This window comes from Jaculus jaculus, chromosome 10 (assembly GCF_020740685.1).
Source record: "Jaculus jaculus isolate mJacJac1 chromosome 10, mJacJac1.mat.Y.cur, whole genome shotgun sequence".
Classification (NCBI taxonomy): Eukaryota; Metazoa; Chordata; class Mammalia; order Rodentia; family Dipodidae; genus Jaculus; species Jaculus jaculus.
The window spans coordinates 104,407,395-104,479,483 of record NC_059111.1 but is presented as its reverse complement, the minus strand read 5'-3'; the positions used below and the strand labels follow the sequence as shown (position 1 = coordinate 104,479,483).

Below are 72,089 nucleotides of genomic sequence, written 5' to 3'. Positions count from 1 at the left end.
TGTTGGTATGTAGCATGGAGCGACATGTCTGGAAGCTGGAAGAGAGTCAGTCCCCAGACAGTTAGTGGGCCTAGGGCCGGAAGATGCTACATGAGTGATTGAGTGATAAAGACCAATATCTGCCCAAGCAATGCATGATCTGGCTTACTTAATATCAAACAACCTGACATGATGCTCACATAAGTGCAATAGTGGTGCATAGCCATGGTGGGAAATGAACTGTTCTTGATTTGGCTAACTGATCTGCTCAGTGGAACAGAACCCATAGCTGGAGCTGGGATACAAGTCAGAACCATATCCAAAAATGAACCTGCTCTACACTAAACTCTCTCTAAAAAACAATGGCTAACACATTTACTTGGTGCTAACTTTACTCTCCATTGCAGAATCTACTTCTCTTTTTCAGATAAACGCAGATTCTAAGGAGAGAACCACCCCATCATTACTCAAAAGGGCCCCAGCTGAAACTAAGAATAATTGGGGAAACACGCAAGAATGCTGTTTCCTTGGTGAACCAGGAACCAGCACAACGGTGAAGGAGATAGACACAGAGAACAACCAACCCCCACTAAACCAGATATCCAGAGACACAGAGGCTCCCAAGATCTCAACACAGAAGCAGACCTAATTCGAACCCAACATGGCTCAGGGAAATTTGCAGAAGAGGGGGCAGAAAGAATGTCGGAGCCACACGTTGGGTCATGACACTCAGAGACATTTCCTTCTACCCAAAACTAAAGGCTAACCCCACAATGCACGACCCATATACCCCAACAAGGAGGGTCCCTGTGGAGGTGTGGAGGACAGGGAGGAGGCTAAGGTACCAACTTGAATGTGTTCACTGACTACAACTTTTTTTGTTTATTTTTATTTATATGAGAGAGACAGAGAGAGAAAGAGGCAGAGATTAAGAGAGAGAATAGGCGCGCCAGGCTTCCAGTCACTGCAAACAAACTCCAGATGCGTGCGCCCCCTTGTGCATCTGGCTAATGTGGGTCCTGGGGAATCAAGCCTTGAACCAGTGTCCTTAAGCTTCACAGGCAAGCGCTTAACCACTAAGCCATTTCTCCAGCCCAGACTACAATAATTTTTTAAAAAGAAAGATCTGTAGAAAAGAGATAATGATGTAATATCTGCATCTTAAATAGTTGATGTATTTTTTTAAATGAGAGGTGAGAGAGAAAATTGGCATGCCAAGGCCTCAGTCACTGCAAATGAACTCCAGACGCATGAGCCACCCTGCACTCATGCACCGCCTGTCCATGTGCTCACCTTCTGCATCTGGCTTATGCGGGTTCTGCACCTGAGTCCTTAGGCTTCACAGGCAAGCACCTTAACCCCTAAGCCATCTCTCCAGCCCTTGCTGAAGTATTTTTGAGACATTGTCCTTGTTCAGCAGACACCATGACTTAGGAGTCATTAAAATAAAGTTGGATATTATAGTTCTATACTTGTTTAGTCATAAATTTTACTGGTGCTCAATTTTACAATTTCATCACTTTCATTCTCATTTCCTTATATTTTTCTTATAAAGGTATGCCTTGGAAATCAGAGTCATGTGCATTATATCATTTAGCAACCATAAAAATTATACTTTATGAAGTAACTGGTGAAAACATTATCAACTTCCAGAAAGTGTTTAAAAATCACTTTAGGGGCTGGAGAGATGGTTTAGCAGATCAGACACTTGCTTGCAAAGCCTAAAGACCCATGTTCTATCTCCCTCCACATCCCACGTAAGACATACACAAAGGCGAGGCAAGCACAAGGTCACGCATGCCCACTAGGTGGCACAGCGTCTGTAGTTTGATTGCAATGGGTGAGGCCCTGGAATGCTAATTCATTCTCTCTCTCTCTTTCTCTCTCTCTCTGTCTGTCTTTCTTTCTTAAAAAATCACTTTAGGGCTGGAGAGATGGCTTAGTATTAAAAGTACTTCCTGTGCAATATAAAGGCCTAAGAGACTCGTGAAACCCTCAAATCTGTTTTCTTTTCTTTTCTTTCTTTCTTTTTTTTTTTTTTTTTTTTTTTAGAGGTAGGGTCTCACTCTAGCTCAGACTGACCTGGGATTCACTATGGAGTCTCAGGGTGGCCTCGAACTCACGGCGATCCTCCTACCTCTGCCTCCCGAGTGCTGGGATTAAAGGCGTGCGCCACCACGCCCGGCTTCAAATATGTTTTCTAAGAGCTACATAAGCAAGTGGGCATAGCCACACAAATTTTTAACTCCATTCTTACGGGGATAGAGATGAGAGATTTGTCAAGTCTGTCACAAAAAAAAAGCCTGTCAAGGCTTAGGGTCACCATGACACTGGCTCAAGAAAGACCTGGTGCAGAGGCAACATACCGAGTCACCCAACGTTCCCCGTAGCTCCTGCAGGCGTGCACACCTAGAGCACCTGGGATAGGTGTGTGCGGGATTTTACTGATGTTCCTAAAAGTCCTATGTGTGAGACTTACTGTAGCCTTGATCTGAGTGGTGACCTAACAAATTCCAGTTCTCCTCCATCATTTCTCCTCAGGCAGTATTTTTTTTTTTTTTGCATGTGTATGTATTTGTGGTGTGTGCATATATATGTGTCCACCATGTATGGGCATATATACGGAGGCTAGAAGCTGGTACTGAATGTCTTCCTTCATCACTCTCCACCTTGTATTTATTTACCAAAAGAAGGTGGCACATTTAAACTCAGAGATTGCCAATTCAGTCAGTCTAGCTAGCCAGCTGCCCCCCCTCCCTTCTTTATCTCTTGAGCTCTGCCATTTGGACCACCACACCCACCTGGTCTTTTTGTGGTTGTTGTGGATCAAAAAGGAGGTGCTTGACTATGATCAGTATTCATGCCTGGGGATGGGGGAGAGGGCGGTACAGGAGGCAGTATGTGATCATTAGCAGACCCTTGTGGCAATCAGGAGGCTGGAAATCACTTTGAGAGGAGATTGCAGGAAATGTGTCACAAACAGTAAGAAACCAGATATTAGGTAATCGTGACAGGAGGAGCTCTTGGCTCCCGGCCCTCTGTACTTTGCCACCACCACCCTACCCTGGCATCCGCTGTTACAGTGCCAAGAGTCCTTGGTTCCTCCTCCTGCGCAGTGGCCCTCCCCAGTGCTGTCCATTTGACCTTTCTGGTTGTGCTTTGTGGGCTGGGAAGTGCCTGTTCAGCGAGAGAATCTAATCAATGTACATCAGTATACATGACATCATAAATCTAAAAGAAGTAACGGTAAAGCTTTTTTCCCCACGCCTCATTTCTTTCTTTTTTTTTTTTAAGATTATTTATTTATTTAAGAGTGACAGAGAGAGAATGAGGCACATAGAGAGCGAGAGAGAGAATGGGCGCGCCAGGGCTTCCAGCCACTGCAATCGAACTCCAGACGCGTGCGCCCCCTTGTGCATCTGGCTAACATGGTACCTGGGGAACCGAGCCTCGAACCGGGGTCCTTAGGCTTCACAGGCAAGCGCTTAACCACTATGCCATCTCTCCAGCCCCACGCCTCATTTCTATAATCTCCTAGAGATCTCATCTTGTACCTTCTACCTTCCCGAGGTAACTGTTCACTTTGACCTGTGTTTCCCCAGCGCCCCTCAGAGGGCGCCCTTGACCTCCGCATTCCTCAGGCTGTAGATCAGCGGGTTCAGCATGGGGTTGAAGAGGCTGTAGAACAGAGAGAGGATCTTCTGCTGCTCCCCGGGGTGCCGGGACCCCGGGGCCATGTACATGACGATGGCGCTGCCGAAGAAGAGCCCTAGCACGCAGAGGCGGGAGGAGCAGGCGGAGAAGGCCCTCTGCGGATGGCATCCTCAGGATGGCCACCAGGATGCCGGCACAAGAGGCCAGCACCAGGCACAGGGGCCCCACTAAGATGAGCACACAGGCTGCAAAGATGACCACTTTGTCGAGCGTCCTGTCCGCACAGGCCAGCTTGAGGACGGACAGGATCTCACAGGAGAAGTGGTTGACTTGATGAGGCCCGCAGAAGGGCAGCCTCAGCATGAGACGCACATGGACCAGAGTGAGGAGGGAGCCACATGCCCAGGGAGCAGCAGTGAGAAAGGAGCACGCTCTCCTGCCCATGCTGGCGCTGCAGTGAAGCGGGTGGCAGATGGCCACGTACCGGTCACGCTATGGGGCAGAAAGAGTACTTCGGGGCACTGGCCTCCTGACATAAACACACTGGTGCATTCATGACCCCACTGTGATTTCCAGTACCTCACAAGGTCTGCACTCTTTTCAGCCCATAAACATTTTGACACAGAGCGTGGAAGAGGATAAAGAAATGAGGGCTGGAGAGATGGCTTAGCGGTTAAGCGCTTGCCTGTGAAACCTAAGGACCCCGGTTCGAGGCTCGGTTCCCCAGGTCCCACGTTAGCCAGATGCACAAGGGGGCGCACGCGTCTGGAGTTCGTATGCAGTGGCTGGAAGCCCTGGCGCGCCCATTCTCTCTCTCTCCCTCTACCTGTCTTTCTCTCTGTGTCTGTCGCTCTCAAATAAATAAATAAAAAATGAACAAAAAAAAAATTAAAAAAAAAAAGAAATGAGACAAGGAAACAGAGGAAGGATGACCTTCAAACAGGAGGGTCTTCGGTGGAATGGATATGGGGGCGAGGGGACAAAAGAGATAATGTGACGAAAACTTGACCAAATTATACTATATTCATATATTAAAGTTGTGGGTAATGCTTTTCAAAAGTAGAATGAATTTAATTACAGTAAGATAAATTTAATTTTTGAAAAGGAAAAATACCTAAAAACTAGAGTCCTAAGTAAAATACATTCAAAGAAGCTTTTCAATGGTCAATAAATTATCCAAACATGGAACATTTTATTTCTACAGTTATTCATGAACAGAACTTAATAATGAAATTTATTATTTGGTTATCGATTTGCTTGTCCATTTGATATATTAAAAGAAGCAGTAAGTCCTGGAGAAGCAAATATTAATACAATATGGTCTAAGTCTACCAAGAGTCACAGTGTCCTTACAAAGTAAGGCACACTAACAGTTTCATAGCTATGGTACTAGTGGGCAGTATATAATCTCACACAGAAGGAAGCGGTAGATTATTTTGATACGGGGCTGGGAAAGGTTTCCCCATGAATGATCCTTAGACCCTTTCAGAAAGCATAGGGTCAATGGGACATACCATTGGGTTGACCGTAAGGTGAAGAGAGGCTCACAAAGGAAAGGAGCTGGAAAGAGATTCAGAGACCAGCTTCTTGACACAGAGACTAGATCTTATTGTAAATAAATAGCTGGGCAATATGAATAAATATGTGATCACAGCAATGGCTAATGTGAAGGGCTGTGCAGGAGTCTGTGGAGCTGTGAACCCAGGCAGTCTGAAAAAAGAAAAAATAAATCTATGTATTCAAGTGACCAATGATGAAATCCAAACTAACATGCAGCCCTGGGTGGAGGAAACAGCTCTGACCAGACACAGAGGACCCAAAAGGGCATGCAGTCCATAGCCTATATTTAGTGATTCCAGCGTGTGGTAAGGAACACAGCACAGCGCGGATGCTTCTCTGGTTGATGCAGTGTCTTCTCTCACTTGTGTGGAGAATACCTGGAGAAAAACATTCCGAAAGGCTAAGGCCTAAAAAGAGCATAGATTCGATGGGCTTGGTGCCCTCAGGGGACTTATAAAGTTTTGTCTACACTGAAATTAGGTAAATGTTTTGGAGTTCACTAAGGATATCTAGGCCAAAGTTGTGGATATGGGATACCTCTGTTAGCACTTTGGTAATGAAAATGATCAATTAAAGAGATCAGATTCTTTGAGAAGAAAGGAAGAACACAAAGAATATATTAGTGCAAATCATATTAAAGAGTGGTAAATGAAATATACACTTTGGTTATGATCAATTTTGCTAATTTTAGAAACAATTTTCCTATACAAAAATATAGTATAACTAGTTGTTATAATGAATGTATACAAAACCAAAGCCACAGAGTAAGCCATTATTATTCTTCAGGAAAAAATACAAGTTGTTTTTTAAAAAAATATTTTATTTTTATTTATTTATTTGAGAGAGGTAAAGAGGTAGAGTGAGAGAGAGAGATTGGGCATGCCAGGACTTCTAGCCACTGCGAACTCCAGATGCGTGTGCCACCTTATACATCTGGCTTACGTAGGTTCTAGGGAATTGAACCAAGGTCCTTTGGCTTTGCAGGCAAGTGCCTTAACTGCTAAGCCATCTCTCCAACCCAAAATACAAGTTTTAACATAGTTTCTCATTTTCATCGACCTGTACAGAGGTGAGCATAAAACAAACAACATGCAATTTTAATTTCCAAAGACTCTAAAATCAGGTTGTTTGTCAATAGTACAATGTAACTTTACAACAACTTCCCTGTGAAAATTAAAGGTTGTTGTCACCACAACTAAACTGAGACAGTGTGGTTGGTGCCCAGGAAGGAAGGACAGAGAACCACAAATTTCTGAAGTGAGGCTCACCGACATGGTCCCTTGGCAGAAGCCCGCTGTGTTGCAGGAGAGGGTTGAGAAACACAGCTTCAGTCTGGTGACTCAGGAAATTCTTAATTTCTCAATGCGTTTAGGAAAAGCAGGTGGTTAGGAAAGTAATGGGACTTTATACCTCATTTCTTCACTAACTAGGGTGTTACCCCAACCTCTCCTATTTCCCAGGATCACAGTAGATTCAAAGGGAATGAGGCACATCTCCAAAGATGACAGCTAGTGTTATACCCTCGTGGCAATAGTAAGTGTAATTCTCAAGGATAATGGCAAATTTTGTATCAGCAATTTCTTTTCTCTTAGGAAACCATTCATCCTTCCCATTCCTCTTCTCCCTGCACCTCTCAATGGCTGGGCAGTTGGACAAATTCATACATGGTGAAGAACCGTTTCTCAAAGCTCAGTCCTTGGAGCGGCGGCTCAAAGTCAGTGTCTCGCTCTGACTAAGGAAGCTACAGCGCCCCACAAACTTTCAAGACCGATGTAAATGCGCACTCCCAATTTTCAATGGTTTCCTCCATACAAGGAGCCTTGGGAACACCACATTGAACGGTTCGTACTTAAGAGCATTCTGGAGCGAGAGAACTTAATGCTTCTCTGAGACCGAGCGCTGGTCTTGAGTAACCCAGCATCGCAATAATGGACAACACGGGATGATTATGTTTATTCTTCTCCTTCTCCCATCATGCCACAGTCTATCACTTTCCTTCAAGGGAGAAACTGAGTCATTCTTACTTCTTCATCTTTAATTTACTTTTTGTATTAAATTCTATCCATGTTAAATGTCTTGACCGTCATCCACACTCAATGGGGAACATGTTTAGAACGTATGTACATGAGATATATATTCCATATAAGGGCTACATATTCACAATGAATCTCAAGTATAAACTTTTAGTGCTAGTTCTGAAGTGAATGATGTGAGAAGATATAATTTGACTGCACAAGTTAAAAAATTGAATGTACAACCTCATATTCCCATAGCTCGAGCATAAAGCTTGCAGTGTACTGCAAATAATATTGTATTAATCCCATACTTACCTGTAACTAATGTGTATGTTTTTTATTTTAATTTTAAGTGTTTTTATTTATTTATTTGCATGTATATGCGGCGTAACGTACAAAACAGTCTCTTGTCACTATAAACATGTAACACATTGTGTATCTGGCTTTATACGGATATTGAGAAATCAAATCCGGGCCAGTAGGTTTTATTAGCAAGCACCTTTCACCCCCGAGCCATCTCCCTTGCCCACAAGTGTGTGTGTGTGTATTTAATTTTGACCTTTTTTTAAAATTAGTTTTATACTCAGTGTATACAGTCAAGTTGGTAGCATCGTTAGCCTCCTCCCTGTCCTCCCCCACCCCCTGCGGGGACCCTCCACGCGTTAGTTAGCTAAATGAAAATATTTAATCTATGCCCTTTCCAGCTCATGGGAGGCTCCTTTTTCTGTTTAAAGCTGATAAAACCCACTTACCTAATGAAATGGTCCTCTATCCTTTTCAAATGCAAAGCATATTTTATACTTTTTAAAATCTCCAATGCTCGATCTTAAATAACTTCCCAAGCACAAGATAACCTGGGCCGTTCTGCTTCTTGGGCCGCATCTCTAGCTTCCTCTGGTCAATGCACCAGAGCCACGCTGAGCCTGGAGCAGGTCCTCACCCTGCCCAGCTTCCCCCACTCTGCATTCATTGGCCCATATGCCTGTAGTGACAGATTTCACTCCCTCCTCCTCCTCTTCCCAATGACACTCTTATTGTCTAGCAAGGCAGCACATGTCACAAAATAAAAGCCAACTTCCTTTTCTTTGTTTCTTTGGCTCCTTTTGTGGAAGAAGAAGTTCTCTAGGGGAATGGACAATAGCTGTCCTTTCTTTGTCCTGAAATCCCTTTGTAGCTTGTTGATGAATATGTAAGTCAACGAATAAATCATGCTGAGGTTTATGTCATGGTGACTCATTGAGAAAAAAAAAGTGAAGGATATTATAAGTTAGCAACTTTGAGCTTTACATTCAATGCAAACTTCAAACAATGCTAGGTTTTGCTGGGCATGGGGGCTCACACCTGTAAATCTCAGTCCTTGAGAGACCAAGGTAGGATTCCTGTGAGCTGCAAAGTGAGACCCCGTGACTGTCATCTTGCCTCCCTCCCTCCTTTGCTTTTAGGTTCTCTCTCCTCCACCTTCCTTTGTCTTGTGTATATTTTCATCTGCCCTTTCTGCTTCCATGGCGTGTTCTCAGTCTAATGAAGAATTTCAAACAGGAATTTTTATAACAAGGCAAAAAAGAGTAAAAACAAAAGGACCAGAGCTAAATAAAATAAAATAATAAGAAAGCAGCACACCATAACTCTGAAGCTTGAATGTTGAGAAATTCACTGGGTCACCCCTTCTTTGCTCACTCGCTCATCCCAGGGAAGGCACATGTGGGAACATGTGGGAAGGATGCACATGCTACTAAGTCAGACACTGTAGAGGTTTAATTCTTTCATCTCATCCAGGTAGCCTAAGTCTTCCTTTTTAAATTTATCTTTATTTTTATTTATTTATTTGAGAGTGATAGAGAAAGAGGCAGAGCGAGGGAGAGAGAATGGGCGCGCCAGGGCCTCCAGCCACTGCAAACAAACTTTAGACGTGTGCCCCCACGTGCATCTGGGTAACGTGGGTCCTGGGGAACTGAGCCTCAAACTGGGGTCCTTAGGCTTCACAGGCAAGCGCTTAACAGCTAAGCCATCTCTCTCCAGCCCAAGTCTTCCTTTTAAGATCTAACTCTAACTTTGCTTCCTACCTTCTTCAAAAATAGCTATTCAGTTGATTTTTTAATAACATAAGTAAATTATTGGTCCTTCCCAAAAGTCTAAGACTGCATACCATGCAAGTGTATTGTATGTTGGCCATGTACAATCATGGTCTTTGTCAGTGCTGAAGCAACCAGGATACCCAAGTCTTGTATCATTTTTTTAAGATGTTTCATGCCTTCCAATTCTGGACACGTTATACTAAAAAGTAGCAGCATAAATCTATTTCTCCTTTCTCATTGATGACTTGCATAATTAATTTAAGACATTCTGAAATACCTGTACATCAGTCAAAAGTATTAATTTATCACTGATTAAACAAGTATGAAGGGCTTCACGTTTTAATAACTGGTTGAAGGCAACTTTCATACACATACATAATGTGCTTTGATCATAATCCCTTCCCATTGATTTTTATTTTCCTCTTTTCCCATTCTCGTTCCCTGCACCCCTTCTTTCCAACTAGTCATTCTTCTATTTGGATATCATTTTTCCTTCCTCCATTATTCATGAGGACATGCTGTTGGCCCAGTATTGCTCAGGTCCCATGCAGGTAATGACAGTCATTACGTGCTCATGACTCCGACAGATATTTTATGTCCGGGATACAGATGGATCCCGTGTTTTCATTTGCTACAAAAATATTTTTTCATTTAATGCTTGGGATCTTAATACAGAAATGTGGTAACTCCTTTAATCTTTTCACTATATTTAGACCTTATAAACTCTACAGTCAAGTGATAAATTATCATTTCTTCTGAGTTTAGCTAAAATAGGTTAAGCCATTCTAATCAAAATTAGAGTTAGAATATATAGCACACGCAGAAAATCTAAGCATTATGTCATCTCATGACATTTAAACCTTTGCTCATGTGCAAAAACAGTTTTGAGAAGTTTCAAACTCCAATGAATTATTTTGAGTTGATGTTTGAAAATTTTAACATAAATTGCAAAGGATGATTTTGCTTCAAGTGTGAAATTTCTTTGTCATTTAAAAGATAATCCAGTTTTAAACATTTTTCAGAAAAAGTGCAAATACACTACCAGACACTCAGGTGTCTTCCTTCCCCGGTGGTGCTTTGATTCAGGTGTTCCCCATAATCTTAGGTATTCTGAATGCTAGGTCCACAGCTGATGTCAATTTGGAAATTAAATCCTCCTGAAGGCAGTGTATTGTTGGGGGCGGGCTTATGGGTATTACAGCCAGTGTCCCTTTGCCAGTGTTTGCACACTCTCCTGTTGCTGTTGTCCACCTGATGTTGTCCAGGAGGCGATGTCCACCCTCTACTCATGCCATCATTTCCCCCTGCCATCACGGAGCTTCCCCTCGCATCTGTAAACCAAAATACACCTTTTTTCCCCACAAGCTGCTCTTGGGTGATTTCTGCCAGCAATGCGAATCTGACTGCAACAGATGCCTTCCAGAACCATCACCACTCTTAAGGTTGCAAAATGACAAACTCATGTTTTCACAATTTCTTTTGCATTTATGGCTGCCATTCCTTTGTTAAACATAGCTTTTACATATATCCTATTTATTTTTTTGGTTATTATTTATATCCGTATGGACTCATGAATCCTTATTTTCTTCATTGGGTTGTAATTTATTCCTTCCTTCATTTTCTCTTTATTTCTTTCTTCTACCTTCCTTCCTTCCTTTTTTTCTTTCTTCTGTCTCCTTTTTGTGCAGAGATGGAGGGGTCTCATGAACCACAGGCTGTCTGAAACTCATTGCATAGTCAAGGTTGGGTTGACCTTAAAGTACCGATCTTCCTCACTCTACCTCCCAGGCACTGGGGTTACAAGAGCAGACCACCACACACAGCTTGCTGCTTTCATTACTTGTTTTCACTGGGCTCCTGAGAGTCCCTTCCAGATGGTACCTGTACATTCTGACACACTCCATTATCTAGAGGGCTTCCATGTTTTCTAGGCTAAATGGCTTTGTAGGCTGCTCTGGTACCTTATAATTCTTATTGTGGGCGACATGGTGGCAATGTCTCTACTGTCTGTCTGTCTGTCTCTCTATACTGGAGCCCTTCAGTTCTTCCCTTGTGTTTACATTAACAGCTGCACTGATGAAAAGTCTGGTGTGTGGCAAACATGAAATCATTGACAGTGCAAGGTCAAAAATTTCAAGAGTCATATTACATTGTCACTTTCTTCTCTTACCTGGCTTTGAGGATGGACTAGCTCATTTCACAAAGTAGTTTCAGTTAAATATTTTTTATCATGACTTGACAAATTTCTTCCCAAGTTGCATTTTTGTGCAGTGTAGGACGCTGATGGTCCATTCCTCAGTGTGCTCATTACCTACAGAGGACTAGTTCCTGTTTCCATCTTATGGCTTCCCACCCGGTTCTCACTTTGATTTCCTTTCTACATCTCTGGTAGTTAGTAGTTTCTTCTCTGATGTTAGCTACTGTTCTTCATTGTGCTTTCCTATATATATATATATAAATATGGTGCAGATTCTCTTGTCTGCTTACATTTCTGTCAGTTACTTGTGCCTGTGTTATTCCCTTGGCTGTTTTGTTTTTCACTTGCATTTTGGGAAGGAGAAAAAAACAAAAATGTGTATGACAAACTCCCTTGCTTTCAGAGGCACTTAAAATTGTCTATTCATGCCAACTAATTTTTCACACTATGGGTCCTTGCTAAAATGCTATTGAATTAAATTGACTAAAGCTTTTAGATATGCAAATTTCCAGCATGTCCAGGAAAACATAATGACAATTAATAATAGCCTGCTGGCTTATTCTTCTCGGGAGGCATTTGAGAAATGGGATTATGGTTTATCTTAGATCAGGATCTGAAGCTGCTTTATAATTCCCTGGGCAACATGGTGGCAAGGTCTCGACTGTCTGTCTGTCTCTCTATACTGGAGCCCTTCAGTTCTTCCTTTGTTTACCTTAACAGCTGCACTGATGAAAAGTCTGGTGTGTGGCAAACATAAAATCACTGACAGTGCAAGGTCAAAAATTTCAAATGAGTCATATTGCATGTCACTTTCTTCTCTTACCTGGCCTTGAGGATGGACTAGCTCATTACACAAAGTAGTTTCAATTAAATATTTTTCATCACAACTTGACAAATTGGCTCCACTAAATTTCCAAACCGGTTTGTGGAGGCGGGGAGAAGCACATGTGCTTATCTCCAGGAGGCCAGGAACCACTTGGTGCATCCATGGGGTGAAGTGAAGACCACAGGTAGCCGAAGCTTGGAGACAGTCGCCTTAGACAGAGTGTGTGCAGCTCGCTGACGCCCTGGTCCTCACCCCTCCTGTGGCGCAGAGTCACCTAGAGCCTGCACACCAGTACCAACGTGACTGATGGAACCTTAACCTAAGGGACCTGGAGCGTCCTCCCTGACTTCCTCCCGCTGGGGCTGTGAACGAATCAGAGGGTTTCTGGTTGAAAAGCAGGCAGTCCATGAATCTGCCCAGGAAAACAGCCTACAGTGTTCTCAGAAGTTTTCCTTCCCAGGCTCATGGGGCTCCCTCTCTGTTGAGGAGCCTTTAGAGAGCTCATTAAAAGCCACAGCTGGACAGCTGCCTCAGGCACCTTGGTGAAGATGAAGAAAAAAAAAAAAAAACTTTTTAATTGATCTCCAAGGGATAGAAACTATAGCAGGATTTTAAAAGTAAGTGTTGCGGAGGGGGTGGGGTGGGAATCTCCTTATGGGGCTGATTAAAACTTTGCCACTGTTAATTACTGCAGCCTTACTTTGCAGGTAACTGCTCAGGAGTCCTTTGGGGTCCTTGGTCTTTAGGTTAAAGTCCTGATTACTCAGCTGCAGGGCTCCCAAGTTGATGTTCTCCTGGAAGGTGGAGCTTCCTCTTCCTGGAGAGCAATAATTCCAACCTCTTGTCAGTGAATCAAGCTCCTTCCTGATGCACATCTTATATGCATTTTACCATCTGCAGAGTTCTTTTGTGGATAGGAGGTACTAGGAACAGGCATGAGGATTGTGTGCTGGACTTCATGCTGGACTTTCTTCAAGCAGAAAAATAAACAAGTTTTGGGATGAATTTTAAATTCTGGAACTCTTCCTCATTTGACCTTGTATATAAGTTATTAAACCTGATTGAAATTATTTCTTCTTTATGCACATGGGGGTAATAGACATTCACTTTTACTTATTATTTTGATACTGTAAAAAGAACATAAAGGATATAAGCTATAATTTCTTCATATTAACACATTTCCACTTTTCATATTTAATGTGTCTAGCATATGTCTGTCCCAGCTGCCTTCAAACCCAGGGCTAACTCCACCATCCCCTCAGCACATGCTCCATTTAGGTTCCTTTGCTGAGGCACAACATCATCTTTTCAAATAGGTAGTTACTAATTGGTGTCAAATTGTCCAGGCCTCCCAGCTCCTCTGAGAGCCTTTGCCAGGACTCATGGCACAGGGAGTATTTGGTATTAATACGTTGCAGTTTAGTGTCAGTTATTTTACTTGTTGCATTGACCAACTACCTGTCAAGAAGCAGCTTAATGAAGGAAAAGTTTGCTCTAGTTTACAGTACAGGGGATCAGCCCATCATGGCGAGAACAGAATGGGAGCAGAAGCGGGAATTTGGCTGTTCTCTGCAATCAGTCGGGATGAGAGAGAGAGAGAGAGAGAGAGAGAGAGAGAGAGAACCGGAAGTGGGGTCAAGCTTGAACACCTCAAGACTCCCCCCCCCCCGTAACACAGTTCCTCCAATGAGGCTCCACTTGATAAAGGTTCCCCCACTTTTCCAAAGTGCACCATCAACTGGGGACCAAGTGCTCATATGCGTGAACCTACGGAGGATGTTTTACCTTGAAACCAGCACTCAAATTTTTGCTGTTTCTTCAGGACGCAGGTGCCAAGACTTGATTAGATGTATCAGAGGTTTATTATGGAAGTATAAGCAAAAACGAAGTCTTACCCAGGGAAGGCTGCCAAAGCCATCCAATGCACATCTGCTTTTGTAAAGAAGAGGTAGCAGGAAATAAGCAGAGCATAGGAGTCAAGCAGGGTCACAGCAGGAAAAAGATGGCACGAATGACGCTCATTGGAGGAAAGTTTAATAAAGTGACTGTGAATGAGGACAAAGGACACGAGGAGGTGCCAGGGCAAATCACAGTGCAGAATTCTGGCATGGTGACAAAACTCCTACAACTTTTTAGCAGAAAGGAGAAGGGGGATTGTTGTTACAAACCAGAACTAAGAACTACCAGAAAGGATTGACCTGGTAGGATCAGGAACACAGAGTCAGTGGGAGCAGTAGATCCTCTCCGCCCTCTTTTGGATCTCTTTCCCTCCAGTACACCGAGCCCAACTGGAAGACAAAGGGCAGTAGAGCCCGTGCGTCGCCAGCCTGGCAGAGGCGCTACCGTTCCAGTGCGCCCTCAAAGAGAACAGGGCAGGGGAGGGAAAGAACTCAAGAGATGAAAGAATGAGTACTGCCTCGCTTGCAAAATGGAACGACACAATTAGAAAGCCACTGTTGTTCAGACTGCTTACTAATCAATTGAAGCAAGCAATGAATGCTAAAATACCTATATAAAACATATTACAAGAAAGGCTCCTCAGATAGTTTCCCAGACACATGCAGAAGATTACTTAATTTTCAAGAGTATGAGGAGATCTCTTCCTAACGGAGTCAGTTATGCAGTTAGCAAACTTTGTGTCATTGCTCGTAGGGCACACTGATGACATGTGTCTCCTTATGCACTTGTGGGGACTCAGCATAGCCTGTGCAGGATTCTTTTCCCCAAAGGTCAACTCAAACATAAAAATGAAATCCCAAACTTTAGGGCATTTCTACAAAACAGCCAGCCTGTCCTCTGCCCAGAATGACAGTGATGTAAAAGACAAAAGAAGACAATCCTTTGTGATGAAATGAGACCAAGCAATGAGGAACTCATGAGTAGTGACCGATGTTTGATCAAATGCTGAACTGAAAATAGATCCAAAATTCAGCCATTTTATGTGTTATTATTTTACCAACGCTGAATTTCAGGCATGTGATCATAGTGTCGTGTTTAATGTTTTTTTTGTGGGTGATAATTTTTTTACGTTGTTCTTGGGTTAATAGAAGAGATATTCTATAAATTTTTTTTAATTTTTTTGTTCATTTTGATTTATTTAAGAGTGACTGGACTGGACAGATGGCTTAGCGGTTAAGCGCTTGCCTGTGAAGCCTAAGGACCCCAGTTCGAGGCTTGGTTCCCCAGGTCCCACGTTAGCCAGATGCACAAGGGGGCGCATGGAGTTCGTTTGCAGTGGCTGGAAGCCCTGGTGCGCCCATCCTCTCTCTCTCCCTCTATCTGTCTTTCTCCCTGTGTCTGTCACTCTCAAATAAATAAATAAATAAATAAATAAATAAATAAATAAAAAAGAGTGACAGAGAGAGAGAGAAAGAGGCAGATAGAGAGAGAGAATGGGCGCGCCAGGGCTTCCAGCCACTGCAAACGAACTCCAGACGCGTGCGCCCCCTTGTGCATCTGGCTAACGTGGGTCCTGGGGAATCGAGCCTCGAACCGGGGTCCTTAGGTTTCACAGGCAAGCGCTTAACTGCTGAGCCATCTCTCCAGCCCTCTATAAATTTTTATACATAATGTTTACTCACATTCTAAATGAACATATACATATGTGTATATATGGGTGTATGAACACATATTACGCTTTTTAAGCTCAGCAATATTGACATGTTGAACTTGACAAGTCTTTATTGTGGGTGAGGAGATCCTAGATGTTGTAAACTTTAGCATCACCCCAGTAGATGCCTGTACTATTCCCTGTCATGTCAATCAAGAATATCTCCATTGTAGTAGACGCTGCAAAGACTCAGAATTCAAGCCAGCTGAAAATAAGCTGTTGAGGGCTCATCGCTAAATAAGACATCTCGATCACACCCTCCAAGGTTCAGGAAACACTGCAGAAGAGAGGGCGGGAAGAGGGAAAGGACCAAAGTGTGGGAAAGGGTACGTTTGGACCCTGTCCTCTGAGCATCAAGCGACCTCACAGAGCTTACTGGTACTCCCCCAAGACCCCAGTTCTGAGCCCACCAACATTTTGACATGGAGGACAGAGGAGAACAGAAGGAAAGAGACATTAAAACAGAGGAAGGACTCCTTGGAAAGAGGAGAGTGATCAATGGAATGGAGGTGAGAGGGGTGGGACAAGAGAGGGCAATGGGGTGGGGACATGATCAAATTATATTACGTATTAAAATTCTCAATAATTAATGTTTAAGCATATCTCCAGGCATCACTGCATGTCCTCAGTGGGAGGTTTAAAAACTATTCACTGACAAGATATATATGTGTGTGTGTGTGTGTGTTCACACACATATATTTTCCTTGCTGGTCATCAAGAGAAAACAACATAGATAAATGATGAATGGAAAGTTTGTGAGCATGTTAACAATTAGGAATTAGTAAGTAGGAGAAAGAGATAGGAAACCTCTGCACAGTCAGGTGCCTGTAAACCCGTGGCTGCAGCGTTTCATCAACTGAAGAACCATGTTTGCTCTGTGTGGATCCGTCTACTGATGTCCTGAGAAAGCAGGCCAGTCTCGGCATCTCAAACCCACAAATCCACAAAACTCTTCTTCTGTATAACATTTGCCCAGTACTTTTTTAAGGATGTTATTTATTTATTTGCAGAGAGAGAGAGAGAGAATGAATGGGTGTGCCAGGGCCTCTGGCCACTGCAAATGAACTCCAGACACACGCTGTACTCGGTGCTTCCCACTTTTTACGTGGGTCCTGGAGAACATAACCTGGTCATTAAGCAATGCAGGCAAGCACCCTAACTGCTGAATCATCTCTCCAGCCCAACAGCCAGTATTTCTTTTTTTTAAACAAAAAACTTCTACCACTCTCTTATCTCTGGAACCTTACCTCAACTACAAGTTTAACATTTTTTTCATGCTGTATTCCTCTATGGAATATGTTAGTCAGCCAATTCCAGATGAGAAGGTTTTCATATTTCTTAAATAAGAGTTACATGATCACAGATGTCTTGATTTTTAGCATGACCAACATTTTATTGTGTTGTAACTAGCTATTTTTTCTGTCAGTTATTATCATGGATGCACAAACTTAGCCACTTTTTCCATCTTTTTCATAGTTGTGCCATTCCCTGTAATTCTTACCTTAATACTCTCTGGAGCAGTCTAATGTATAATTCAGCAAACAGCATCTCTTTCATAAGGTCACTCATTCACATTGAATACCTGTTGCATGGAAAGTTATTTAGCACTTAGGCTTTGTTTGCATATGGACATCACCACTTTCTTACGTTTAGAAACGCCAGACAGTAAGGTATGCGAGCATCGGGCTTATGAGTCATCTTAAAAATGAAATTCAAAGTGAAAGCCCAGAATTGTGGAAATGTGGCTCTGGAGTGTACCTTCTGAACTGAAATGCACATATAAGGTGACTCAGGTTTTATGTAACTGGACATGTCCACAGAGGACCTCGGCAGCATCCTGTGTATTGATTTGGGGTCACAAATAAGTGTTACCAGGTAGGCATATTGACAAATAATCTGTGCATAATGAGAACATACTAAAATATTCTATGAACATACTACACAAGCAAAAAAGTAAAGGCATTTGAGATTCATATGCTACCCTAACGTTTTAATTCATTAAATTTTTGTCTATAATATAAGAAGCTTTATTAGACAGTCAGGACTCCAGACTTAAGGCAAACATGTTGCTGTGGTGTGGGTAAGCATGCCTTAAAGGGCCGTGTGTTAAAGGCATGGTCCTCAGACAGAGATGCTATAGGTGAGTGGTGGAAACAGAAGAGGTGGGACCTAGTGGACACACCTCCAGTCACAGAGAGCATGCCCTTGAAAAGCAGAGAAGGACCACTCGCCCGGCTTTCTCTCTGTAGGCTCTGCCCAGCATGGGAGCTCTTCTGTCTCTTCATTGCCAGGAGGTGATATCTTGCCACAGGCCCAAAGCAACAGGTCCCATAGTGAACTGAAACCTTCTAATCAGTCAGCAAAATAAGCCTTTTCTGGTTATAATTGGTTGCCATGGATATAGGTTTTACAGTGACGGGAAGCTTGCTGACACATGTTGATACTATACAAGGAAATAATGAAAGTGCAGTGACTGCAGCAGTGAAAGACCAGGCGAAAACACTCCAGGGCGAAGCTGGAATGAGATGGACATTTGAATAAAGGCACAGCTGGAGGCACTGAGAAATGCTGAACTTCTAAGTAATGCATGAAGCCATAACCAAGTCGAAATCAGGTACTTACATGAGTCACCAGGAAAATGAAAGGGCTGAACAACAGCCATTGTACATCTGATGCATTTACTGTATAGTTTTAAACCATAGCAGAAGAATATTTTAAAATACAGTTCAGTAACAATTTTTCTGGAGTGAAAGGCATGAACTTAGAGATTGAAAAGCAAAAATGATTCCTGGGAAATGGGCACAGAATGGCACAAAATGATACATCTTAGTAATGCTGCTGCCTTACAAAAGTAAAGAGGAAATCATGTGATTCGGCCAAAAGCTAGTTAGTTAGCCCTTGGCAGGTGGAGAGAGAGGTTTAAAGGCAAGTGGTAGGGACTGCTCCAGTGTGTAATACACTGGAATTTCCAGGTTCTTGTGTCTCAGAACAAGAAATTGGTCAGGGCCACACAGACAGTGGTAGAAGAAGAAATAGTTTACTAGTAGAGAAGACAGTCCTAAGAAAGGAGGCGGGCCAGAGCTGGGAGGAAGAATGGAAGCAAATAAAGAAAAAAATAATAATTAACAAAGCCTGGGACAAAAAGAAGATAGGAGATTATGTAGTGTTGACTTCCTTATCTTTTTTTTGTTGTTTATTTTTCTTTATTTGAGAACAACAGAGAGAGAAAGAGTGAGAGAGAGAGAGAGAGAGAGAGAGGGAGGGAGGGAGAAAATGGGTACACCAGGGCTTCCAGCCACTGCAAACGAACTCCAGATGCGTGCACCCCCTTGTGCCTCTGGAAAACGTGGGTCCTGGGGAACTGAGCCTCCAATCAGGGTCCTTAGGCTTCACAGGCGAGCACTTAACCACTGAGCCATCTCTCCAGGCCTTGACTTCCTTATCTTTAGAATCTGGAGTTCAAAGTATTCCACTTATATCTGGACATCAAATAAAAGACATGAGGAGGACATTGTCTTGGTAAGAATTACCAGCAATATAATATGACCAACTAATATCATATTATTTAGAGGACAGGAGAGTGAAGGAGGCAGGTAACAAGCACATAACCAAATTTCATTATTACTCATAGTAATTACCTACCTTTTGGCAGATCATTAGTTCAATGCACTGGACCAGGAGGTTAAGAGTGACATCCACAGGCTGGGGAGCTAGCTCAGTGGGCACAAGTGCTGTCCACAGAAGCACGAGTTCAATCCCCAGAACCCAGCTAAGACGCTTGACGTGGTGGTGCATTCTTATAATCCCAGGGTTGAGGAAGTAAATCCCAGTGTGCAGGCAGTCTAGCCTATTTAGTGAGTTCTAGGACAATAAGAGACACTGTCTCAGGCTGGAGAGAAGGCTTAGCGGTAAAGCGCTTGTCTGTGAAGCCTACAGACCCCGGTTTGAGACTCGATTCCCTAGGACCCACGTTAGCCAGATGCACAAGGTGGCGCATGCATCTGGAGTTTGTTTGTAGTGGCTGGAGGCCCTGGCACACCCATTCTCTCTTTATCTGCCTTTCTCTTTCTGTCTGCCTGTCGCTCTCCAATAAATAAATAATCTTTTTTTTAAAAAAAAAAAAAAGAGATACTGGGCTGGAGAGATGGCTTAGCGGTTAAGCGCTTGCCTGTGAAGCCTAAGAACCCCAGTTCGAGGCTCGGTTCCCCAGTAAACCCATGTTAGCCAAATGCACAAGAGGGCGCATGCATCTGGAGTTCGTTTACAGTGGCTGGAAGCCCTGGTGCGCCCATTCTCTCTCTCTCTCTCTCTCTCTCTCTCTCTCCATATATATATATATATATATATATATATATATATATATATATATATATATATATATATATATCTGCCTCTTTCTCTCTCTCTGCTGCTCTCAAATAAATAAATAAAAATAAACAAAATTAAAAAAAAAAAGAGATACTGTCTCAAAAAAATATGGGTGGCACCCCAGAAATGACACCTGGTGTCCTCTGGCCTCCACAAGCATGAGAACCTCCCCCCACATTCACAAAAAGAATTCTGTTTCTCCCATACCACTTTTTTTTAGCAGAAAGATCTTGCAATATTTTATTAAATTTATCTTTATGAGTTCCTATGTAAATTCTTTATAGATTACCCTTTCCAATCTGTGCATTTTTATTGCTACTAATTATTATTATAGTCATTAATAAATGTTAATTGTAGGTATTAATGAGTTTCACCGTGACAATTTACTCCATGTACGAAACATGCCGTGACCCTATCTAGCAGCCCCCCTTCAATTCTACTCTCACACTCTCTACTCCCCCGTCCTTCTTCTCCTAGACTACTAGTCTCTGTCCTTCTTTCAGGTCATCGTTTCAGGTTTGTGCATTTCCATATATTAGAGAAAATGTCATGCTTGACTTCCTGTGTCTGGCTTATCTCACTTAACACAGGGATCTCCAGTTCCGTCCATGTTTCTGCAATGACATCATTTAGACTGAATTTTACTGTAGTGTGCACATATACTACGTCACCTTCGTGTACGGATCTGTTCACAGACACCTAGGCCAGTTCCCTACCTTGCCTATGGTGAAGAGTGCTGTGATAAATGTGGGTGTACAGGCATCTTTCATGTATGCTGACTTTGTTTCCTTCAGGTGTATGCCCAGGACTGGCAGAGGAGCTCAATCACATGGTACCGCTCTTCCTTAAATTTTTGATCACTAACAGTGCTCTTGTTTATAAGGACTAGACTATTTAACACTGCCAAGAGCAGCATGTAAGGATTCCTTCCCACCTCTGGCATCCTCTCAAGCATGCATTTTTTTTTTTTTTTTGGTTTGTTTGTTTTCTTCTGATAATAGCTGTTACAGTCAGGTTAGCATTGCTGGTAGAAATCACCTGACCAAGAACAACTTGTGGGGAAAAAAATATTTATTTTGACTTACAGACTTGAGGGGAAGCTCTAAAATGGCAGGGGAAAATGGGTGAAGGTCACCTCCCGGCCAACATCAGGTGGACAAAAGGAACAGGAGAGTGTGCCAAATACTGGCAAGGGGACCCTGGCTATAATACCCATAAGCCGGCCCTTGCCCCCAGTAGGTGTTAATTCCCAAATCCCCATCAGCTGGGAACCTAGCATTCAGACTACCCAAGTTTATGGAGGACACCTGAATCAAACCACCACAATAGCCATCCTACCTGGGTTGAGAAAGAATCTCAAAACTAATTTTTAGTTTTCATTTCCATGATGGTCAGAGATATAATAGATTTTTTTTGGCTATAATAAGGCTGCAGAGATGGCTTAGCAGTTAAGGCACTTGCCTGCAAAGCCAAAGGACCCAGGTTTGACTCTCCAGGACCCATGTAAGCCAGATGCACAGGGGGCACATGAATCTGGAGTTCATTTGCAGTGACTGGAGGCCCTGGCATGCCCATTCTCTCTCTCTCTCTCTCTCTCTCTCTCTCTCTCTCTCTCTCTCTCAAATAAATAAATGAAAATTTAAAAATCTATAATTTACCAAGCTCTCCATGAAATCATAACAATGGAGCAAAAACAATTCATTTATAATAATAAATGGTGCCACACTTAAAGTCACTTATAAAATAAAATAACTTTACAGATTGGTTCATTTTTTTAAATACTCAGTTATATCTGCTGATAAGAGAGGTGGCACCTCTAACAGTGAGACAATATGGTTTACATGATCAATGTACTGAAACTACAATCTATACTGGAAATAACAGCATTAGACTATACCTCCCATTCAGAAATCCCGATCCGTTCTAAACATAAGCTGAAGCCTAGGGGACATTTCCACTATTTTCTTTGAATTTTAAACCATGTCAATAGATAAACATTTTTAAAACAAATAAAGTGCAAAGATATCCTTCAGCTTTTATATAATGTGTTCTTCTGATTGTAAATGTACATGTTTTAGAAATGTGAAGCAAAGAGAACTTATAATAACCAAGACAAGCTACAATGCCATGCTATTCTAATAAAAGAAAGCAAATGACATAATTTTCTGCTCCTTCTTTTCAAGCTGTCATTTTCTTCATTTATTGCAATCATAAAATAACATTTGCCTCAGCATTTTGCATAATCATCTTTGTCTGCATCTTTGTCTTCCAAAGACTTTTCCTGAATCATCTAAGACAATTTTCTAAAACACTATATTTGGGCTGGAAAGATGGCTTAGTGGTTAAAGCACTTGCCTGCAAAGTCAGGTCCAATTCCCCAGGACCCTCGTAAGCCTGATGCACAGGGGTCACAAGCCTCTGGAGTTCATTTACAGCTGCTGGAGGCCCTGGCATGCCCATTCTCTTCCTCCCTCCCTCCTTCCCTCCCTCTCTCTCTCTCTCTTTCCCTCTCTCTCTCTCTCTCTCTCTCTCTCTCTCTCTCTCTCTCTCCTCCCTGCTTATTTCTCTCTCACTTTCAAAATAAAACAACGAAAAAAAGTTAAATTTAAAAAAACAAAACATTACCTTTACTTTCCTTTAAGGGATTTGAAATATAACACATTTAAAATCAATGTAGAGGGCTGGAGAGATGGCTTAGCGGTTAAGCGCTTGCCTGTGAAGCCTAAGGACCCCGGTTCGAGGCTCGGTTCCCCAGGTCCCACGTTAGCCAGATGCACAAGGGGGCGCACGCGTCTGGAGTTCGTTTGCAGAGGCTGGAAGCCCTGGCGCGCCCATTCTCTCTCTCTACCTCTACCTGTCTTTCTCTTTGTGTCTGTCGCTCTCAAATAAATAAATAAATAATTTAAAAAAACAAAAAAAATTAAAATCAATGTAGAGTCCTTCAGGGGCAATCTTTCCAAGCTAAATCTTTCCAAGTTATTACCCATCCCCATAACAATACCATATCTCTTCTTTATTTACTTTTGACAAATGGTTGTAATTTTGAAATCTAGCCATTGTTACTTAGACTTACACCACTAGCTCCAAGATTTTGCTTCTGATTTCTGGCACAGTGTAGCTCAGCATAGTGTGTCAAGTTTGTTGATTTAAAGCACTCTTGATGAGCACTAGCCAGTGCTTGACTTCACACGGTCCTCCTCTTTCGTCTTAGCCTTACTATGCTTGTACCATAGCACTCCTATTTCTGTCCCTTCCTTCACGTTAAAGTTCCTTCCTCATTTCGGTCACTACTCAAACCCTGCACAGTTTTCAAAATTTGGTACGAAGTTTTTACCACTGACTCAACATGCTTTTCTTATTTTTCAGAATTTTTGTAGCATTTATTATTATTATTAACATGGACATATTTTGTATGCAAACATCACATGTTGGTACCATCTTTCCCTTTCTCCCTGCCCCTTTTCTGAAGAGACCTTCCTCATTGGGGGAGCAGGTCAATCGTGCAGGGATTGTGGGTCATGCATTATGGGGCAACAGTCAGTTATGGGGAAAAGACAATGTCTCTGTGCAAAATGTCCTAACTTGTGCCTCTAACAATTGTTCTGCTCCCTCTTCTGCAAAATTCCCTGAACCATGTGGGGAGCATTTTAAGTCTACTTCAGTGATGGGCCCTATTGGTTTGGTAGGTGTTGAGTGTTCTCAGTATCTTTCTCCATCACCTGACATCAGCTTAACTAAAAGCAGTGTTCTTGCTTATTTCCCCAATTCCCCTGTGGTTTCAGCTGGGGTCAGGGTGGAGTGCACTGGGTTGTTTTGCATTTTTTATATATTTATTAAGCAGATTTTATATTCATAATAAGTAATTCAAATGTTTTAAGGTCACAATGTTCTTCATATGTTATATCGTCAGTGAGACTAGAAACTAGGCCTTAAAATATTTTGCATCCTATCTCTAAGCTTATTTCATATAATTGGTGCTCAGTCTTTTGCAAACCACAAGAAATGTCTTGGTCTTAAGTCTCAATTTTTTCATACAAGTGATAGACAGTGCTGGATGGGTGATGGCCCAGGCCCGACTCAGCCCTGACTTTACAATGTCCATTTAGTCACTTAGCATTACTCCTATTTCCCACTAGATGGTACCAACACCAAATAAACTGCTTGGAAAATTGGGAATACATTTTTTTAAAAGAGTGTTAGTGAAGACTTCAAACAGGTTAGTTGTTAAGCATAATGATTATCATTTGAGAAATAAATTAGAAAAATACATTTCTATATGCATGATGCCATCAAGTCAAGTCAATCAAGGAGATATCTATCTATCTATCTATCTATCTATCTATCTATCTATCTATCTATGTAAATCTTCCAAAAATTTCTCCATGTCCTATTGTGGTTTTGAGTTTTGTGTGTGTGTGAAAACACAACATAATACCTTTCCTTTTAGCGTATTTTAAGTGCCTTATACAATACGATTAACTATTGGCATTATGTCATATAGCACATCTCTAGAGCTTATTTATCTTATAAAACTAGAACTTTGTATCTACTGAGCAGCAACTCTCCACTGACCCTGATAACAATCCCTAGTATTTATCCAAGGTATTTAAATTCAACAAGATGTATCCATTAAGTATGCACAAATTTTATATGTCAGTTGTACTTCAATAATATAATCATAAAGTTGTTCTAGCTTTTTTGTTAATTAATTTATTTATTTGAGACAGAGAGAGAGAGAGAGAGAAAGAAAGTGGTAGATATATTAGAGAGAATGGGTGCTCTAAGGCCTCCAGCCACTGCAAACAAACTCCAGATGCCTTGATACCTTTGCACATCTGGTTTTATATGGGTACTGGGGAATCAAACCCAGGTCCATTGGCTTTGCCAACAAATGCCTTAACTGCTAATCCATCTTTCCAGCCCTGTTCTAGTTTTTTTAAATATTTTATTTATTTATTTATTTGCAAGCAGAGAGATGCAGACACAGAGAGAGAATGCATGGGCATACTAGGGCCTCTATCCACTGAAAATGAACTCCGCATGCATTTGCCACTTTGGCATCTGGCTTATTATGTAAGTACTGATGAATTGAATCCAGGCCATTAGGATTTGCAAGCAAATGCCTTAACCACTGAGAAATCTCTCCAGCCCATTCTACCTTTTTTAAAAAAACATTTTATTTATTTGAGAGATAGAAAGAGGGAGAGAGAGAGAGAATGATATGCCAGGGCCTTTGGCTGCTGCAAACGAGCCCCATAGCCACATACTGCCTGGTGTATCTGGCTTAAGTGTGTCCTGGGGAATCCAAGCTGGGTCCCTTGGCTTTGTGGGCAAACACCTTAACTGCTAAACCATCCCTACAGCCCTATGTTTTAGAAATTATAATATAAAACATGAGACTGCTCAGAAGGCACAGTAGTATTTTCAGATACAGATATCTGCTTCTTTTATTCATGAGAACTGGAGTAGTTTTGCTTGTTTGTTTGTTTGTTTGTTTGTTTTTGGATTTTGAGATAGGGTCTCACTCTGGTCCAGGCTGACCTGGAATTAACTATGCAGTCTCAGAGTGGCCTCGAACTCACCATGATCCTCCTACCTCTGCCTTCCAAGTGCTGGAATTAAAGCCATGTGCTACTACGCCTGGTAGAACTGGCGTATTATTTTTTTTTTTTTTGACAAGTTCTGTGTCCTGTGCCACATTCAAAAAGCCCACTGAAGCAAAGAAAGACTTTTCACATGTGATCTCATGAGAAGAGCTGTTATGTAAGCAGGCATGTCTGTGGTTGTGGGGCTATTTGATGAGCGAGAGAGGAAGGTAACAGGCTGCAGGTGGAAGGGATAAGCAATGCTTGCGTCCACGTGAGCCATGATCACGGCGAGGAGATGGGTGATGTGCGAAGTGATGAACCCATGCACACAGGTAAGGGTGGACTTCAGTGTGGGCAAGGAATGTGAGCGCAAAGACTGGGCAGCTTGGAAAGGACAGGAGGAGTCAGCTGTGTGAGTGATGACAGTCTAAGGCTTCTCTCCTGCACCAAATCCAGGCTGGCCTGCACTCCATGCTCTTGAAGTGTGCTAAACATCTGTTTTTTGACCTAAACAGCTATGAGATCTGTGGAGCCAGTTAGGATGGTGTGGAAGTTCATCCCAGCCTCTGAAGCCAACTATGGCACATGACAGCAGCGTCTAAAGCAAGTCACTCGCAGCTGATCTTTGTGGAATCTGTCAGCGACACAACTATGCAGGCCTTCGAAATAAGCACCTTAATGGAAGCATTTAAACATATTTAGAACACTGTTGGGAAAAGCCCATGAATGGGTCCAGGAAACCTCTTTCCAATATACCTTTTTTTAGAAGGATAAATCTCCCTTAACCCTTGACTTTGTTCAGTTTAACAATGTGAAATTAACTCAATACCAAGGCTTTCAGGACACTAAGAGGACCAAGGCAGGGATCCTACTCTTCTGAGCTCAGAGACACTACAGGACAGAAGACCGTGGCTCAGATAGTGGCTCAGAAGAGGGGCCACTTTCAGGTAAAATTCCAGAAGGAGGTGATGTCCAATGGAATAGGAAGGATGTAAGATATCAATAGCTAAAGAAAACAGGATGGTGTGGACTCAGTAAATAACCTGAATCAAGACAAAGAGACCTGGAGCATCATGCGTGTCTCAGGAATTACAGAGAGCTTGCCAACAAAAGTTGTAGTGGCTAGTGTCAGAGGTAGATGCTAGAGAAAGGCCCAGGTAGGAACAAGTCAGGGGATCATGTGTTCGAGAACAACGGCCTTGTCTGTGATTACAGACAATAGAGACACGATGTGTTTTACAAAGAAAACTATTATGGATAGGTTAGCATTTTGGTTTGGTGGGTAGTGGTATATTTTATCTGAGAAACAACTATGTAACACTGTTTTTAAAGGGAGAGTCTCACTCTAGCCAAGACTGGCCTGGAACTCACTTTGAGGTATATAGCATTTTTTAAAGTAACATAAAATGTAGAAAATAGGAGACAATCAAGAAAGAGGAAGGGGTGAGACAAAAATCTTACATTTTGCCCATTCCTAGACAAACTCTTCCTGAAATTTAGTAGCCACATTTCCAAGTGTCTTCTTAATAGAAAATGGTCATTGATCTCATAGTCTCAGCAGATCATGGTAATATCTCGATGTTTCAGTCAAAATGTGAATCAAAAAGGAAACTGCTCCAAATGCCAAATATACTCTGACAGCTACATGAGCTCTTTCTCAGCAATAAGCTCCATCGTTACCCTGACAACCTTCATAACAAAACTCGAGGTTGATGGAATTGCTCAGATCTAGGAGTCATGCCACATCATTTGATACTGTGCAGTTGTTCATGTTAAGTAAGTGATAAACAGCTTCCTGTGCCAAATGTTGTACACCACAAATCCTGAGTTACCTAAATCTTCCAGTTCCATGTAACATGCTTCCTTTGTACATACACTTACATGTGGGTTGAGATAGGCCTAGAGCAAAGGCTTTTCTAAATGAATCAGAAAGTGATCAAGAGTAGCCGGGCGTGGTGGTGCACGCCTTTAATCCCAACACTCAGGAGGCAGAGGTAGGAGGATCACTGTGAGTTCAAGGCCGCCTAAGATGACATAGTGAATTCCAGGTCAGCCTGGCCTAGAGTGAAACCCTACCTTGAAAAACCAAAAAAAGAAAAAAGAAAATGAACAAGAGTGAAAAAGGAAAAATACACTGTCATATTTTATCACTAATTAATATTCTGCCTCAATTTATGGTTTCTACCATAGTGTGAGGAGTCGGTCAATGAGACATATATCTGTTCTCTCAAACCCTGTTGGGCTATTTCCCTTTATTCAATTAATATGCGACTCACCTATCCTGACCTCATCCTTCCTGTATAAATGCTTCTTTTTTTCATTTTCCATAAAAATATATGCACACTAAATACGTGAGTATTTCGTGGGGTCACATGACACAAATTTTTGTGCTTACTTATTGGTGAACTACTTATCACTCTATATATTATGAGACAGTTGCTATGTCATTTTATCTAGAACACCCTTCATCACTTTCCTGAATTCTCCAGCAACTTGCTACACGTTATTCCATTAGTTTTCTATTTTTGACGTGGTAACTCCTCATTTTCTACTATAAGCAAGAGAGTAATGGGATCTCATTGGTTATTTTTATAAAAGCTGGAGAGATGGCTTAGCGGTTAAGTGCTTGCCTGTGAAGCCTAAGGACCCTGGTTCAAGGCTCGATTCCCCAGGACCCACATTAGCCAGATGCACAAGGGGGCGCAAGCATCTGGAGTTCCTTTGCAGTGGCTAGAAGCCCTGGTGTGCCCATTCTCTTCTCCTTCTCTCTGCCTCTTTCTCTTTGTCTGTCACTCTCAAATAAAAATAAAAAAATAAAATAAATAAATTTAAAAAATATCTGATATAGTTCCTTAGTAAAAATACCCTCAACATTGTTGCCCCTTTTCCAGGTCCATGATGATCCAGTTCTGGTCATAACACTTTTGTCCCAAATAAAAACAACATCTGGAGAGATGGCTTAGCGGTTAAGCGCTTGCCTGTGAAGCCTAAGGACCCCGGTTCGAGGCTCGGTTCCCAGGTCCCACGTTAGCCAGATGCACAAGGGGGCGCACGTGTCTGGAGTTTGTTTGCAGAGGCTGGAAGCCCTGGCGTGCCCGTTCTCTCTCTCCCTCTATCTGTCTTTCTCTCTGTGTCTGTTGCTCTCAAATAAATAAATAAATAAATAATTTAAAAAAAAAAAACATGTTGGGCTGGAGAGATGGCTCAGCAGCTAAATGTGCTTGCTTACAAATCATGCTTACCTGGGTTCAATTCCTCAGTACCCACGTGTGGTGGTTTGAATATGAATGTATATCCACAATTACATTTTTTTTATTTATTTATTTGAGAGTTACAGACACAGAGAGAAAGACAGATAGAGGGAGAGAGAGAATGGGTGCGCTAGGGCTTCCAGCCTCTGCAAACAAACTCCAGACATGTGCGCCCCCTTGTGCATCTGGCTAACGTGGGACCTGGGGAACCGAGCCTCGAACCGGGGTCCTTAGGCTTCACAGGCAAGCACTTAACTGCTAAGCCATCTCTCCAGCCCTCCACAATTACATTTTTAACTAAGGTTAACATTCTTACCTAAGGCTCTAGCAACCTGCTGGAAGGGGAATCACTCAGAGGGTGGATATTTTAGTCCATACTTTTGGTGTGTAAAAAGCCAGTTTGAGCCTTGTTGTTCGTGTTTGCTAACAGTTTGGTGGTGTCTCTGTGATATGGATCTGTGGAATTTAGCCAGCTTCTTCTACCATTAAAGGTGTTTGCCCTGGATTCTCTATGCTTGAAATAAGGCATCTCCTCCTATAAGCTGCTCTGGTTGGATATTTGTACCAGCAATGAGAAAGTAACTAAATACAAAGTTGCACATGCATCTGAAGTTTGCAGTAGCAGGAGGCCCTGGTATGCCCACTCTCTGTCTCCTCTTCTTGCAAATAAATAAGGTTTTAAAAAACACAAACAGGGGCTGGAGAGATGGCTTAGCGGTTAAGTACTTGCCTGTGAAGCCCAAGGACCCCGGTTCGAGACTCAATTCTCCAGGACCCATGTTAAGCAGATGCACAAAGGGGCGCAAGCATCTGGAGTTCGTTGGCAGTGGCTGGAGGCCCTGGCGCACCCATTCTCTCTCTTTCTCTCTGCCTCCTTCTTTCTCTGTTTATCACTCTTAAATAAATCAATAAAACACAAACAGAACAATGTCATTGAAGGCTTACTCATTGATCTCCATTACTCCAAATACTTTGAATTTCCTTACTGTTTTCAAAATAATACAATGGCACAGGCACTACTGGACTTTCCATAGGCAGAAACAAGAGCAACAGGGTGAGGCTCATTAGGTCGTTCAAGTTCACACAGCAGAAACTGGAACAGTGGTTGGTCCCAGAGCCTGTGTTGTTGTGGTCACTGTCCTCTTCCCATCCTGACTTTCCCTGCTCCTCCTTCAGGTTTTGGAGGAAAGCTGCCTCTCTGCCCAAGCACATCTGGACTTGTGATTCCTCACTTGCTGCGCCTACCACACTGCCCTCTCTGATTCCCCTATGGCTACATGTTTCACTTGTGTCATCCATAAGACCCCGATTCTTCTGCTACCTGGCTTCTGGATGGATTTCTCCTGCTAATGGACGGGTCTGCCAATGGAGAAGATAGGGCGGGTGATGGTGGTGGGGAGTGAAATTGAGAGCGGGGCAGCTGGTGGGATTTCTTTCTATTTCTTTTTTTTTTTTTTTTGAGAGCGACAGACACAGAGAGAAAGACAGATAGGGGGAGAGAGAGAGAATGGGCGCGCCAGGGCTTCCAGCCTCTGCAAACGAACTCCAGACGCGTGCGCCCCCTTGTGCATCTGGCTAACGTGGGACCTGGGGAACCGAGCCTCGAACCGGGGTCCTTAGGCTTCACAGGCAAGCGCTTAACCGCTAAGCCATCTCTCCAGCCCTTCTTTCTATTTCTCATTACCTGTTGTTGCAGGTGGGTCTGCACTGCTGGCAGAAATCACCCAACCAAGAGTAGCACTTGGGAGGGAAAAAAAAAATGTTTATTTTGGCTTACAGACTTGAGGGCAAGCTTCATGATGGCAGGGGCAAACGATGGCATGAGCAGAGGGTGGACATCACCTCCTGGACAACATAAGGTGGACAATAGCAACAGGAGAGTGTGCCAAACACTGGCATGGAGAAACTGCCTAAAACACCTATAAGTCCACTGCCAACAATACACTGCCTCCAGGAGGCTTGAACTCCCAAATCTCCATCAGATTGGGAGACTAGTATTCAGAATATCTAAGTTTATGGGGGACACCTGAATCAAGCCACTGCATATGTTATACCATGCCTGCAGCCTAGCTGAGTCCTAGATTGCAGCACTCTCCATATGGTCCATACATCACAGCTATCTCCTCTCAGCTTTGGTGACACAACCTCCACTGTTCATCATCATCATCCCACCAGCTCTAAAGATACATTAGCACTAGACATCCACACGAGCCAGCCCTAATGTGCACCTGTGTCATTAGTGCTTCCACTGAAACCCTTCCGCTTGAACAAGCCAGGTGCACTCTATTTCTTGACAGGAACCTGATTTAGGATGAGCTTATTCTCTTTATTTTCTTCTTGACTTCTTGAAAGGCTGACTTCATCATGTTTGTAATTTGTTTCCCCAGCACACAAATGTCATAAGTAGGAAGAGTGCTTATTTTACTCAATTCTGAATTTTCAGCATATAGTAGCTATTTACTTTATTCATTTATCTATGAACTTATCTATTAAAGAGTATATGTGTTTAGTTGACCCCTAGGTAAATGGAATATCCATGATGAAAAGCAGTGCTTCACAACAAAATATTTTGTGAGGGAGCTGGGGAGTTTGCCTGCAAAGCCTGAGGACCTACATTTGATTCCCTGGTACCCACATAAGCCAGATGAACAGAGTGGTGTATGCATCTGGAGTTCCTTGGCAGTGGCTACAGGCCATAGCATGCTCATCTCCCCCCCGCCCCGCACACCCTTTCAAAATCAAGTTAGTAAAAAAAAAAAAAATCCCTTTTAGTTTGTGAGAAGCAATCTGGTACAAAGAGGGCAGCCTGCACAGGCTCTGAGGGGGCCTCTCCATCCCCACAGGAGCAGAAAGGGGACCAGTAGCCCCACACATCATTTCAAGTATTGGCTGTATTTCAAGGCATGGCTACAATCTGTCAATCAGGAAACTATTCTCCATGAACATATATTTTTACTGAGTAATATTAATGTGTTTTTATTTACAATTAATTCAAACTTACTAGACAGCCTAGCAGGTACAAGCATGATGTTGGATCTTTAAAACATATATATTTATTTACAAGGAGTGAGGGAGACAGTGAAAGAGAAATAGAGAGGAAGAATGAGTGTGCCAGGGCCTCTTGACACAAACTCCAGACACATGTGCCACTTTGTGCATCTGGTTCTACCTGGGCACTGGGAAACTGGATGCTGGCCGAAGGCTTTGCACCCAAGTACCTTTGATTGCTGAGCCATCTACCCAGCCCGGTGTTGCTAGATCTTAATTAAACAACTTATGCTCATTCTTGCTGACTGAATGGAGGTGACTGAAGTTTTGGATACGATTGAGTTTTCAAACTAACCAAATTCGAGGAGTGAGCACTTCCTACATGAACAATTTAATATCAGCTTTTGTCAGTTACGTAGCCACAAGTGTAATTTAGGCTTTGCTTCTCTGCTAATCCCGAGCTGCGCTGTGAGCTCTGGTTGGAATAAGCCTGCTGCTCCTTTTTCTCAGCTTCATGACCAGTAAGTGGCAGGAACAGACACATGACTAAGTTCTAGTCAATAAGACCCAAGGAAAAAGACTACAAGTGTTTCTGGGAAAGAAATATCCTTGCTTTATTGAAATATGTGCCTTCTGTTTTGCTTTTATGCCCTTAGGAATTCTCTTCACAAGGAAGTCAAGGATTTGTCAATAATTCTCGTTTGAACTTGGTAACGCAACTTGATGGAACTTACCAAGAAACCAATTTATACACTACTCAGACACTCATAGGGAAATAACAAGGAAACAAACAGCCCCTTATATTTGCAGCCCCGGTTATGTGCATGAACCAGTCAGTGTGAGATGGTTTTAGGCAGATGAAATTCCAACGTATTGCAAATAAGCCTAATTCAGGAGCACCTTGCTAAGATCTCATACTATCCCAGGCACTGAATAGCCAAGGTCTTTTGGGTCATGTTAGTTGATCCTCATAACCACTGTATAAATGAAGCTGAGCAAGCATAATTTCTCTTGCTTTACCTATGAGGCAATGTTTCAGAAAGTATACATGATTTGTCCAAGGCCCAATAGTAAAAACATGTCTGGAGCTAAAACTTGGATTGTTGCCAGTCTTATCTTTTATTATTTATTTAATTTACATGTTTAGTATTCCAAAAGGATTGTACCATCATAGTTTCAATCATCTGAATTCTTCAGAAAATGATTTCTTTTTTATATGAATGAAATTTTTTTCTAAATGGTCTTATTTATTTACTTGAGACACGTAGAAGGAGGTAGACAGTAAGAGAGAGTGAGTATAGGCCAGGACTTCCTGCTTCTATAAACAAACTCCAGATGCATGCGCCAGTTTATGCATCTGGCTATACATGGGTACTGGGCTTTCAAACCAGGGCCACCAGGATTTGCAAGTAAGAGCCTTTAACTGCTGAGCCATCTCTCCACTCCCAATGAATGAGATTTTAAAGTGTATTTAAAATATATTCAGAAACTAGAGAGATGGCTTCATGATTAAGGCACTTACCTGTAAAGCCTAAGGATCCAGGTTAGTTTCCTCAGTACCCATGTAAGACAGAGGCACATGGTGGTGTATGCATCTGGAGTTCATTTGCAGTGACAAGATGCCCTGGTGCACTCATTCTTGCCTGCCCTCCCTCCCTCCCTCCTTCCCTCCCTCTCTCTCTCTTTCTAATATATTAATAAATAAAAGCTTAAAAATATAAAAATAAAACAATATATATACTTTTGTATTAGACTAAGGAATCAAAATCAGTCCAGGAACCAAGAGAAAACTATTTCTGCTATAAGCGCTGTTTGTATTTATACTTTATTCTTGGCAGTGACGTGTCTGTTTTGTTATTTCTTTTCATTCCTGGGACCTATACTTCACACGTGTCCACCTTATTTCACTAACTGTGCTCCCACACTGCTAACTCATGATTCCATCAATATCCCTTAGCAATTAGCTTCCACACTTGGCCTGTGAAGAAGCAAGACACTCTCTAGGGAGCCACCTTGCACCAGACAAAAGACCCAGGGATCAGAGCCAAGAGATTGGGCTATTGACCTCTTCCCTTCACTGTCTGAGAATATATCATCTATTTCCTATTTCCTTGTTCCTCTGCTTGCAAAATGAGCAAATTCTCCCACCTGATACTTTTTACTTTAAAAGAAAGATAGAATATTCTTAAAGGTGTTACTTGTACTTGGAATAAAGATGTTGAAAATGTAACGAGAATGCCTTTGAAAACCTGCTCGTAGGATGAATTAAGCTCTGACCAATCAGAACAGGTTCTGTTGAATGCAGCTTAAAGAAGGATTTCCTTTGCCATTGGTTATTCTGAAACAAGGATGAGCCTCGGACCTCTGCAGCTAACCGCAAAGGTCCCAGGTAGGACATCAGACAAATAAAGAGGATTACTGCGTTGTGGAAGGACAATCCCTGGAGATCCTTACAATGTGGATGGCTGCTTGCATCTGAGATACGCATGGAAAAACAACAAGCCGGGGAAGAAAAGGGAGATGGCAAAGGAATGAAAAACATGGGGTTCTGAACACAGGGGTCGATGAAGGCCAGTTCATCTGAACACATTTAGTATTTATTCATCCTCTACTCTATACTCATCATTGTAGGTTATAAGCCAACATTTCGACATCAATCATTGAGAAGGGAAATTTGAACTTGGATCAAAATAGGTATAGAAATGGTATCAGAAGGCAAAATATAATTGTGACATGCTTGGTTCACTCAGAAATAAAAGCTAGCCCTCTCTGGAAAGAGAATGTGTACTAACTCGGGAAGGGCTACTTAACAAAAATTCTTGGAAGGAGCTGAGGAATACCTCTAGTCTCTGCCTCCAAGACTGACTCCCAGTACCTGGGCAGTGGGATTGGTGACAGAGCTTCTCCTACCATGTTCATGGGAAATCAAGAAACTCCATGGGATCTTCTGACTGCAATGCTTTAAATGCCTGTGAGACTCCCCAAACAAGCTGACACACCACCATATCTCACCCACTTAGCTCAGTTATGAACTCACTCACAATCTTGGAAACTCCACATTGGGTTGTACACAAAAAAGAATTCTCCTTTAGCCATTGATGTAGTGCATATGCCCTGACAGCACCACCCACGTGCTGAGATGCAGAGAAGCCTGACATTGCTGTGGACACATCATTCTCACACTATTAATATCGAGCTGGGACACTAAAGGAGAAAGGATATGTAGGGAATCAGCAGGCCATCCCTGCTTTCTCATCAATCATAGCACACTAGTCAGATCTGATGGCCTGGCAATGGGCAAGTTTCTTCAGGGCTTCTTTGACTTCTCTATTCCTTAGGCAATAAATGAAAGGGTTCAGGGCAGGGGTGACAATGGCATAGAAGACGGAAATGATTTTGTTCATGTTGAAGGCGTGGATGGCTCGGGGTCGGGCATACATGAAAATGGTGGCTGAGTAGAAGATGGTCACTACCACCAGGTGAGAGGCACAGGTGGAGAAGGCTTTCTGCTTTCCAGTGGGCATGCGTAACACAGTGGCCAGAATGCATCCATAAGAGAGAACAGTGATTGACAGTGGGAAGAGGAAGATGACGAGGGCCAAGATAAAATCAACCAGCTCAGCTACGGACATGTCTGTGCAAGAGAGGTTCAGGACTGGAGAGATGTCACAGAAGAAGTGATTGATAACATTGGGCCCACAGAAGCTGAGGCGGGAGATGAAGTAGATCTTTGCCAAAGAGATGCCAAAGCCAGTGACCCAGGAGCCCAGTGCCAGGCGGAGACAGAGCCCATGGCTCATGATGGTGGGGTAGTGGAGTGGGCGGCAGATGGCCACGTAGCGGTCGTAGGCCATGGCGGCCAGGAGCACGCACTCTGTGCACATGAGTGCAATGAAGAAGTAAAGCTGTATCATGCAGTGAGTGAAGGAGATGCTGTTGTTCATGGACCAGAAGCTGAACAATAGCTTGGGCACTGTCACGGAGATGTACCACGTCTCCAAGAAAGACAGGTTGGCCAGGAAGAAGTACATTGGCTTGTGCAGTGGCCGGTTCTGCTGAACCAATAGGATGATGATCACATTCTCAGTCACTGTCAGAATATAGGACACAAGGAACACCACGAACACGGCAGCTCGCATGCTTAAGCTCCCAGGAAAGCCCACCAGGATGAACTGGGTGACCCGTGTCTGGTTCACCTCCATATCGAATACACGGGGTTTAGCTTTTCTGGGTCGGGGGATGGAGAGAGTCATTTGGTCAGAATCTATAACCTACTTACCACCCTCCATTCCTGCCTTCTCTGCCTTACAGTAGCAATTATTTACTAATAATACATTGTAGGTTAGACAGGTGCACATCGCATAATTAACATAATATATTTCAATTTCCCTGTAACATCTGCACCTACCTCATTCTATGTTCATTTTGATGATGCAACAAACAATGGCTTTTCAGCTTCTCACTGACATCAGGGCAAAATTACATTAGCGTTGAAATCTAAAGCCATGTGCTATTTCTATTTCTTACCCTTCACCAATCCCTCCCAACTACTCCAGTAAATCTCCAGGCTCCATGGTTTGAATTTCACCCTTAACGGATGTACCAGCCTTTTGCCCCATCAGCTGCTCACAATGCAGTAAACTCTTCCCTACAACCCACATATGCCATTGCTTGTTTTTCCTCTACCATCAGAGATGAAGAGGACCTGCCACCACCTTGGAGGTGTGCAAGAAGGTAAGGGAAGTTGGGAACTGTACTGTAAAAGACCTTAATCTCATTCCAGTCCCAAGTCTCTCACTGATTCTCTAAGTGACTTTGAAATCCTATCCTCTCAAAGACTCAGTTTTCCATTTTGTTAATATCTATATCTATATATGTATATATATTAATAAGTGCTCTCTAAAGGATAATGTGGATCAAAATGTAAGTGAGGAAAAAGACAATGACATTTTGTACCAACTGTAAATGACAATGCATGAGACAAGGGCTCTTACCCTACACTAGAGCAGTGAAGATGACTCTATGCCAGCTGGGCACAAGGGCTGTGAGTCAAGCACAGCAGTGAGCAAAACAAATTTGGAGTCCTCGTCAGGAAGCATGAAGTTTTTAAGGGTAAGGATGGGCAACTACTTAAGGAAATAGAAAGGCATCACAAAGTTTGAGATATTTTCTATGAAGATTAAAAGCCCAAAAATAACACTAGTGTGATCTAAAATTTCCCCTTCGGTCTTGGAAGAAGAGACATTTGAACAAAGAAAGGTTCCTTTGAGGAGTTGAGGTGGAGAGCTGCGGTGGAAGGAGTTTCCTGTGGCTGGGAATGGAGCTAGGAGTGGAGAGGCAAAGCCGACAGGGCCCTGCAAGTCCAAAAAGAGATCCGGACAGCGGCCTGAACACTGAGAAGCACGCTGAGGCTCGGAGGTGAGTGCGGCCGGACATCACTGTGACGTGGAAAGAGAGCTGTCCCTTCCAAGCAGACACCAGAGGCATGAGAGTGGCTGTGAGGCGGGCAGGGAGAGCTGTCCAGAGGAAGTGCCCAAGAGGGCAAAGACTACAGTTTCATGGAATCCTTAGTAGCAACGGGGGGATTGAATATACATGAGAGGGGAGAAACAATCAAAGAAAAATCACAGGTAGATGCTTTATCGCGTGAAGAAGGTGTTGCTGATTTACTAAGATAGGGAAAATTGAGATTTTTTAAAAAGCAATTATCTTCATGCTCAAAGAGATGGCAACAGACAAAAATTTGCTATTTTAATGAATTAATTTTTTTTTTTTTTAGTTTTTCAAGATAGGGTCTCACTTTAGCCCAAGCTGAGCTGGAATTCACTATGTCGTCTCAGGGTGATATTGAACTCAGGGTGATCTTCCTACCTCTGCCTCCCAAGTGCTGGGATTGAAGGCATGAGCCACCACGCCTGGCTGTTCTAATGAATTTTAATAGTCTGTTACATCTTCTAATAATGGGTTATTGAGCATGTAACAGATGTCAGGGACTTTGCTGAGTTATACTTTTAATTCAATGTTAGTGAGACTTGGTTATTCTAGTTTCACAGGAGATACTGTGATTTAGACACATTAAGTAACATTTAAAACTTAAATACAGATAAAATCAGAATAAAGCTCAGCTCTATGTGATCTACAGAGATACACCCTAAACTGACTGACTCTCACACAAAGAAAAAAAAATGTCAGATTTTGGTTCCACCAAAAGATTTGCACATTTAAAATGTGCTTGTCTTTTAGGATCTGTTCTCCATTCTGACTCAAATTTTATTATGAGCCCAGGCCACCAGAAATGAACCCAAAAGGAAAAAGGAAAAAAACGACTATAAGAATATACTCAGACAGGCACGTAAAACAGAAATGAACATACAGAAACATCTGCTCAATCTACCAGAGGCAAGATAATCATTGGATAAGCTGTGAAATGTAAGTCAGTGAGAACAAAAGGCATCTTAGGTAGATGAGTCAGAACAGAGGCTTGGAGCAGAGCAGCCTGGCGTCGCTGGGAAAAGATCATACAGTGGCTCTGTAGCTGCGTGGCAAACAGAGTAGATGAACAGAAAGGACACATGCGGGTGGGGAGAGGAAGCGATTCATCAGGGGCCAGGCCAAAAGGTGGTCCTTACATAACAGCAAGGACTTTAAAGAGCCACCCCGAGGGAAGAGGCTAACTTCAAAGTCTACCCTGGATCTTGCTGAGGGAAAATGGATTTGGTGAATAAAGCTTGTCAAACCAGAAATTGATAGACAGACTGGAAGGCACCTACGTGGCAGATCCTTAGAGATACACAAGCAAGAGAGAAACCACAGAGAGAAAAGCAACTTTGAGCTCTTCCAAGATGCTTAACCAAAGAGGGAGGGAGAATACTTGAGGAGGAGATGAGGGAGACTAACTTCCTTACTTCTCACCAACTCATTGGTAATTGATGCACACTAATGGGAAGCCTTATGGTCTCACATGGATTATTTTTCAATATACTCCATTGTCTCTATTTACTCACAGTAGTTTTTAACTGTACCACAGCATACTCAAACAGGTGATCTTTCCTGCCAGATTTCACCAGTGATCTGGACCCAACCACCCTCGCTTCTGTCCATCTTGTGCAAGCTGTAGATGCTGCACTTTCTCTAGTTTTGTACCAAGGTGTGTACCAAGTAATGCAGATGTGATGAAAATACAACCTCAGGCTCTTTAAGACAGCAGTTAGCCTTTTAGTCACTGTCACAAATAAGAGGCCAGAAAGATGTTGATCTGCACCACAGAGTGGTCTGGTGGCATGGTTGTAATATAAAAGTTGGGTCAGGTTTGGGGGGTGCTTAGTTCTGATCCAATGGCAAGGAATGTCTCTCAAAAATAGTAGGAAGGAATTATTCCCTCAGTTTACTGAATAATCCCCTGCACATAGATGTCAGAAGATGAAATCATCACTCAGACTGACTGCTGGAATGAAAGTGGGTGGAAAGGAGCATCATGAGGCATTCAGGGTTTAACGACTATTGTACTGGAAACCGTTGTATTGTGGTAAGAATGCTCAGAGAGGGGACACTTACCTTGGCTGCACAGCCTCTGATGGGGTAGAATATGAAAAGAAATTCTTCACAGATTCTAAAACAGGAAGAGGTAAATAACAAAGATTCAAGGTTTGAATACATGTAAGGAACCCACTCCCTAAACCTAGAAATAGCCAATGGGTACAGATTACCACACTGCTTTCCAGCAGATAGCCAGGGCTACATGAATGGGCATCCCTGGACATTAAGACAACATTAGTGCCCACTGTGGCCCCAGGCTGGATCTTCCAGCTTCCTGGGGCCAGAGCACCCATTGTCTTCCTGGGAAATATCTCAGGGGTTTGAGGGACATCAAGCTGTGAACATCTTTATCTTCTGAGGATTTTATAGAGCATCAAGACTTTTCCTTTGTCTCTGCCAGGACCCAGGAGAAAAGAACCTTGACGACAGCTGTTCATGTCTCTTGTGAGAACCACAAGATTTAGTTTTGCCAAGTGTGACCATCTCATTTGTCTTATACAGTAGTTCCCTAGGGAAACCATGACTTATGGCCACAAAATTTGAAAAGGACCACATTTTATTTACTCTTTGTCGAAAGATGAAGAGGAAAGAAGACATTACCTATCAATATCTACTAATAGCTTTTCAATTAGCACTCAGTCTTGGCTTACTTGAGACAGAATGGCCATCCCAGTGTTCTTAGAGAAACAGTGACTCTGAAAATAGAATGGTATTACTACATTTTACTAAGAGTTTAAATAGAAGAAGCCTTTGTTAAATACTGATGCCGCAATGTGTGCGCCATCAGTTGATCATGATGGGGCATCACCACTACACCTGCCTTTCAGCACCACTTTGCTAACATTTCACATTCTAAGATATAGCTTTAATTTAGCAAATATCACTGATATGTTTGGGAGAACTCTCATGCAGTCCTCACACAAATAACAGCTGTCAGATTCACTGTGGTTTCTCCAAACCACAGCTGGAGCTATTGAAAGTTATCAACAAATTATTGTGGTAAAATGTTTATAGTACTTAAGCAAGTAGCCTTCAACAGTTTCTCCTAATGAAATGAACTATGGAAAACAAATTGGAGCAAGTAAAAATAAGCTATTCCTTTCATATCTCTACTCTCTGTTATCATCAGCTACCAGAAACACTCTGACCTCATTTAAATGGATCATTTGATATTATTTGAAAATTTCTCTTTGTGTATTTAAGCTAGAACATAACCCTCACTATCTAGCTGTACACTCAGTGTAGCAGACAGAGTTAGGTCACTGAGCTGAACTTTAAGACTAGGCACAGTTATGGAGGAAGGTATTTATTGGAGATGGAAGGAAAGTTTCATAATGGCAGAAGAAGTTGCCCTGCTTTCACAGGCCAACTGGGAATGTTACCAATTTCTGGTACTAGGAGTTGCAAGCCAGAGTCAAATGTTTTAGGGATGTGTATAGACAATTGTAGAATAACTTGAGGCTATACATCTTATCTTCCACAAGAGGATTTAATTGGCTTTTATTAGGCAACAATCTTTGGGACAGGCTACCTTCTATGAACTGACTAGCCAATGGGAAGCTTTTCTTTTTGCTGTTTTTCCTCAATCTTGGAGAATACTTCAGAAGCCAAAGCAGAATCAAGGGACTCATGCATGCTAGGAAAGCACTATAGCAACTAACCTACGTCTCCTTTCAAAGAAAAGCTGGGGACAAGGAAGATTCCACCACTTGTAGGAAAGGAAGACAGGCAGCTGCAGAGAGGCTATCCCAACACCAAGTTGTCCATCACCAGCATGTATGTGTGATTGATGGTGCTGTTTCAAGGTATAAATGCCATTGATTGCTTATGATAGTAGGACAACTAAGATCAATGAACTGCCGACATAATAATCAAAAGTCATTATTTCTGTGTTGTTTTTTTGGTCTTAGTTTGATATCTGATGCTATGATGTCCTCTATCTCCATCTTGGAGGATGCTCTCTGAATGTTGCTTTCTGTTGCGATTTTCTCCTGAATTTGCCCTTTGGACTACAATTAAGAAATATCAGTGATCAGTCCTTAGATTGTGTGTTAACTTTGCATAGGTCTGGACCCTTGGAGTTAGGAAGGTTCATTTCCAGACATCACACCGTACTGAGGAGGGAACCAGGTAATTGTCGTTTCGAGGATTGAGGCCACATTTGAGTAGTGAGGAGGTTAGGAAGCAGCACTTGGACGGCATCTTGAAATTACTCATCTGAAGTTGTGCAGGAGAGATGTCCTTGGATTTAATGAAATCCTTTTTTCTTTTTTTTTTTTCCTGTAGACATGATTACAAAGTGGATCACAAGATGTGTCAAAACTCTTATAGAGCACATAGACAATAAATGGCTAGACATGGGTCAGCAGTAGAGCACTTGCCTATCCTGCTGAAGACCCTGGGATCTAAAGCTAAAACCACAAAGATCAAAAAATGATAGATTACGGAATAGCAAACAACAATAGAACCATTATTAATGACTTCAATCAGCTAGAATCTGATTTAAATTGGCTTTATAAACAAGCCTCCTAAGGTAGATGTACAGTCATTTGGGTCATTAGTTCATCATGCCATTGACCAGGTGAGTTGTACTTGGTAACCTGGCAGGTCCATAGACATGGTATTCTATTCTTCTTGGAAGGCAGCTATGATATCTGGTGCTATGCAGTGTTGTAATATCACTTTTCTCAGTAAGGAATACATATTTGAACAGTGGAAGCTTTTGTTTGTGTCTGCTGTTTAACATTATTGACTCAGTTTGGTTCATGCTTATATGGAGGCAATCATATCTTGCATATCTTTGAGTGTTGGAGAACTGAAAAATGGAGAAACGAAATGATCGAATCATTAAAGCATGGCTCACATGTAAAGTATGCCAGTGGTGTAGATCAAAGGCGTATCAAAAATGCCCCTGTTCCCCAGGAAAACCTAAACTGCAATATTTACCCAGTCAGGGACAAGGGAGAACGAAGATTGATTGTACAGAGCTACTGAGTTCCATTATGTGCTCCTTGTTCCTGACAAGTCACCATTCACGATCAGTCACAAGTCAACCAGAAGCTTTTAAAGTTATAATAAAGGAACTACACAGAAGAATTCCATGCATGGCAGTAAGCAGTGTTTAGTTGATCCATTTTAGTGTGATGATATTGCTGTCAACACAAGGGAGATTTATATGTTAAGCATTAGTAGCGACATATTTAACAACATATTTCTATCCTATAATTAAAGAATATCTCATAAAAGGCAGACAAATCATTCTTGAATTGTTCTTCCCTTTTTTTTTTTTTTTGAGGTAGAGTCTCACTACTAGCCCAGACTGACCTGAAATTCATTGTGTTGTCTCAGAGTGGCCACAGTGACCCTTCCACCTCTGCCTCCTGAGTGCTGGGATTAAAGGCGTGCACTACCACACCTGGCGTTCTTCCCTCTTGGCTGAGAATCTTCATGTTAGTCAGCTCTGGACCATTGTGACAAAATACTGAGATAATCAATAAAAAGGGAGGAGGATTCACTGTGGGTCCTGGTTTCAGAGATTCCAGTTCACTGTCACTTTGGGCTCATGACAGGACAGTGCAGCCTGGTCAGAGAACTAAGCAGGAAAGGTCAGTTCACTACATGTTGGCCATGAAGCAAAAGAAAACCAGAGGGGCTTGTGCCCCTCTAACCCCTTCCTTGCTATGCTGCCAGATGACCTGGCTTCACCCCATAAGTTCCTTCCTTCAAGGTTCCACCAACTCCTGATAGCACCAAACTGAGGCCCAAGCTTTCAGTGAATGAGTCTTTGGGGAACATTCCAGTTCCAAATTATCATAATCTTATGGCAGTGTCATAAAACATAAAAACATGTCTGAGACAGAAGTGTCATGTATAAGCCAATTAAAGAGATTACAATTACTGAGGTCTATACTGACTGGTATAGAAATATGCTAATATTTTAATATATAAAATATTTAAAAATATTTTATTTTCACTTATTTATTTGAGAGAGGGAAAGAGGGAGGGACAGAGAGAGAGAGAGAGAGAGAGAGAGAGAGAGAGAGGATGGGCTTTACAGGGCTTCCAGACATTGCAAACGAGCTCCAGATGCATGCACCACCTTGTGCATCTGGTTATGTGGGTTCTGGGGAATCGAACCAAGGTCCTTTGGCTTTGCAAGCAATTGTGTTAACCACTAAGCCACCTCTCCAGCTCAGGAATGTACTTTTTAGACAAAATATACTATCTTGATGACCAGCCATTCCTTTTTTATGGGAATATCCAAAAGGAAGTGAAAAGGGTTCTAGACCTTGTAGTAGAGCAGAGATAAAACAACTGGGTTTGTTTTTAAAATTAGGTGGTAATTTGGTCCATTGAAGAAAAACATTGGAGTTAAATGTATCAGTATGTGCTAAGAGTTAGAAGAAAAGATGAATAATGCCACAATTTTAAAACAGCTATCTACATCTGATGTCTGCTTCATTTGATCAAGTTAAGTGGGTTTGCTAAATTTCTAGGGTGTTTTAACTTGGGGTGTCCACTGTCTGGGGTACTTCAGATACCCTTTGGGTATAGTAGCTTTAACTCCATGAGAACCATGAACTTATGAGTTAATTTCTTTTAGTGTAGCGGCAGCAGGTCAGTTAGTAATGCCGGTTCCCTTCAAATAAGATTGAAAGGGGCTATTATGAAGGTGGCATTGCCTATACACAAAGTCACAAGGAGAAAGATAATGTGACACTATTTATCTGCTTCCCAGGAAGGTGTCATAGAAGGATTGCTCTACATGTTCTAAATTAGCTTTAAGGACCTTCTTTAGTCCCTGTAGGAATTGAGTATGCTTCAATCTCAGCAGCTTCGCAAACTCCTTGCTCTAGTTTCACGGGTCTTCCAACAACTACTACAGAAGACACTTTGTCCGACTTTTCCTGGGAAGATTCCCAAAAATCTCTGTTCACCTCACAAAGGGCACTCATGTCAGACCAAACTGATTCCACCCATGTCTGCTACGTGGAGGATGAAGAGGAGGAGGACGAAGAGGAGGAGGAAGACCCAGCAAACGCTTGGTGTTGAGTGAGGCAGGCCCCAGCATCACGTGGGAAGCTGACAGCTTTTAATACAGTAACTCAGTCTTTGAAGTCCTCTGACCCATCTACAAAGGGGAGCATTATCTAAGTCATAGATTTTAAATACTAAATGAAAAGTTGGATATGTTGCTGAAATGCAGAGGCTAGAACGTAGTATAAGCTCCGGTCCCATACAAATCAGTGGTATGGGTAGTCTGGATAGAAATGTTCCTGAGAAATGCTTAAGCTGAGACAAGCTGTTCACATAAAGGTATGCAAAGCAAGTAGGAGAGGCAGGTGGGATGGGTTAACACTGTGGATGGAGACAAGGCAAAATCTTTAGGGAAATGAAAGAAATCCAATATGACTGGGAGAGACAACATGATTGATGGGTAGATGATGAGCTATGGAGTAAGACAGATAAGAGCCAGGAAATGCAGGGCACCTCGATGATGATATGAACTAAGGATCTTTTATACTAATAGCAACACCAGTAAGTTGTTTGGAGCCAGAAGGACTCTTAATTTGAAAGCACAAGTGCATTCTTGCTGAAGCTGTTGCCATTGATGGAGATGAGGAAATGTGGAAGTTGGAAAAGCAGGGTCACTTTTAGGGTATTCAATGAAAAGTGGTAGGGTTGGATCGATGGCTTAGCAGTTAAGCACTTGCCTATGAAGCCTAAGGACCCCGGTTTGAGGCTCGATTCCCCAGGACCCAGGTTAGCCAGATGCACAAGGGGACACATGCGTCTGCAGTTCATTTGCAGTGGCTGGAGACCCTGGCATTCCCATTCTCTACCTCTCTCTCTCTCTCTCTCCATCCCTCTCTCTGCGTCTCTTTCTCTCTCTGTCTGTCACTCTCAAATAAATAAAAAAAGTGGTGGAGACTTGCATTGTGGTGGCTATGGGAGGGGATGGAGACAAACATGAAGAAAGTAGAATTCAACAGCACTAGGGCACTTTGGGGCTGAGAAAGGGGAGTGAGGAGATAGATCAGTGCGGGCGTCAATCTACTGTCATGAGCAGCTTAGAGAATGACAAGATGTCAACCAAGCAGCGGGATTTCAACCCATCAAGGAAGATAGAGCCACTTTGAAGGCGTTGCACTCATACAATCTGGTAGACAAACATATGTGTGGGATGAAAATATGGATGTGTAAATCATTCACATGTGGATTATGAGAAAAGGTGAGTACATTTCACAAAGACCTTTGAGTGTAAGAAAAGCAAGTTGAGGGGCTGAGTTGAAAGCTCAGTGGATCAAGAGCTTGTAGCACACGTACAGACACCTGAGTGTGGATCCGCAGAGTCCCCGGGAAGAGTTGGGCAGGTGATATGAGCATCTGGAATGCCAGCGCTCTTGTGGCAAGATGGGAGGTGGAGACAGGAGAGTCTCTGGAAGCTCACAGGCCAGCTAGCTGGGCAAAGGAAGTGAGCAAGAGCCCCTGCTTCGAGCAAGGTGGAAGGTAAAGACAAACATGTGAGGGTTCCTGCACACACACACACCAACACACACACACACACACACACACACACACAGATTATTATTTTTAATTTTTTAATATTTATTTATTTATTTGAGAGCCACAGACACACAGAGAGAAATAGAGGCAGAGAGAGAGAGAGAGAGAATGGGCACTCCAGGACCTCCAGCCACTGCAAACGGACTCCACATGCATATGCCCCCTTGTGCATCTGGCTTACATGGGTCCTGGGGAATCAAGCCTCGAACCTGCAACCTTAGGCTTCACAGGCAAGCACTTAACCACTAAGCCATCTCTCTGGCCTGAGATTATTATTTTAAATGTTTTTAACTTTATTTTCAAGCAGAGAAAGAGTGGACATACCAGGGCCCCTTGCTACTGCAAACAAACTCCAGGTGAATGAGTCACTCTGTGCACCTGGCTTTATGTGGTTACTGGGGTGTCAAACCCCAGCTACCAGGTTTTGCAAGCAAAAACCTTTACGTTCTTAGCCATCTCTCCAGCCCTGGCAATGAGTAGTTTTAAAAGCAAAATGAGTAGCTGCTGCTCTGCAGCCCAGAATTCTCCACTCCTGGCCTGGGGCACTGATTGTATGGAAAGTGACAGCCTCTGGGTGTTTGCAGAACCAGCCTTGGGTGGGACACTAAGCCCATGAAAGTTCCCTGGGGGCCAAAGTTTGTAATTTCTCTCAGTCATGGTACACAATGGAATAAGCCATGACAGCCAAGCAGGATTAATTGACTTTTCCAAAAGGTATTTCCCATCCTTACAAATGTTAGGTGTTTCCTCTGGATTTTAGCTTTTCTCCCAACTCTTTCAATTATTTACTTACTTATTTTATTTATTGGAGGGGGGCTGCAGAGAGAAAGAGATAATGGGTATGACAGGTCCTCTAGCCATTGCAAAGAAACACCAGCTGCCTACACCACCTTGTGCATCCGGCTTATGTGGTTACTGGAGATTAAACCTGGATCCTTAGGCAAGCGCCATAACCTCCAAGCCATCTCTTCAGACCCTCTTTTAATATTTTTTAATAGCACTTAAAACTTTAATACTGACATATGAAATGGCAGAAGGCCTCAGATATCCAAAAAATGTTCTCAGCAAAACAAACACTGCTGGAGGTAACAAAGCCATAGTCACAAAAGGCAGTATAGTACTGGCATAAAAACAGACATATAGACCAGTGGACCAGAACTGAAGACCCAGACCTTAGTTCAAGTAACTACAGCTATTTGGTCTTCGACACAGATGCCAACAACATACGCTGGAGAAAAGAAAGCATCTTCAACAAATGGTCCTGGACAAATTGGATAACTACATGTAAAAAAAATGAAACTAGACACACTTCTATCACCATGCACAAAATAATCAACTCCAAATGGATTAAAGACCTCAACATAAGACCTGAAACTCTTCAATGACTGGAAGAAAAAAGAGGGGGAAGTCTCCATGAAATAGGAGTGAGAAAAGAATTCTTGAACAGTACCTTAGCAGCCCAGAAAATGAAATGATAACTCAACCAGTGGGATCTCATGAAACTGAAAAGCTTTTGTACTGACAAGCATACCATAAGCAGCCAAGAGACTACCCATAAAAATGGGGGAAAATCTTCTCCAGCTATACCACTGACAGAGACCTAATACCTAGACTCCACAAAGAACTCAAAAAACTAAGCAATAAAAAAAAAAATCCAGGGCTGGAGAGATGGCTTAGCGGTTAAGCGCTTGCCTGTGAAGCCTAAGGACCCCAGTTCGAGGCTCGCTTCCCCAGGTCCCACGTTAGCCAGATGCACAAGGGGGCACACGCGTCTGGAGTTCATTTGCAGAAGCTGGAAGCCCTGGAGCGCCCCATTCTCTCTCTCTCCCTCTATCTGTCTTTCTCTCTGTGTCTGTCGCTCTCAAATAAATAAATAAATAATTTTTTAAAAAAATTCACTTAAAATGGGGAAGAGGACTGAATAGGGAATTCTCTCTCACCTGTGGCTCCTAACCTGAATCTACCCGACATGCTGACATACCTAATAAGCATCTCAAGGACCAAACAATAGGGTAGGTAGGGTGGGAGGGGAGGGTAAGGGTGGGGGTGGGGGATGCAAAGCTGGACTCAAATGGCAACGGTACCATAAAATTCTACATTCTAAATGAAGCAAACAAAGAAACATAAAAAAGTTCAGAGCCATCAGTCTTCATTGTATGACATGGGTATTTTACATCATTTCCTAATGCAATATTTATATACTACCTCATAAAAAATCCTTTAATTGAGAAAACAAATGTTACCTGGTTTTAGAAGTTTGGAATGATTTTACATTATAAATGTGTTATGTGAGAAAAGGATCTCTTTTATTAGTTATGTACGCAGTGTATACTGTCATGTGGGTGCCATTGTCACCCTTCTTCCTGTCCTCTTCCCTCCACAGGGACCTTCCTTGTTGTGGAATGTGGGTCATGCATTGTGGGGGTGGTCATCAGTTATTGGTAAGAGGCAATGTCTCTGTGCATAATGACCCAACGTGTGGCTTAACATTTTTTCAGCCCTCTCTTCCATGAATTTCTCTGAGCCATGTTGGGTTCATATTAGGTCTGCTTCAGTGATAAGGTCTTGGGAGCCTCTTTGTCTCTGGGTCTCTGGTTTGGTAGGAGTTGAGTGTTCTCTGTGTCTATCTCCTTCACTCTTGTGCTGGTACCAGGTTCACCAAGGAAGCAGAACTCTTGATCATTTTCCCAAATACTCTTAGTTTCCGCTGGGGCACTTTTGAGGTATGATGGGCTGGTTCTCTCCTTAAAATCTGCATTCATCTGAAAAGGGGAAGCAAATATTCCAAAGGAGAGTGAAATTAGTGCCAGATAAATGGAATAACCTTTGTTTTTTTTTAAGAGAGACTTAATAGGTGTAGGCCCTCTTGTAGCCCATGACTGGTGGGAGCTTGATAATGGAGAGCAGGCTTGTTTTTGGGTATGGTTCTGATATGATTCCCAGCTCCAGCTATGGGTTCCATTCTACTGAGCAGATCAGCTAGCCAAATCAAGAGCACTTGGTTTCCCACCACGGCTGTGAGCCACTCTGGCACTTGTGTGATCATCACGTCAGGTTGTTGCTGAGTAGCTTAGACCACAAGTTGCTTGGACAAATGTTGGTCATTTTCCCCTAGTTCCTCATGTAGCACCTTCTGGCACTAGACAAGTTAACTGTCTGAGGACTGATTCTCTTCTAGATTCTAGCCAGGTCACTCCATGTTATGTACTAAGAGCATATAGTATCTTCAGCAGTAGGGTCTTACCACTAACCTTTGGGGGTGGGGTCATCAAGTACTCTGACAGAAATCTGTCCTCTTTTGGGAAACCTTGTAGGTCTCTCTGATCAACAGCTCATTGTGGGTGTTAGCCACATGCTGGTACTGGGAGTTACAAGTCAGCACACAAGAAGAGAAGAAAGAAAAAGATAAGTAATATAAAAGAGAGAGAAGATAAAGAAGAGGGAGAGACAGAGAGTTACAGGAGAAGATTAAGGTCAGTCTTCTTCATACTCTTTCCAGGGCCTTGTGATTCAGGTGTTCCCTCTAACAGCCATTTAGTCTGTCTAATAAATTGAGTAGCTATAAACATGGTTGAGCAAATCTCTATGAACTGAGGTGTGGAGCTTGTAGGATAAATGCCCAGTAAGAGAATAATTGGGTCTGTTGGTAACGCGATAGTCAACCTTTTTAGGAGTCTCCATATTGCTTTCTAAAGTGGTTGTACCATCTTACATTCCCACCAACAGTGGTTGAGGGTTCCTATTTCTCCACATCCTCACCAGAATTTATTTTCATTTGATTGTTTAATGTTTGCTATCCTTACTGGGATAAGGTGAAATCTCATGGTTGTTTTAATTTGCATTTTCCTGATGATTAAGGATGATGAACATTTTCTTAAGTATGTGTTTGCCATTTGTATTTCTTCTTCTAAGAACTGCCTGTCCAGCTCTTTGCCCCATTTTGTGAGTGGACTGTTTCACTTTTTATTGTTTAGGTTTTTGAGTTCTTTGTAGATCCTGAAAGTTAGGCCTTTGTCAGTTGGATATTCAGCAAATATTTCTTCTCCCAAGCACCAGCTCTTACATGGGGGAAGGAAACTAGTGAGGTCTTTTTTCATCTTAAAGTTCTGTTTGACTTAGTAATCATATCAAAAGATAATTCTTCTCTTTGTGGTAAGGTTTTGCTCATGTAAATGATAATTCACCCTATATTGAATGTTAGACTTGTTAACCTTTCTTCAATCCTGTCTACCAAAGCTAGGAAGCAGTTGAGGCGACAACTATCCCAGAATTATACATTCAGGTCCATGGAGACAGGCAGAATGGGCAACAGGATTTGTTTGTACTATATACACGTCAATGACCTGTATATTAAGAGACAAAAAATCTAACAAACAGTAACAAAAAGGTAATGTTTTCTTACTTTTCTCAAAAATATTCAGGCCGGTGAGACGGTTTAGTGGTTAAGGCACTTGCCTACAAAGCCAAAGGACCTAGATTCGATTCCTCGGGACCCATGTAAGCCAGATGCACAAGGTGGCACATGTATCTAGACTTTCATTGCAGCAGTTGGAAGCCCTGGAACACCCATTCTCTATTTATCTGCCCCCACCCCTCTCTGTCTTAAATAAATAAGTAAATAAATAAATAAATAATATTCTAATAAATCCACAAAAGGAAGCCAGGAGTGAGAGGCAGAGGTAGGAGGATCACCATAAGTTCAAGTTTACAGAGACTACCAACTGAATTCTAGGTCAACCTGGGCTAGAGAGAGACCCTACTTCTAAACCCCCCCCCAAAAAAAAATCAACAAAAGGAGATAATTTGTGCCTAAAGCCACGCTGGTTTTCTCCATAATGTAATCACAAAAGGCTATCTCCCAGTGACTTATTACTTGTATAAACAAATTTTGGTTTCCCCTAGTAAAATATGCTTATTATTTTTAAAAGTGAGAAGTATGAAAATGAAAAAATATAAATGAGAATGAGTAAGTGGTGGGACTTACTGATAGTTGATCATGGGAAGAAATCATTTTTCTTTTCTAAAAGAGAATTTTGAAATAAACACTTCTGGATGTCATTTCACACGGACTAACTTGTTTATTACTCAACTCCTCTTGTATCTATTCACAGGGGAGCCTGAGCTTGCAGTAGCTACCATGGAAACTCAGGGAGCATTAGTAGTTACAACTTGAGAGTACCCCCAAACAAGCTATTTTTTTTTCCTTCATTATTGTTACAGAAAACTTCAAATTCCCTGACCCAACTTAATTTCTGTTCTCCACACTGTGTCATCGTCTAAAATAGGAAAGACTTCAACAGGAGTCCCCATGTGTTGCCTTGGCACAGTGGATACATTCATGATATCCACTTTAACGGTGTACCTCTTTACCCAGAACCTTTAAGTTTTTCAAAAAGCTAAGCATGAAAAGATCGAGAAAAGAAGATTAAGTAAACACACAAAGAACACAGGGCCAGGAGGAGGGGACAGACTAAGCAGAGCACGTGGTGGCACGCAGGGTCTGTCTACCTCTGTGTATACCCGTCTCCCCTCCCCTGTGTTCAGCTACTGTCCAGCCATTTCATCACCATCTCCTTCCTGCTTTGTCCCAGAACACCTAGAAAATGAGAATCAAGTAGATGTCATCACCACAGGTTCCTAGCCATATTTTTATTTCAAGTACACAGGGCCTTTCTGTTTCTTAATGTTGTCATGACAGATCTATGTCTTTGGTTCATTTTCGTGCAGCTCATTTTATCTCCACTTTAAAAGACAATTGCTCCTGGATTATGATCTGAGGGAAAGTAGGTATTCCCCTAACCTCAGCGGGGAATCACCTTTAAATATATCAAATGAACATGTGGCAAAAATTATCTGCTTGAGCATGTAGTTATTTAGTAATCAGAAAAATTTTGAAAAGCAATTCATTAAGTAAATATATAAGTAGAAATGACCTTGAAACTGTAAGAATATTTTAAAACATGTACCAACTATGTAGTGCATTTGAAGTGCAAACGTACTTGTCCTTGGTCCCTGGAGAAGCCGTGTGATATTCTGACAATTATTAGATAGAAATAACTATGAAGAGAGGTCTCAGGACCACCACAAGCTGGAAACCTTGGAAAGTCTGGCTTCCTGGTTTGAAAAACTAGAATGTAGCTTCTCAGAACATATTTTCAGTAGAGAACAGCTGTGATAATATACCTTTAGCTATAGGTTTCAGAAAACCTATGTTCTGGTTCATGTTGCTGAATGTATGTTGAGAAAACTATTTCCAGACTCACCTACTCACCGCTGGAAAGCAGAGAAGGCTTCCCAGAGCCTGAGAAGTGCAGCAAGGCTGGAGATGTTTGGAATTTGAAGAGAGTGCCTTTGGAACAAGTAACTTTCTCCAGCTTTAGGAGGGAAATCTCAAGGGTCTAATTGTATTTTATTAAATCGCTCCTCTTTTCCCTCCCCCTCTGTCTGGTAATTTCTGCACCTAACACCCTAACCATTCCAACTTTGCAAATGGAAGTTTGCTTTCCTTGTCCCTGGAGCATGGCAAGGAACTTGGCAAACTTTACTTTCTCAAGGGATCTTTGTACACTGCAGTGATCCCATCCTGAATGGAGAGACGTTTATCTCCAGTGATGAAGACGCAGGTGATGAACTCCAGCTCTCCCATCCGCCCCCCAGTGCAACAGGTCCAGGCAACTCAGGAAAAAAAAAAAATATATATATATATATATATATATATATATATATATATATATGTATATATATATATATATATATATATATATATACAGTCACTCTCTGTGAACAATTTGATGTGAACATGGGTTGGGGACACTGTCATTCCATCCCTAGTACGCTGCTGTCCATTCTTGGGCTGCTTTCTGGATTTGAATTTTATCACTGTATCCTAGGAGTTTTGCCCTTGTTTATCCTTAAGGGAAGACAGAGCTTGTCCTGAGTTATAATTTTAGAAAGTTACTTCACTGCTTACTGACCAAAGTGCAACCAGGTGATGAGTCTTACACAGGGAAATCTACAGTGAGGATTGCGTGGGGGCGGGTGTCACTGTTGTGTGACAGGAGCTGGCCCATGCTCTGCTGAGCAACCTGACATCAAGTGAGCAAAGTCTGGTTTCTCCTCCCTCGCTTGTTCTGATAATTAGGAGAATGGCACCCACTGCTGGCCAATGGTCTGGAAATCATTTTCTTTTTCTTATTTTTATTTATTTGTTTGAGAGAGAGAGAAAAATGGACGCACCAGGATCCCCAGCCACAGGAAACGTATGAGCCACCTTGTGATCTGGTTTAGTGTGTCCCGGGGAATTGAACCAGGGATCTTTGGCTTTGCAGGCAAGCACCTTAACCACTAAGCCATCTCGACAGCCCCTGGAAATCATTTTCTAAGGCCAATGCACAATGGAGACAGAATGGCAGGAATAACTGGGCTAGGGGCAGAAACGCAACAGAGCCTGAAGCAGGCCTGGACCATTAAATGCAAAAGAAACAGACAAGAAGAAGAAAAGGGGGCTGGAGAGATGGCGTAGCGGTTAAGTGCTTGCCTGTGAAGCCTAAGGACCCCGGTTCGAGGCTCGGTTCCCCAGTCCCACGTTAGCCAGATGCACAAGGGGGCGCACGCGTCTGGAGTTCGTTTGCAGAGGCCGGAAGCCCTGGCGAGCCCATTCTCTCTCTCTCCCTCTACCTGTCTTTCTCTCTGTGTCTGTCGCTCTCAAATAAATAAATAAATAAAAATTTAAAAAAAAAAAACAGAAAAAAGAAGAAGAAAAGGAAGGGAAGGGAAGTGGAAGAGAAACATAAAATGAAAGGTATTTCCTAGTTTCCAAAATGTTACTGACATCTCTCTTGAAATGTTTCTCCCCTTACTTATACTACTTTTTACTTTGCAAATATATTACCTCATTTCTTATTCTTTCATTGTTATTTATATGATTGTCAAAGAGACCAGATATAAGTGCATTTGTAAAATAGACATCCTTTTTTTTTAATTTTTTTTTTTATTTGAGAGCGACAGACACAGAGAGAAAGACAGATAGAGGGAGAGAGAGAAAATGGGGCGTGCCAGGGCTTCCAGCCTCTGCAAACGAACTCCAGACGCGTGTGCCCCCTTGTGCATCTGGCTAACGTGGGACCTGGGGAACCGAGCCTCAAACCAGGGTCCTTAGGCTTCACAGGCAAGCGCTTAACCGCTAAGCCATCTCTCCAGCCCAAATAGACATCCTTACCTATCAAATTTATGAATTAATTTCTCTTTATGGTATATTACAGGAAAAATATTTCTTTTTGTTGTTGTTGTTTTTCAAGGTAGGGTCTCACTCTAGCCCAGGCTGACCTGGAATTAACTACATAGTCTCAGGGTGGCCTCGAACTCACGGTGATCCTCTTACTTCTGCCTCCCAAGTGCTGGGATTAAAGGCGTGCACCACCACGCCTGTGTCAAGAAAAAATATTTCTTTTTTGTCCATACAGCCATTTGTCCAAATATTTATTTGGCAGTGCATATTTTCCAAGATATATTGGAAGTTAGGAATGTATGATATAGAAGTTTATCAGATGCAGTTTTTAGACATTATTTTGACTCATTTATTCATGTGAATTTTTTTATACACCACAGACTCAATGGTAACTATTTTACCATATGCTTTGGCACATTAGGACAGTCTCGTTTTATTTTATTCTCTCTTAAATCTTTTTGGCTATTCTTGTTTGATAGTGGTGAACTGAAGTCCCCAGAAAAAAAAGTTGCCACATCTATCATTAAAGATTCCATAAGGCTGTTTAGAATTCTGTGGAGAGTTAGAATGTCGTACACCCAGAGCCCAATTATCTTGGGCTATCTTTCATCTCCTTAAAGGCCATTCATTTTCTACCTCTGTGTCTGACCTAACATCTTTGTGGGTAACAGGTAAAATCTTTCGGAATGTATAATTTAACAGACCATTAGCTTCCACCAACCCCAAAGTTAAGAATGTTATCAGATAGCAGAAACCTATAACACAGATTTCTCCACTTTGCTGAAGCTCACCTAATTGATGTTTTCACCAATGTATTTGAAAAATGTCTTCAAACAAAAAAAGAAAAGAAAAGAAAAATGTCTTCCTTTATAGCTTTCTTTGTTCTGTAACTATAAAGCTTCATAAAATAGTTTCCACATCGTAAAATGTTATTTAGGGCACCCTAGACCCGTGTTCCTGGGCTATGGTCACTCATATTTAGCCCAAGAATTAACTATGTAGAGGCTGGGCTGGTGACAGCACAGTCAGGAAAGCACAAGTATGAGGTCCTGAGTTCAGATCCCAAGAACCCATGTAAATGCCAGGCATGGCGGCATGTGCCAGTAATCCCCGCGCTCTGGAGGTAGAGACAGGAAGTCCCTGATGCATCAGTATATAGCCAGTCTTGCAGAGTCAGCGAGCTGTAGGTTCAGTGAGAAACGCTGCGTCCATAAAGTGGAGAGTGATAGAGGGATACACCCAAAGTCAGCCTCTGACCTTCGTTCACACATATGTGCACCTACATACACATGTGCATCCACAGACAGACATGCATGCTCACCACACACACATAACTATTTATCTTTATATCTGCAGGTTCGTTCTACTCCCAGTCTGTCAGAAAATCCTTCTTTCTTCCTTTCTTTTTCTCTTCCTCTTTCTTCATTCTTTCTCCCTTCCTTCCTTCCTTTCTCCCTCCCTCTTCCTTTATTTCTTTCTTTCCTTCTTTCTTTCTTTCCTTCTTTCTTTCTTTTTTTCTTTCTTTCTTTCTTTCCTTTTTTCTTTCCTCCTTCCTTCCTTCCTTCCTTCCTTCCTTCCTTCCTTCCCTTCCCTTCCCTTCCCTTCCCTTCCCTTCCCTTCCCTTCCCTTCCCTTCCCTTCCCTTCCCTTCCCTTTCCTTCCTTCCTTCCTTCCTTCCTTCCTTCCTTCCTTCCTTCCTTCCTTCCTTCTTTCTTTCTTTCTTTCTTTCTTTCTTTCTTTCTTTCTTTCTTTCTTTCTTTCTTCCTGGCAATGGCAGGCAGTTAATGCTGAAAATCAAGACTAGCCAAGTACTGAAAGTGAGTATCTGCTGGGTGCTTGGTCCTACGTAGAACACCTACATCAGCTCTCCAGGGCTCGGGAAACATCACAGGAGATGGGGTGGAGAAAATGTAAGAACTGGACAATGGAATGAATGCTGTGGTTCCATCGTCCAGACAAGGCCATTGCACTCATGAGCTCACAGCAGCCGTGGCTCCTGCACAAGACTTGTGCATGATGGGGCCGTCCACGTTCTGTTACAGGTAAGGACGGAGCTTACGAAGCCGCCTCCCTCCCTAATGAACGAATGACAGTTATAGATTGCCAGAGAGGGGGAGTTATTCTCTTCCATGGCATAGCCACTAGTAAGAGATGAGGAAGAGCACAGTGAGAGGGAACTAAGGCAGGGTAATGTGGTGCATGTGACCAAAATGTACACGTGTGCAAAATGTCAAAAAATTTTATTTTAAATAAAATTTTTAAAAAACCAATAAGCTCCCTTCTATTCCCATTGAGATGAGATCTGTGTTTTGCATTTGCAATAACGTTTCCTTCATATAAAGTTTCAGGTCAACCTAATTAGTACAGCTTCTAAAGCTTGTGCTAGATTTGGACTCCTACTGCCTTGAAGTCAAATACAACAGTTAAGGGGCTTGCCTGAAAAACCTAAGGACTGGATTTGACTCCCCAGTCCCCATGTGAAGGCAGATGCATAGAGTGGAACATGCATCTGGACTTTGTTTGCAAGCAGCTGGAGGCCCTGGAAAATGTTCGTTCTCTCTCAATCCCTCTCTCTCTCAATCCTTGAAAATCAGTTTAAAAAAAGCAGAAGCAGGGCGTAGTGGCGCACGCCTTTAATCCCAGCACTTGGGAGGCAGAGGTAGGAGGAGCACCATGAGTTCGAGGCCACCCTGAGTCTACATAGTGAATTCCAGGTCAGCCTGAGCTAGAGTGAGGCCCTACCTCGAAAAAACAACAACAACAACAACAAAAAAAAAAAGTTAGCAGGGAAACAAAACAACTTACTCATTTCTAAAATTTGACAAACTATGCAGGTGATAATATCCCCTGTACTAAGGATTGCTATGATTATGTACCTGCGGTTTTTAAAAACAACTGATTTTCTAACATCCTAAAGCCAACATATATTGCCTTTATGTGTTTCATAAAAGACAACTGAAATAGATATGGAAGTGTCAGTCACTTCCCGGAACAGTGAGCAGGAGGTCGTGGCCCAGCGAAAGCAGAGAGAGTAGATGTGACCAAGTGTGCCTGTCCTTGCCCTCACGAAGCCACAGGGTACCCAGCCAAGAGAAACGGAGTCCATTTTAACAGTGAAGGATGCTTTGTTTATGTTTTTTTTGAATATATCTTTTCCTTATTTCTTTTTCAGAAGAGGGAGAAAGAGGAGAGAGGTAATAGTCATGGCAAAGCTTCTTGCTGCTGCAAACAAACTCCAGATGCACGCACCACTTTGTGCCTCTGGTAGTAGCTGGGCACTGGGGAATTGAACCCTGATCGTAAAGCTTTATAAATGGGTGCCTTTAACTGATGAGCCATCCCAACAGCTCTGACTTTGGTTTTGCTAATGAATAAAAATCCAGTGATCTATAGTTAAAGCTGTAATGTGGAGAGCCAGGCTACAAAAACGCAATCCAATGTGGGAGAAAATTTTAGGAGAAAGAGTATATACATCATCTCTTCCTTGCCTTGGATGTGTTTTGTTGGAGTTTGGGAATAAAGAAGCAATTATTTCTCTCTGTGTTTTTTTTAAAGAAGTTCTTTTTATCTATCTTTTGCCTTAAATTTTCCCAGCACTCTTTGTAAGGCTCCAGTCACATCATTGTTTCTCAAGCTGTAGATTAAGGGATTCAGCATTGGGGTCACTACGGCATAGAAGAGAGCAACCATCCTCTCCTATTGGGCCAAGGAGTGGCCCACAGATTTCATGTATGTAAAAACAGCTGTTCCAAAGCACGTGGAGGCCACAGTGAGGTGGGATGTGCAGGTCCCAAAGGCTTTGCGGCGTCCCTGGGAAGAGCGGATACGCAGGATTGCCACAATGATGCGGGCATAGAGAGAAGCACCAGAGAGCAGGGCAGTAAGATCACCAGGAAGCCCGAGACGGCCACCAGGACCTTGTTGAGGGAGATGTCCGCACACGCCAGCATCTCACAGGCGAAGTGAGGGTACGTGGAAAATCAACGCGGTCTGCAGCAGTGAATTCGTGAGGCCAACCGCCAAGCAGCCAGCAGCCAGCCCCAGGCCCAGGCCTCCGAGCTTGAGGACCATGTAGCGCAGGGGGTGGCACACTGCCACGTAGCGCTCATAGGCCATGGCTCCCGGCAGGAAGAACTCTGTGCCCCCCGTTGCTAGAGAGATGTATAATTGCAGCACACAGTTGTGGAGGGAGTGGACTTCCCCACCGACAGGAACTGGACAAGCATCTGGGGGACAGTGCTGTTGGAGTAGCAAAATGGGGGTGTGGAGTCTGCTGTCAAGCTTGATGAGAAGGATAATGAGGAGGTTCCCCAGCACCGTCACCAGATACATGGCCAGGAACACAACGAAGAGGGCCACCCACATCTCCCGGTCACTGGACAGCCCCAGCAGGGAGAACTCACTTACCCACGTCATGCCCTTGAACATCTGAAGACCAAACCCAGATTGCAGGTCGATAAACACCTCAACAAAACTAAAACAGACCTCTTCCTGTCTCCTCCCTTAAATGGAGATTTTATGAGTGTACGCTCATGTCAGTTAGAAAAAATTAACTGTAAAACTACACTTTATTCTTTACATCCACTTTCTATCCATGAAGTTCATGTGTTTCTTTCTTGGATATGAGTTTCCCCCTACTTGCTCTCTCAGAACCAACCCATAGTGACGTCAGTTATAAGCACTTTCATGCTAGTTTATTTTTACCTCTGTATTCTCCAACTTTGAAGATACGCACAGCCGTTTTGTCGGTATAATCAGGAATTTTGAGTGTCAAGTTAGGCAACAGAAAGCTCACATAGATTTTTAAGTTGCAAGAAAATGTCAAAAATTACATATGGTAAAACTGAAAGACAAAATCCTAGGTGTCAGTTAGTATGACTTTCTATGAGGGTGAGTAAGAATAATTACTCCCCCAAAGTTACATTCTTCTTCCAGAAGAGTGGCAAAGAATGGGCTATCAGCAGGATATGCCTGCTGAAAAATAAAACAAATGCAGAGCTGAATGGACTCTCTTCTCTCGGTACTACAGGTATCAGCCTGCTAGGACTTCGTGGGAATCTGGGTGCACGCACATCTCGCCCTTGCTGAGGCCATGTTTCCTGCATGATGCCTACAGACGGCTAGTGTCTGGATACTGAAAGTGATGGACAGTAATGGAAATGACTGCTGATTCTGTTCGTCTCTTAGCCCCCATTCTTTTTTCCTTGCCTTCCTCCCTTATTCTTCTCTGTCTTTCTTTCCTTCCTTCCTTCCTTCTTTCCTTCTTTTTCTCTTTTCTTCCTTTTTATCTCTTCTTTTTTTTCATTCTTCCCCCTTTCTCTCTCACACACAAACATAGAAAACTATTCTCTTTCTCTCTCTCCCTCCCTCCCTCTCTCTCTCTCTCTCTCTCTCTCTCACACACACACACACAGAGAGAGAGAGAGAGAGAGAGAGAGAGAGAGAGAAGGGAGAAAGGATTTCATAATCTAGCCCAGTTTGGCCTAATACTAGCAATCCTACCATCCTATTTCTGCTTACTGATGGATGGAACTATAGGCGTGTACTACCACACCCAGCTCCTAATCCTCTTCTGACACATTTCACTGCTTCACTGCCACGGGAGACTGTCTCCTCTCATCTTCGTGCTGTTCTCCTTTGACTGACACTCAGACAACCAGAGGCTAAGATTCTGGCCATCTAGACACAGCCTCAAGCTTTCTAATCCTGTCGTTGTTCTAGTAATTCTGAAACGTCAAGGTCTCTGTGTTCAGAAATGCCCTTTGGAGCTCTTAGTACCATTGTGTGTACCTCCTTCAAGTCACAAGTGATTTCCAGATCACAGATGGACTGAGCAAAGCCTATAAAAACTCTCACCCATTCTGCTCCTCTAATTACTTTACCTTGTAGGAAGAAAGCATGAAATTCACACGCAGATATCCCAAACAGATCTGTTACCTGTTTGCTGTTGGCAATCAGGCAACGTCTCTGAATATGTGATGAGAATCACACTGTGTGCTGAGTGTGCTCAGGCCAGTGAGGGAAGCTACCTGCAGATGAATGCATGGGCTTTTGCATAACCATTCTCCACCTGTCAATCCATGAAGCATGGTGACACAGCCCTGCACTATGTAGTTAACATCACACAACCCAGGGTCCTTAGGCTTTGCAGGCAAATGCCTTAACCACTAAGCCATCCCTCCAGCCCTGATCTTAGGTTTTTGTTTTTGAGGTAGGGTCTCACTCTAGCCCAGGGAATTCACTATGTAGTCCCAGGGTGGCTCCAAAATCAGGGCGATCCTCCTATCTCTGCCTCTCGAGTGCTGGGATTAAAGGCGTGCACCACCATACCTTGCTCCAATCTTAATATTTTTAAAGTACCTCTGCCTGTCAATCGATGAACTACTTCGCTAATCAATCTGAATTTCCCAGTTAACTGTTATGACTTATTTATCTGACCAAAAGGGAACATATTCTCACGTCTGCCATAGTTCATTGCAGGAAGGAAAGAAGGGAGAACAACGGGATTAAAATATTTCACTGGGAGTGGTGGCACACGCCTTTAATTCCAGCACATGGGAGGCAGAAGTAGGAGGATCACTGTGAGTTCGAGGCCAGAATGAGACTACATAGTGAATCCCTAGTCAGCCTGGGCCAGATTGAGACCCTACCTCAAAAAGCCAAAGGGCTAGAGAGATGAATCATTAGGTGAAAGTACTTGCTTAAAAAAACTGACAGCCAGGGTTTGATTCTCCAGTACCCTCATAAAGCCAGATGCATAAAGTTGCACATGCATCTGAAGTTTATTTGCAGTGGCTAGAGGCCCTGGTGTGCCTATTTTCTCTCTTTCTCTCTCTCTTTCTCACACTCTTTCTTTCCCTCCTTGCAAATAAATGATAAGTAAAATATTTAATTTTTTTGAAATTTTAGTACATATACACATATACACATATATAATATATAATGTACATCATATATACACACACACACTGATTTTCAAAAGCAAGGTGGCAATATTAAAACTGACAATAAGAGAGTTCACAAGCATTCCTTACCAAATTTTCTTCTTGGAATTGTGATTCTAGCTTCCTATTATGCATGACTATTCACATCACACTTTTCTCCTAACAAATAAAGCCACATGAAGGTTGGGCTGTCCTCAGATGTTTATTGACTATGGTCTCCTGCCCTCTCCTCGCTTCCCTCTGTATGCTTACTTTCATACATGCTCCGCTGCTGCCTCAACAGAAAACCTGGAGCCCACCATTCAGATGACGTGGGCTTCCAGCCAGCATCACTGGAGAATGATTGGGCACTCCCAGTGGGTGCTCTGATCCATAAGTCAGAAACTGTCAGATGTCATTATATCAGGTCACATTACCCTCCTTCTGCTCTTCTTGGTTAAGGACCTGTCAAAATACATAATCCTGCCATCCCTGACTCCAATGCACTTTTCTTTCCTCCAACTAAGCAGGAGAGGCTTGCAAGAGTGCTGCCTTTAGAAGGAGGAACAGGGAACAGGTCCTGTGGCAACAGTCAGCTGGTTTTGATGGAAATGGTCAGAGCCACATTGCATGCTACCTTTCTTCTCCGTGTACCTGAAAGGGCTTGCTACTCAGAGCTTTCTTGGACTCATGAACTATAAGGAGAGGCTGTGTGATAAGGAGGCTCTGCTGTCATCCTCTCTGCTCCCATCTTCCAGAACTTATCCCTAGGACAGGAGCCCAGCATCTCCCAGGAGCAGAGGAGGGTTTGCCAGGATGTGGGATTTGGAAGTAACTTTCTTTTTCCACAGAGATAAAATCTCCACAGGCCAATTATGCTGTGTTTGTTAGGGTTCTCACTTTCGGTTCCTTTTTTGTCTGCATTCTTTTCTTCTTTTTAACTTGATAATTTTTCCACTCATTTAGGAATTTCTTTGGAGTCACTTTAATTCCTTGAACATTTTTTTCACAATTTTTATTAACATTTTCCATGATTATAAAAAATATCCCATGGTAACACCCTCCCTCCCCCCGCCACTTTCCCCTTTGAAATCCCATTCTCCATCATATTACCTCCCCATCTCAATCATTCTACTTACATATATACAATACCAACCTATTAAGTACCCTCCTCCCTTCCTTTCTCTTCCCTTTATATCTCCCTTTTAACTTACTTGCATTCCTTGAACTTTTATCTATGTTCAAGAGATTTTATAAATGAAAGTTTAATGTTCACTAACCCAAAACATGAGAAGAAAACCCAAAGTCCCATTCCCAAGAGACATTCTTCTGTCATTGCTAAAGATTTGCTTTGTGCAGCCAGAATCTTTATGAACGTGGATCTCTGAAGCACATGGGCAAAAATAAATCATTCCTCACTCTAGTTGTTTATCTCAAGTGTTTTACTCAGCATCAAGAAGTCCACACAAAAGCTAGATAGAACTCAGATGCTTCTCCTTATTAGACACCTATCAACACATCTTACTGTCCAATGTCAAGGTACTGTCAGTAGACTTGCTCCCAGATCAGTCCTCAAGTCAGAAGGTTTTCAATGCTGTTTTACTGTCTAAACTAAGATCCTAAGATAAGGACCTGAGGACATGGCCTTGAGGAACCCAATGGGAAGAGAACATGAAGAGAGAGTTGGCAGAAGAACTATGGAAAAGGTTGGTTTGCAGACCTACTTCATGACTTCCCTCAGGTGGTGTGTCAAGAAGTATGTCTCAGGCCTGGAGGAGGGGGTCTATGTCCAGAACTACTGGGCGGTGACAGGGTTGAGATTCGCCTCTTCAGCTCATGGGGAGCCTGACACCGCAGTGGCTCTATGTGTTAACTCTTGGCCCAACTTCTAGATGCTGACAAGCTAAATTCTCAGGAATGCCTGACCTCATTGAACAATGGACCCATAATATCTACCTTCAGCATCTCACACAGCCATGGAGGGCCTCCAACTTTCTATGTAGCCAAGGATGACCTTGACCTTCGGATCCTCTTGTCCTCAACCCCCAAGTGCTGAGATTATGGGTATATACCACTATGTCCAGTTTATGAGATGCTCGGCATATAAGTCAGGGCTTCTAACATGTTGGGCAAGAATTTTATGGAATGAGCTAGAGTTCCAGCCTTGGTTTGGTTTTATTTTTAATATTTTTTTCTTTATTTGTTTGAGAAAGAGAGAGAGACAGAGAGAGAGAATGGGCCCACCATGTATGAGGCCCCTTGTACATCTGGTTTAACATGGGTACTGAGGAATTGAACTTCCTTAGGCTTCCCAAGCAAATGCCTTAACCACTAAGCAATCTCTCCAGCCCTTGTTTGTTTTCTTCTTCAGATAGAGCCTCACTCTTTTAGCACAACTGGCCTGGAGCTTACTCTGGAGCCCAGGCTGTTCTCCAACTTTTGATCCTCTTGCCTCAACCTCCATAGTACCGGGATTACACAGAAATGCACTACCACACTCAGCCCTCGACTCCAGCTCTTAATGACAGAGTGAGATTTCAGAAGAGAATGTGGAATAAGCTTGCTTCCACCTTGGAAAATGTCATCTTCCTGAAAGCCCACTGCAGCTTGGGAGAAAAGGCTGTGAGACAACAAGGCTGACCCCTCACCTCTACCTACAGGTCACCCATGTGTTCTCCAACATCAAGTGGACTGTCCTTTTTCACGTCATTTGAACACAGGTGAGTACACACAGTTATTAGGGGTACCATTGGACCTATTGTGAAAGTGTGAGTCAATTAGCCAGAGGCCACCATTTTTACAAGATCACCCAACCTTTCCCACCAGGAGCTACTGTTCTCTGGAGCTCTTCATAAGCAGAACATTCGCACTTCTTCAGCATACAAAACTCTAGGTCTCTGTCAAGGATCCTGCCAGGCCCTATGCTCAGATTCTGCCAACCACTGGAACAAAGGGGCTGCTACTGCTTATAGTGGGAAGGTGTGTGCATGGAGAATGTGTCCTTTTCGTAATTAAATATTTTTATTTACTTAGTTTATAAAAGAGAAAATGGACATGCCAAGATCTCCAGCTATGGCAAGTGAACTCCAGACGCATGCTACCATTTGCATCTGGCTTACATGGATTCTGGGGAAATTGAACCTGGGTCCTTAGGCTTCCCAGGCAAGAGTCTTTTTTTTTTTTAATATATTTTTTAAATTTTTTATTTATTTATTTGAGAGCGACAGACACAGAGAGAAAGACAGATCGAGGGAGAGAGAGAATGGGCGCGCCAGGGCTTCCAGCCACTGCAAACGAACTCCAGACGCATGCGCCCCCTTGTGCATCTGGCTAATGTGGGACCTGGGGAACCGAGCCTCGAACCGGGGTCCTTAGGCTTCACAGGCAAGCACTTAACCGCTAAGCCATCTCTCCAGCCCAGGCAAGAGTCTTAATTACTAAGTCATCTCTCCAGCCCAGGAATGCTGTTCTTTAAGAGATGTCCTCTCCTGCTTTCTTTGGATGGGCTTTAGCCATCCCCGCAACCCCATCCCCAACACCTGCCTCTTGCCACCTCCTGTTTCTGTTTCAGGGACTTGCTCTTAGGAAAAGGTACAAGCACAGTTTTCCCTTTGAAGACTGGGTTTCCTCTCATCTGCTCCACAATGGCAGCCTCCAGGCAGTCTTGTTGTTTCATGCTTTCTCCTTCTTTTCATGGTTTGGTCTGTATTTTGTTATTTTAATGTTTTGTTTGTTTGTTTGAATTGGCACGGAAAATAGTGGGTTTTATAACAGCATTTGGGGGGGTCGTGTTTTGAGGTAGGGTTTCACTCTATCTCGCTGACCTGGAATTCACTATGGAGTCTCAGGGTGGCCTTGAACTCATGGCAATCCTCCTACCTCTGCCTCCCAAGTGCTGGGATTAAAGACGTGCACCACCACACCCGGCTGGAACAGCATTTTTATCATCCTTTCTGTGATTGATCCACTTCCTCAGTCATCTCCCCCAAGTCCCCTTACCTCTACGCTCCTGTTCCCAGCATGCCTTTCTCACTTTCACGTAGCAGGTGTTCTGTTACTCCTCAGCATTCCTCATAACCTCTGCCCCTGCTTCTTGTGGTCCTCTTTCTAGTTTCGCCATCTAGGCCACAGTGATTCCTGCACACATACCCATATATAAATATTGGGGCCTAGGATATGATATTTGTCTTTCTAAGACTGGGCTATCTCACATCCTATAAAAACTCTCCGATCCATCCGTTTTCCTGAAAAATGTCATAATTTTCCTTTTTAAGGTTGAATACAACTCCATTAGGTATATGCGTCACCTTTTTATTACTTATTGATTTATTGATTAAACCTGGGCTGCTATCATTTCCTTGTTACTGTGAATAAAACAGAAATAAACATAGATGGGCAAGTGTCTCTGTGGTAGGGTGTAGAATCCTTTGGGGATATGCCCAGGAGTTACATAGCTGGACCACACAGCAGTTCTATTTTCAGGTTGATGAGAAACTTCTATACTGATTTCCATAGATTCCCAGGCTTTACCTCCAGCACACACAGAGAATAAGGACTCTCCTTCCTCCACACCCATTTTTTTTTTATTGTTGTTGTTTATTTGCTTGTTTCAAGAATAAAGATATCTTTCTTCTTTCTGGTGGTGTGTTCCTTCAGGAATGTTGTGCAGGGTTGGCTTTTTGTTGTGAACTGCCTTCACTTATGTTTATCTACTCTGTTATAGATAGTATAGATTATCTGTTCTATCTACAGATTATCCATCCTATTATAGATTACCCATTCTATCTACAGATTATCTATTCTATTATAGATATTATAGATTATCCATTGCATCTACAGATTATCCATCCTATTATAGATTTTCTATTCTATCTACAGATTATCTATTCTATTATAGATATTATAGATTATCCATTTCATATACAGATTATCCATTCTATTATAGATTATCTATTCTATTATAGATATTATAGATTATCTATTTTATCTACAGAGTATCTATTCTATCTATAGATTATCTATTCTATTATAGGTATTATAGATTATGAACTATTCTAATTTCTTCATAAATTTTAAGAGATAATCCCCTAGCAACCTACATTGATATACTTATTCTTAGGACTTTAAAGATACTGTCCCTTGCACTCCTGGTTTTAAGGTTGGTAACCTAAGTAACAAATGTAATCATTTGAAAGAAGTACCAGTGTTAACTTCACGGAAAAATTGTTCACCTCACTTGGGTCTTGTGAAAGGTTCAGAGTTGATGGCGCCATAGTACTGGCTAGGGAATGTAATTTATAGGGTTTTGGTTTTTTTTTTTTCATCAGGGCTGAAGGAATCAATACTTATGTAGTAAAGAGGATGGAATGGGAAAGGGGAAAGAAGAGCTTAAGTATTATAAGAAAAGTATGAGTGTTAGAGTAGTTGAGAAAATATTGTATATTAGGTTTAGACAAAGGATGGACAGATATAACAGTCAATTCAGCAAGACGCAAGTGAAAAGTAATTAACAATTAAAGTGTAAATCTATCATTACTTAAAAAATGGAAAAACCAAAATTAACAATTAAAGTAAAAAAGCGAAATTGGCAATAAAACAAAGTAGGAAGTATTGTGTTCTCGGTCAGTATTTCTTCCTGACTGGGGAAATTTGATTTTTCTGCCCCTTTCATTGTTAGTTTGTTTGTTTTTTCCTTTTGTGCCAGTCTCCACAGGTCAGAGGACATCTGTTAGTCTGAGTAATTCAAACAAGTTAAGTGGGGCTAGAGAGATGGCTTAGCGGTTAAGCGCTTGCCTGTGAAGCCTAAGGACCCCGGTTCGAGGCTCGGTTCCCCAGGTCCCACAGGTCCCACGTTAGCCAGATGCACAAGGGGGCGCACGCGTATGCGTCTGGAGTTCGTTTGCAGAGGCTGGAAGCCCTGGCGCGCCCATTCTCTCTCTCTCCCTCTACCTGTCTTTCTCTCTGTGTCTGTCGCTCTCAAATAAATAAATAAATAAATAAACAAGTTAAGTGGGTGGGCTCTTCTGAAGGAAAGGAGCTCTGTGTCTGACCAGCACTATTAGCCAAGCTTCCTTGTCTGTTTTCCCAAGGAGCTGTACGTGCAGAGCTTTCTGGGTGTGGGGTGCTGTGAGCGGGGTAATGGAAGGCCATTCAACACTGCAGCAAGTTTCTCCACAAACTTCCCGTGGTCCTGGGGTGGAAAACATTGAGAATCTCCCTGCTTTGGATTTTCTTACCAGGATCCTGATATCTCCATCCTCTGCACTTCTCGGAGCCCAGCACTTGCGTCCAGACACTCTACCGCTTTCCACAGTTGTCTTCAGCTCAGAGGGTCTTGATCCTGGGTGGTTTCTGCTGGCCCTGCTGTGTGACCAGCACTGGTCTGTCTAAGAAAGCCTCCACAGAATGTTCCTTGATCTGCGTGCCATCTAGATAAACCATTGTCGTCATTTGAGCCTTTATTGTAGCAAGCTTTCTGAGAGATTGCTAATGATTCCTGTAAGAGCCTGGCTGACGTCCACAGGAAGATCCAGCTTCCTGAGTTTGAAGGCCACGTGTCTATCATAGGAGCCATGGCACCTCATCAGCCGTTGATTGTCACCACTCCACTATGTAGACGTTACCACCCACAAAATGTACACCTGCCTGTGTCACGGAATTTACAACTAGATCAGCTTATTGCTTCTCAGCCTTTTGGTTAAGATCAAGGATAGAATTGGATTAACTTTAAGGTCAAAACATACATTCCCAATAGAATGAAGAATATGCAAATTCTTCTAAATTAAACTCAGAGATTCCTGACAATGTGTTCCCAGCTGCAAGAATCTCTCAGTTTTGAGCTACTAACACAGACAGAAGAGGGAGTCCCTTTAAGATGTTTAAAATGAGAAAATCCACTATTACCTCGCTCCTGCTTTTCCCTCCTTCCCCCCCTGCTCAGTCATTTCTTCCCCCTATTTTTACATACAGGCTTTCCTTAAATGGCAATGTGTACCCTCAGAATGCTCCAACACCTTATAATATGAAGGTGGTATAGGGCCTCATTCCTGTATGTGAGCTGAGGTAGGACTAGGCTCTTAAAATGGGCATGAGGTCAGCTCCTACTCAGCAATTGGAGCTATTAAGTTTTCTTAAAATCTATATTAAAGCTATTATCCTGCATTGACTTGACAAATGAGTCTGCTTTCCTGAGGTTAACTGTGACTTAGATATTTTGCCTATTTACCTATTTATTTCATTGCTTCTTTTCTTTATTTTATTTTATTTTATTTTTTAGGTTTTCAAGGTAGGGTCTCACGCTGGCCCAGGCTGACCTGGAACTCACTATGTTGTCTCAGTGTGGCCTCGAACTCACAGCAATCCTCCTGCCTCTGCCTCCTGAGTGCTGGGACTAAAGGTGTGCACCACCATGCCCAGCTTCATTGCTTTTTTTTTCTTATTTCCTCTCAAATGTTCAGAAAAAAAAGCCAGTTTCTTCTTCTAGAGGCAACTCCACACATGCCTAATACTTTTCTTGTCAAATTGTTTATTCACTATCTTTAATGATTGAATCTTTGCTTTTCCTTCACCAGTAATGCCATTGTGTACAAACAACCTGCAACTGGATCCCCAAAAAGATTTTAGTTGATATTTCTTTTCCCAACTCCATCACCCAAAGGTTACATTACAGTAGAATTTACCAAAAAAAAAAAAAAAAAATTCTTAATCAGCCAGGAGGGGTGGCACACGCACACGTCTTTAATCCCAGTACTCGGGAGGCAGAGGTAGTATGATCACTGTGTTTGAGGCCGCCCTGAGACTACATAGTGAGTTCCAGGTTGTCTGGGGCCAGAGCAAGAACCTACCTCGAAAAACCAAAAAAAAAAAAAAAAAGTGTTTAATCAGTTTGAATAACACATAACACTTTGTCCCTATACTTCCTTAGAATGACACATGATAAAGCAACATCCCCATGCATTATTGTGAGAAAATCTTCAAATGTGAAAACATATTTGATTTCCAATGCCACACAAGTATAAATACATAAAAAGCACTTTTTTCATTATAAGACCTAAAATCTGCCATGAATACACACAGTCCAACATACCAAAAATGAATAAAATAATTCCATTTACTTCCAACTTTACATTCTTCTTAGTTTATGCAGGATCATACCCTTTTGAATCCATCAAAGAGTAGACATATCATAAGAAAAATGAAGTTAATATACATTATATACTGGACACCAGAGCTTACTACTACATTATAAGTTATCATGGAAAATAAGTGGGTGCTATGCTCAATGCTCAGAACCAGTAGCTTCAGGGTGTGCACATACCATATGTTGCTAGCAAGGAAGAAATCAAAATGCAAAACTAAAAGGTAAAACTCAGCTTAATATGCATCGCTTGTGAAAAAAATTCTATATTGAATAATCAAAGAACGAATGAGTTACGCCAATACATCGGAAAGGAGACTGAGCCAGAGTGGGGGTGCCTATGTCCACTCAACATGCTGCTGGGACGCGGAAACCCACCCACTTCTCACGCCTCACAAAAAACAATCAGCTTCCTACAACAACCTGTCAGCCATGCTACATCAGCTCCATCCTCACTGCCAACGCACAGCAGGTAGATTACTCCCGTCATGTGAGTTGGATGGAAGACACTGTGGCAAAGTTCTTTTCTCCAGAGATGCTCAGGGGTTGTCAATTTGTGAGTTTTGATGAAAACTCACAGATGTTCCCTAAAAGTGTCTGCCAGCTCCCCTTCACCTCCTTATTCCATAGATTGTAAATCACAGGGCTTAGCATGGGCATTAAAATAGCACAGAAGAGAGAAATCAACTTCTCCTGCAGGACGTTGGGGCTGGAGTGATGGCTTAGTGGTTAAGGCATTAGCTGCAAACCCAAAAGACCCCAGTTTGATTCCCCAGGACCCACCTAAGCCTGATGCACAAGGAGGCGCAGGTGCCTGGAGTTCATTTGCAGTGGCTGGAGGCCCTGGCGCACCCATTTTCTCTCTCTCTCTCTTTCTCCCTACTTCTTTTTTTTTTCTCTCTCTCTCTCAAATAAATAAATAATATATATATTTAATGTGTTGTAGTTAACCAATAGTTCATGACGTTGAGCAAAGCAATGTTTTTTAATTATTACCAGGTCATTGAATGGAGATGGAATAAGGGCGAGAAGTTTCATAACATCCTTGTCGAACTCACTGAGTACTGCAGAGACATAAAAAAAAAAAAATACACCCACATCCTACAACACAACCCCATCACTCAGCCTCCTACATAATATCACCAGTCCCTGTTACGTCATCTACTTCCTGGTTGCCATGGCAAGGAGTCAAAGAGATTATACCTGTCATATCTGAATCACATGAACAATGAGGCAAAGCTCTTTTCTGTTGATGGTCATGAGTCACCACGTTACCAGTTTTGATGGTAACCCAGAGAATTTACCTAGTAGCTTCTGCCAGGCCCCGTTCACCTCCTTGTTCCTTAAACTCTAAATCATGGGGTTCAGCATCGGGGTTAAAATGGCATAGAAGAGAGAAATCAACTTCTCCTGCAGGACGCTGGGACTGGAGTGGGGCTGGGCGTAGGTGAAAATGGCCATGCCATAGCACAGGGCCACCACGGTGAGTGAGAGGCACAGGTGTGGAAGGCTTTCCTCCTTCCCTCTGCGGACTGGATCTTCAGGATGGTGGAGATGATCTGCACGTAGGACAGGAGAACCAGGGAGAAAGGCGTCACAAGCAGGACAATGCTAGACACCATGATGGCAACTTCATTGGAGGAGGTGTCCACACAGGCCAGCCTGACCACAGCCAGGAGTTCACAAGATATGTGGTTAATGTACCTGTTTGTGCACATGGGCAGCTGGAAGGTGATGGCAGTCTGCATGACAGAATTGAGGGAGCCGCTGACCCAGGATGTGGCAGCCAGCCTAGCGCACAGTCCCGTGTGCATGATGGCGGAGTATCTCAGCGGGTCACACACTGCCACGTAGCGGTCATAGGCCATCATTGCCAACAGAACAAACTCGATCCCGCCCAAGGCCAGGGAGAAAAACAACTGTGCTGCACAGCGCAGAAATGGGATTGTTTTCTGCTCCGCTAGAAAGTGAGCCAGCAGCTGAGGGACTATGCTGGTGGCGTAAGACACATCCACGAGGGAGAGGTTGGTGAGGAAGAAACACATGGGCGTGTGCAGCCGGCTGTCCAGTCTGATGAGAAGAACGACGAGGAAGTTCCCCAGCACTGTCACCAGGTACATGAGCAAGAGGACAAAGAGGGACACCTGAGCGTCCTAGTCACTGGACAGGCTGAGGAAAAGAAATTCTTTCACCCATGTCTGGTTGTCTGGTCCCATTTAGAAATGTGACCTGTAAAGATTCAGGAGAAAACGTGATCAAATAGCCACCGAGTAACGTGTAGGAATCACTGCTGTTTTACCAGCCTTCAGCCATTCCTGTGACTAAGATTACACGCCTGATTCCAGTACGCCTTTATATCTGCTCTGTTTGAGAGACATACCAGTTCCTTATCAGGGGCATGGCGGCTCTGCGGGGCATGAAGGTAAAACAGTGCAGCTTTCCGAGTTCTATGTCTCTATCAGTGTCTTCATCCTCAGACAAAGAGAGCACAGCTAAAGGAGATGGGAAGCAAAGGGGGCAGGAGAGACGGAGATGTTACAGAGGCTCTTGGTCAGCAGAAGGTCTCTGAGTGAAAAGTAGACACTTGCC

The 72,089-nt window shown here is 42.6% G+C and overlaps 1 protein-coding gene and 3 pseudogenes across 1 annotated transcript; all 4 read right to left on the bottom strand.

Moving 5' to 3' along the window:
• Window positions 1–3,587: 3,587 nt before the first annotated feature.
• On the bottom strand, window positions 3,588–6,467 carry LOC123463989 (annotated as a pseudogene).
• Window positions 6,468–35,380: 28,913 nt separating this feature from the next.
• Window positions 35,381–36,313, bottom strand: LOC101608315 (olfactory receptor 6B1). Its single transcript, XM_004661139.2, has one exon. The coding sequence runs from the start codon at window positions 36,311–36,313 to the stop codon at window positions 35,381–35,383; it is 933 nt and encodes a 310-aa protein (XP_004661196.2).
• A 21,691-nt stretch (window positions 36,314–58,004) lies between these two features.
• LOC101605336 lies at window positions 58,005–58,856 on the bottom strand (annotated as a pseudogene).
• Window positions 58,857–70,763: 11,907 nt separating this feature from the next.
• On the bottom strand, window positions 70,764–71,716 carry LOC123463987 (annotated as a pseudogene).
• Window positions 71,717–72,089: the final 373 nt, after the last annotated feature.

Excerpts from the sequence above, each read along its gene's own strand:
- LOC101608315 (XM_004661139.2), bottom strand. The coding sequence starts at position 36,313 with ATGGAGGTGAACCAGACACGGGTCACCCAGTTCATCCTGGTGGGCTTT.